Source organism: Colossoma macropomum, unplaced genomic scaffold (assembly GCF_904425465.1).
Source record: "Colossoma macropomum unplaced genomic scaffold, Colossoma_macropomum, whole genome shotgun sequence".
NCBI lineage: Eukaryota > Metazoa > Chordata > Actinopteri > Characiformes > Serrasalmidae > Colossoma > Colossoma macropomum.
The window spans coordinates 22036200-22097147 of NW_023494806.1; the positions used below are offsets into that span (position 1 = coordinate 22036200).

At 38.8% G+C, this 60948-nt stretch overlaps 1 protein-coding gene across 1 annotated transcript; it reads right to left on the minus strand.

The window, feature by feature from the left end:
- Nucleotides 1–52072: 52072 nt before the first annotated feature.
- On the minus strand, nt 52073–54736 carry gas1a (growth arrest-specific 1a). Its single transcript, XM_036599003.1, has one exon. It carries the CDS (start codon nt 54074–54076, stop codon nt 53303–53305), a length of 774 nt encoding a protein of 257 aa, XP_036454896.1. The 5' UTR covers nt 54077–54736; the 3' UTR covers nt 52073–53302.
- Between the last annotated feature and the right edge of the window lie 6212 nt (nt 54737–60948).

The following is a 60948-nucleotide window of genomic DNA, read 5'->3' on the forward strand; positions in this document are numbered from 1 at the left end:
TTGGTATTTGTTTTTTTTATTTATCAAGTAATGCATTAGTTAATATAACCTGCAGATGTCTTTATTACATTCACCAATTAAATACATAGAACTGTTAATTATCACCACGGTTTCACAACATATAACACTTTTCACAGTAAAACACTGAATTAATCATTTTAATGTTAAATCAACTTATCAAAACACTTCCTGTAATAACAAAGCAAATTATGTTGAGGTTGATGTTAAGCAGCATTTCTTTTACAATTGTTATGTAAAAATACAGGAGATTATCATATTTTAATTAAAGTTTATTACTGCAAATATACAGCAGAATACATCAGTGTAATCTTGTGATAAAGGTGACTGTAGGGTCACAGTAAACAAATGCTATTTTGCTGTTATTTATTCTTAATATGGTGCAGTAAATAACTGTGAAAGTGATGCCACCAGTAGCCAGTAATTTGCTGTAATTTCACTTTTTTTACAGTGTAGATGATGTTCGAGCATAGCTTTGAGTTTTGATTTGCTGATTCCTCAGTTATTTTCCTCATCCGTTCAGGCTTTAGAACTTACTCGAAGATTGTACTAATGCAATCTGCTACTACAACTCAAAATATAGCAGTCTGGTGTTTTGATTATAGGTCTAGATTGCACAATACAGCAATAACACTGAGTTTGGTGCTGTTCCTAGCCAGAAACTTCTAGCATGTTGCATGCGGCAAGCGTCAAATATAAACTCAAGGGTTATTTCTATGCTGCATGCATGCATTTATGCAGAGGTTTGATTCCCCGGCCAGGCGACCAGGGTCCTTTCTGTGTGGAGTTTGCATGTTTTCCTGTGTCTGCTTGGGTTTCTTCCCTGCAGTCCAAAGATATGCAGTCAGGCCAACTGGAGATACTACATTGCACCTAAGTGTTAATGTGTGTACGTGTGTGTGTGTGTGTGTGTGTGTGTGTGTGTGTGTGTGTGTTATTGTAATGCTTAGAAATGTTTCTCATTTTTTGCCTTACTTGATATACTTTGCATTACTTGCTATAAAAAAAAAGGAAAAGTAAAAAAATGGGAAAGTCAGAAGTGCAGGCTGGAACCTGTCAATAAAGAATGTAATTTGAATACTTGTGTAATGACTTTTGTAACTAAATATGCAGTTGTGCTACATAATGGAGTTATGAAATAACCAAAGTTTGGGAGGAGGACCCATCTAACATCCTATAAACTTCCATCTCTACCTTGTGTTTCCTTTAAGTCTGAGAACACCACCACCACTCCATCCCCTCGCTGTTCCTCAGTCCTCTCTCAGCCTTGTCTCTGTTCATCATGGGAGGTCCAGCTTGCTAGCTCAAACAGAAGCTACCTGGAACACCGGTCCCAGTACTCAAAGTTCTCTACCCTCCTACGGTCATAGTCGTTTCTTATACTTCAATCATATATTGAAAGCAAAATAAAATTTAAATACTCTCTTACAAATAAACTCCAACAAGTTTCTTTGCATGACGCTATTAAAGAACGACGTTTGTTTCCCTAAAAAAAACCCTTAGTGGGCGGTTCTTTGGAGACCAATTTTTGTAAATGAGGTTAGTGAGTATTTCTTAAAAGTTTAAAGAACCTCCATGTGATGTAAAAGTTCTATTAAGAACTCCTAAATTAGTATAGAACTTTTAAAATTATGTGTTATCTCTTTTTTCAAACATGGTTCTTTAGGGAACCAAAAGTGGTTCTTCTATTGCATTGCTCAAACAACCCTCTGTAGTACCTTTTTATTTATTAAGAGTGTAGCACAGCAAATCATCATTAGATTTCTGCGGGTTAAATGCAGTTTGTTTGCAACTTAAGTTACCAAAAGTCTTAATATTGCAACTAAAGTAGAAACGATGTAAAGCCAACTATTGTTTTCACAGAGTAATTACACACAAACCCAACCAGGTAAATGAATTCATTAGTGCTACATTTTAGGCTACACAGATGGTTAGACATTATTAAACATGGCACGTGACAATGCCATCATCAGTGAATATTCTCTTGATATGTTTGTGTAAACTTCATTTCTCGAGAACACATTCATTATGTACGTCTGACAGTCAAGGGCAGTGCAGAGCGTTGCCTAATGGACTTGTGTACTGTGTTACATCCCCTCCCTTCCCTCCTAATGTATCCTCCCTCTCCTGACATGCTGTAATGGACGTGCTGGCATTTCTCACACTCGGCATTGCATGACTACTGTCGTTCATTATCCAAAACAGCTGGAAGGCCCGTAACCAAGGAGAGTTGCTACTTTATCATTGGGAGCTGTCATGGGCCTAGATTTAAGTGTAGATGTGAATCTGGAGAGCCTAGCTGAAGGTGAAGCTCGGGTCAAACTTAGGCTGAGAGGTCCTGAAAGACTGTCAGTGTTAAAATGTCTGTTTTTCTTTCAGCCAGCATTATTCTTGTGCTTGGGCTTCTAAAGCTCAGTGCAGGTCATCACTCAGCAGATGTTAATGTGAAGGGAAGTATCTGGCAAGCATGAACATATATTGGAGGATAACTTGCAGTTAACATACTAAGAAAAGGATATTGTAAGAACAACAAACATCTATCTATCCTTCAATACATTACAAAGTATGTGGACACCCCTCCCTATCACCTATATGGGCTTATTAATATGGAGTTGCCCCCCTCTTTACAGCCTCCACTCTTCTGGGAAGGACTGTCTGTGAGAATTTATACCCATTCAGGCAAAAGATCACTTGTAAGGTCAGGCACTGAGGCTGGACAAGAAGGCCTGGCTCGCAATCAACATTCCAATTCACCCAAAAGGTGTTCAGGGGGGGTTGAGGTCAGGGCCACAACGTTGGAAGCCTATAATTGTCTAAAATGTCTTTGTATATGATTTAGCATTAACACTACCCTTCACTGGAACTAAATAGCCAAGCCCAAACCCTGAAAAACAGCCCCAGACCATTATCTCTTTTCCATCAAACTCCATCAAGCTGTAGAGACTATGCATTCTGGTAGGTTATGGTCTCCTGGCATCCCCTAAACCCAGATTCATCCCTCTGACTGCCAGATAGTAAAACATGATTCATCACTTCAAAGAACATACCTACTGCTTTGTGGCTAAGCTGTTTTGCTCCTAGATGCTTCCATTTCACAATAATAGTACTTACAGTTGACTGGGGCAGATCTAGCAGAGCAGAAGTTTCACAAAGTGACTTGTGGCAAAGGTGGCATCCTATGACAGTGTCATGTTTATAGTCACTGAGCTTCAGTATGACCCATTCTACTGCCAGTGGAGATTGCATGGCCACGTGCTTGACTTTATACACATTCTGATTTTATGCAAGGGGTTTGGCTGAAACATCTGAACGAAATTATTAGTTGGCCATATAGTGTATCTGTATCTGTCCAAGCAGACTCACTATCATGCAATGCTTGATAGGTAATCAGAAGATTTGGGAGACTTCTTGGTGAGTAACGTGTCCGTTAATGAGTCTCATATAGTGATTAGAAGATTAGCCTATTCAAATTCAGCATGACGGTGTGAATCTGAAGCTGGGTGACACCACACAGGTGAAGTTGTACAGAGCACATTACTTTCAGCATTGCTTACCAATGTAGCAATTTTCATACACAAAGTATATGAAGATAGACAGCAGTGGCAAAACCCAATGAAACCAAGATGGCACCAAAAGAATTGTCAATAGTAGGAGCTTTTTAGTAGCCAACAGCAATAGCTTCTGAAAAGTAGCTTGTTTTTGGTACCCAACTTAGCAGAGAAAGGCTAGTCGACCATTGTGTTCAAATTAGGTTAGGTAACAGTTTTTGTTTTTTTTTCCAGTAAAAGAAAAAAAAACTAACCTAATTTAAACACAGTTGCTAACTTGCCTTTCTTTGCTAATTTTGATATCGAAATGTTAGCCATTAGCTATAAAAATAGACCTGATTTGCTGACATCTTTTTTTACTTTGTTTTTTTGTTTGTTTGTTTTTTTGGAGAAGGCATGTCTCCTGGTCTGAAATGTTATCAACTTAATTTGGTAAAGTACAATTACTTTGATTTTAAATGAGGAGGTAACAACAGAATTGCTTAAATTCCATTGCAAAAAAAAAAAAAATACAGAAAAGTTTTCCTGTTATCCAAAATGTACATTACATGTAGAAGAGTATCTAGACAAACTTTCGAATTAGTGAATTCAGTTAATTTAAGGAGCACCCACTGCTGATACAAGCAATCAGTTGTGCACTCAGAATTTGTATAATCTCCATAGAAAAGCATTGTCAATACAATTGGATGCTCTGGTGCAGCTGCACATAAGTCAAGTTTTGGCTAGAGGGGTACAAATCCCCCCCAGCACTGGTCTGCAGTGGAACTGCATTCTCAGGAGCCCCATCCAATACCTTTGGGATGAGCTGGAGGGGAGTTTGTAATCCACAACTAATCATCCAACATCCATACCTAACCTCGCTGAAGATCTTCTCACTGAATGCAATCAAATGCTCACAGCAATGTTCCAACATCTAGTGTAAAGCCTTCTGAGTAGAGTCTGTTACTTAAGCAAAAGGGAGGGAAACTCAATATAATACCCTTGATTGCTTTGGTGTCTGAAACTTTGTTTGTGTTTGCCCTGGAACTATGAGGCTGATGCAGCTAACCAGTAATGGAAAGTAATGGAAATGGAAACACCAAATTAGCATTGTGCAAAGTGCATGCCTAAATTATTATTCACTTGCCTTGATTAAAAACAGACAAACATACGGATGAAATTGTGGCTTCAAGATGGCTGCCACTACTGGATTTTCTACGCAATGTACTTTTATGTCTTTTTATAGATAAAAGCACATCATACAGTGTTAGAAATCACATAAGCTAATGTATTTTAGTTAACGAAACAAGTCAACATTGTTTAAAGTTTGTTCAGATTTAGACATGTAGCTAGCACAATGCTAAAAGCATTACTTGTTAGCTACACTGGCCTTGTAGCTAAACTAAAGAAACTGATTGAACACATTTGAGGTGAGGGGAAATCTGTGTACATTTGATTTGAGTACATTTTTTTCTTTTAAATTCTTAAACCTCTAGAATTACCACCAAACACTGAATTAAAATGACTCAGAGAATAGCAATTGTACATTTGTGCTAAACACCAATGGCGACACTAAGTAGTAGCACCTGAAAAAAACTGTAGGGATTTGTTACATGAGGTAAATGATTACTTACTGGCATGAAAGACTTGCTCTTTCTTTTACAGGAATCTGTAAAAGACTTAATAACTGTTGACCCACCATCTGCTGAGACTATAGACACCTTTCATGCCTTTTCGGCTTACCCATCTGCACATTTGTGACCCATATTTAGATTTTAGGGGGCCTGAAAGACAAGATACAAAAAGAATCTAACACTTGGGGGGAAAAAATGGCTAGCCTGCCGGTTGTCAAGATAAATAAAGGCACACATGCACTGAAAACTAGCCATGTCAAGCAGAGTAGATTAGTTTTAATGAATCAGGTCATAACTTTAACACATGACATCTTAGCACTTTCCATAGCCTGGGTGACTTCAAAGGCTGAATATGGTATTTACTGATGGGCCCATAACTCAGATCTTTTAAAAACGGTCAGGTTTCATTAGACGACTCTGTGCAAAAATGGGAACCAGATGAAGGCCGGCCAGAGTGTTGGTCCTAGCCTGGCTCCAGTTGGACAAAGCAAAACCTAATATGTTATCAACAAGAATGACCTGTATGCTTTCAAAGAAAACTGAAACTTTTGAAATTATGCAAGGATTTTACCTTAATGAAGCACCTTCTGAAAGAACACCACTGAAAAGACACTTAATGTCAATGGAAACTTCATGAAATGTGGACTTATGAAATGCCATTGAATAACACGTTTCCTCATACTTAGCAAAAGAATAGATGTTAAAAGTACACTACTAATAGAAGTCAATGGGCAGGTGCTGAAACAACCAGTTTAGATTAATTGAATGAGGAGTAAATGGGGTGTAACCGACAGTGTGTCAGATAAAGAAGTGAATTATCATGGTGGCAATTTGCACTTTCTTCATGCCATGCTGAGCACTCCATCTTCACACTGTATTACACAGTGTAGACTTAGAAATATTCCCTTTAACTATCCACTGTTTCTTTTGCATATGGACTTACATTTTGCACTGAAAAGGGTTGACTAATTTTTATTACTACACCCCCCCGCCCCCCCCCCATTCATGACACTCTTCATAAAGTCTATGATAGTTATTTATCCACCGTACACACACATTTTGCTCTGAAAACACTGAGGGTTGAAACAAGAGATGAGGATTTTCACTAAACAAACACTGTCAGCTGCTGCTGCCACAACTTTTATTACTCCCTTAGCACACACACACACACATATGTTGCTGTCAGAACAAAACCTCGTCTCTCCAAAAAAGAAACTTTACAAGGAAAAGAAAAAGAACATCCTTAACATTCAATGTAAATTAGTCATTTTAGTCTGTTCATCTTGAAATTTTGACTCAATATAAATGGCAGCTGATGTTTTGAAAGTATGCAATAAAAAACTAAATCAGACAAAAATGGAGATACAAGGTTTTGTTCAGACAGCCACTATATATATATATATATATACATGTTGGGGTGGGAATCTCTAGGCACCTCGCTTCGCTTCGATTACGATTCAGAGGGCTGCGATGTAATTAAAAGATTATTATCAATGCATCTTGATGCATCTTTTTTTTCTATACAGGATTTCTATTTTCTCATTGTGTGAGGACTTGGTACTTTCAGAGCTAAGTATTTGTAGTGACCCATAATGAATTTACTTCCAATATCTTTTATCGATAAAACAAATGGAAGTGATGTGGCAAGTGAACTGGAAGGCTCTCATTCACTACTCTTGTTTGAAGCACATGAGACACAGGCTGCCACTCATCTGTGATAAAATGCAGTTACGGTGACATAAGACTCTGTGGCAGTGGATGTTCACGCAGTACATGTTCAGTTTTGGTCTCGTTGTAGAAAGTGGGGAGGTCGCTGTGTCAGTAAAATATCTTTGAGACGAGACGCTGTATCTCGGCTCCAAAGTGTCCAACATAGAGCAAAAGCCCTCGTTCTCGACCACTGAAAATGGATCTTTGGCAATAAGAGTTGCGATAGAGTTTGTAATTCGCTTTTGATTTGGCGGAAGCTTTGACATCGCTTGCTCGATGGTCCTCTGGTTGGCGGCAAGTATAACCGGTAGGAAAACGGGTGGAAACGTGTAATATGGTTTCTCATGTTCTTCGTTTCCAAAATATTTTAGTTTAGTGTGACACAACTTGTATATAGTATGGCTCCTGTCCAGGTCCCTTTTCCCGTGGCGTGCAGACTGCAGGTCACCTAGCAACGCAGTCTAGTATCTAACGAAAAGCCAAAAAGAAAGAAACGAACATTTGGAGACGAATGGATTTATTCGTTACGTTAAATCTGCAACAACAGACTGTCAAACACTAAAAAGCTGCTAAGATGAAGTCAGCTTGTCTTTCCAATCGTCCCGGTCTACCTTAAATGGTGCCACATTTACAGTCTGGCGACTCAGGCAGAATTTAAGGTGGAACGGAAAAATTCGAACAAGAAGCTGGAGAATAAGAAGCGACTTCATCCTTGTAAAACAGTCATTTGAGAGACATTTTACAAGAAACTCTTCTACTTCTGAGGAAAAGTTTTCTGTCGGAAATGGGAGGAAAGTGGCTGTAGCTAAAGCTTAAAGCAGAGCAAAGTAAACCAGCGTTTTCGTTTATATTTTTAGCCTATACTATGACATTATCATATACTGAGACATACTGGACATTAATGTTGTGGCTTGATTTTTGCTGAAAGGACAAAATGGCTCTTCTTAACATTTGTGTTGTGACTCCTGACCTAACCTGGCTTTTAATGCAGAGGGAGCCGGTCGGATTTCTTGCCCATCCAATAGTGTTTTTGTTACGTGCCGCCACAGAGCGTCCGGGCGCTACACTTCCACGCTTCTAAGTTCCGCCTTTTGCGTTCCGTCAACATTACGTTATAAACTAAATATTTAGAAAATCCATTTTCGACATTTATCAATTGACTCAGAATCATCCACGTCCGCGATGCATCTGAGAATCGATTTTCCCCTGCACCCCTAATATATATATATATATATATATATATGAGACATTATTATTACATGTCGGTTCGTACATATACAGTACTGTGCAGTTTTAAGCACCTGTAAAAATGGAATTAAAAAGCAGCTTATCTTGGCAGGAAGCATTTATTTGCTCTGACATCAACTAACATTAGTACAAAATGTAATCATTTTACATATGTCAAAGTTTGTTTAACTGTTTCCAAACCAACTCTCATGGCAGCTCAGTAATATTTGCAGTTGTCATCATTATGAATTTATGCTTCATTATGTTTAATCAAAGTGTGCTGGTGGTGGAATTTAACAAATTTATGTGATGGGATGGTGTGGAGCATTCAGGAGAAATCTGGAACCAAACGTTGTTCCTCAAACTAGCTCACAAGATATCAGTTAGTTTTTCAAATTAAGAAATTTCAAATTAAGAAATTGTTACAAATAGATACTTATATATATAATGATGTGTGGTCTCAGGTCAAGCTATAAAAGATGATCTCATAATTACTCACTTATTGCTAAATGTGAGTGATAAATTCCACAATGTATATGACTTGGCCTATAAAATAAATAGGTCAAAGAATAAGTCAACAATTACAAAAATAAACAGATAAACAAATAACATACAATCACATACAAGCACACAAAAATATACAAATCCACAAGTAAATAAAATGAATTAGCTTGTAGCTACTACCGCCTGTAACTAGCTGTCATTCGAATTTATTAGCAGCTAGTAGGCTATGCATGTGTTGGGGCATATTTTCTAGCTAAGTGGAATTTCATGTATGGAAAATTGCTGCAGGCAACCATACCATTCGGTCTTTGTTCAGTGAGATGCCATTGCTAAGGTACTGGCTGGATGGATATTGGGAGCGAGAGTTGGTGTGCATGCTTTCACTGTCTAATGGTTTCCCTGAGTGAGACGTTAAGGTTAGGTGGGATATGCCAAAGCCCCTTAGAAGTCAGTTTGAAGTCCAAATCCCAGCCATATGGAAACAGTTATGAAAACACAGCAGGACAGAACCTTCATGTGATCGGCATCTTACACACGGCTACAGAGAGCATAGCTCCAGGGTAAAATATTCATAAAAATGTGCAGGTTTGTGTTTTGAGCATAGATGTGGAATTTAAAAACTGTGCCTCAGGCTGTCAGGCCAAAATTCAGCTTTTCATTATTGCAAACAAAAACAGTTCGCAAGTAAAATAGTTCACATAGGATTCCAAATCAAGTCACAAAGAGATAGCTAAATGTGTCCATCACACTGCTTACTTTTACAATCGTTCACTAAAGCTTTTTCCCTAGGCTTAAAACTGCACGCCAAGGTCACTCAAACAAAAAGAACAACCTTTTTACAATTACACCACACAGACACCGCACATAGTTGCATGCAAAAGTTTGAACACCACCCAGTCGAATTATATTTCATTGAGATCTTCTACAAGCAACAAACTTAAATGTCATTTTCTGATAATTTTAGTACACAGTTTCTATTTGCAGTATTTTCTATTAATTTTTTTTTTTACATAATAGAAAAAAATAAAACATTCAGCATCAAATATGCCATAATTTGTGCATAATCTGCATTTTACGATTTATTTTTTTTGCCAATATGTTAATTTCAGCAAATAAGCAGTAGTTGTACAGTATGTGTTATTTCACTTATTTTCACTTCCAAAACATATAATTTGACCAGGGCTGCTAAAACCTTTGCATACCAAGCTATCATGATTTGATGTGAAATATAAAATGAACCATTTTTAAACAAAAGCTGATAATCACTCCCCACTCTTATTTTAGGTTTTCTGGCCACTAGAGCTGTGTGATATTGCAAACATGTAGTATCACAGTACTTCAAGAAATTTTTATGATACACGTTAATCTCTTTGTAATCAAACATCGAGTTGGAAAATGTTTTTAAGTACCGACAATATCCATGATATACTCAGAAAAGCATACTGTGAGACAGTGTACAGTAATTTCATAAGATAAGAATAAATAATATCATATTGCTCAGCCCTACTGGCCACATTCTTAGAAACACCTACCGTAGTCCTCCTAAGGTAGCAGTCTTCTATTCCTTCTTTGATGCTCGGGTTTCTCACCAATAGCTGTTCATACCAGCACCAAACACAGTCCATGCCACTACCATGTCAGTCGTTGCTGTGCTAAGAATGGTCCACCACCCAAATAATATCTGGGCAACAGCAGTCCTCAGAAACTGACCAGAGATGAAAGGGGTAGAGGGTGGTTGACAAATTATGTATGACAACAGATGGGCTACAGTAAGTAACTGAATGTCTACAGTCATACGCAAAAGTCTGAACACCCCTGGTCAAATTACATTCTGTTGATTTTTCAGGTGAAAATAAGTTAACATCCTCTACAGAGAACAACCTTAAATATAATGTTTTTTGCAAACTTTAGTGCAATTTTTTGTTTATTTATTTATTATTAGTTTACCAAAAATAAAACATAAAATGTAAAATGTGCTATAACTTTTGCACAGTTCATGTTTTGTTTGTTCCAATATGTAAAATTCAGCAAATAAACCGTAATTGCACTGATATCATTAAAATGAGATTAAAACTAATACTACTAATAATACTAATTCCTGTTTCTGTCTTAATGGTTTAATATAGTCAGTTAATCTATTTGGCTGTTTTATGTCCCTTTTTTGTCAGTTTTGGTGAAAAAAAAATCTGAGAGATGAAATTCACACTTTAAATTAGCAAAACAAATTTTTCCAAACAACAATGTTATCCATCAAGAACCTTTCCTATCCTTTTTAAATTTATGCTTGAATCAGCTGCCTCTTGTGTTAAGAGTCTGGTATTAACACTGATACAGTATTTCCTCAAAACTTGTGAACCTCTGTAAAACAGTGTTTGTCATCCAATCAAATTTGGAAACCTACTTTTAAAAACCCCAGTTTCCTACCTAATATCACGGATCAATTTACATCCATTGAATTGTAATATTAATTTAAAGGCACTGTTAGCTAAGTAGCTTATTATGTGGGTCTATCAACTACAGGCCCAACAAATGTTCATACAGCTGAATACAAAATTTAGCTGCTTCACTTGTGACCAACGCAACAGAATGTTTTAGAATTATGGATTAAACAGGTTCAATAACTGCAAATAACATAGGCTTCCTAGAGGTTGAGGCAACTACCAATAAAAAACAAATATATAGATATGCAAGAATTGAAGAATTTTAAATATATATATATATATATATATATATATATATATATATATATATAATCAATTGCACTAAACATAGTATAAAAATGACTTGGCAGTAAAATGTTTAATGAATGCTAACAGGCTAGCAGAAACGAGGTTAGCTCAGCTAACTCTGAGCTTACTAACTTTTTTTTTACGAAACAATTCAATACTGTTCCATACTGTAGTCTTAATACTGCGTCATTGTAGCAGCATCAAAAACTGTCTTGCCAGCCACAATTAATCCAGACTGGGCCTTAATCCATAAATACCCAAAACAACACATTTTATGTTCAATATTAGACCTCTTTAGACAAACAGACGCCTGTTAGCTTTTCCCGCTAATGGCCCAATCATCATGGAATAACAGGAAGTCTAAATGTTCCTGTTCCTCTAGCTGCATGCCACATGCGAACGCTGACCTTTTGTGAATAAGGGATCGATTATATACGACCTGCTAATGGGCCTCTTTTGGAGAACCCATGCCTTGAAGGGTAATCAACCATCATCTGCAGTTCTTCAGATCCTATCCTTCTTCATTAGCACCACAACACTCTTAAATAACGGAGGTGTCAAAAAGTGGGGGTGCTGGGTGATTCTATAGGATAAAAAGCTCTGGTTCCCTAAAGAAGCCTTCAATGGACAGTTCTTTAGAGAAAAATTCTATAAATGAGATGTACAAATTTGAAGAACTCCTCTGTACATCCAAGCCAACAGCCAATGTAGGAATGTTTACTTTTAAAAGTATAGGAAAATGTGTGTATTATTCATGTTCATCATTACAAACGTACGAGAACTACAGTGCAAGAACTCATGACCTAAACTTGACTTTCCAAAAAACACGAACTCAACAATTAATTTAATGCTTTCGCAAGTATATTCCCATCAGCGGGATTTGCTGTGGCTGGTTCCTAGTTAGAACCGTCTGGGATTTGAGCACAACGTTAGATTGTACAGCTTCAAATGGAGACACAACAATCAGCTCCACCCATTCATCAAAGTCTTTCCTTAGTTTGATCAATCTCGAACAAAATAACCGGGGAAACGTTGCCATTCTAGAACTGCAGCTTTGTCAGCTGGATGCTTCTGGTTTAAAACCAGCTTGTCTATTTTGTGCTGTTGATATTTTATGCTCTGTGGTCTACCTCACATACACAACATGCAGCAGGCTAGCCAAAGTGTTAGTAAGTTAGTCTGATGCAAGCAGCCATGAGAATTCAAATTTAGCCCTGCAGTGAGTATGGCAATGCTCACAGTATAACATATATCAGAAGATATATCAGTGATTCACAACAATGTAAACGAACATAGCTGTGCCCACAGTAAGCTTCTTGTGTATATACACTGATCAGGCATAACATTATGACCACCTCCTTGTTTCTACGTTCATTGTCCATTTTATCAGCTCCACTTACTATATAGGTGCACTTTGTAGTTCTACAATTACAGACTGTAGTCCATCTGTTTCTCTGCATACTTTGTTAGCCCACTTTTACCCTGTTCTTCAGTGGTCAGGACCCCCATGGACCTTCACAGAGCAGGTACTATTTGGGGATGGATCATTCTCAGCACTGCAGTAACATTAACGTGGTGGTGGTGTGTTAGTGTGTGTTGTGCTGGTACGAGTGGATTAGACACAGCAGTGCTGCTGGAGTTAAACACTGTGTCCACTCACTGTCCACTCTATTAGACACTCCTACCTTGTCAATCCACCTTGTAGATGTAAAGTCAGTGACGATAGCTCATCTGCTGCTGCACAGTTTGTGTTGGTCATCCTCTAGCCCTTCATCAGTGGTCCCAGGACGCTGCCCACAGGACGCTGTTGGCTGGATATTTTTGGTTGGTGGACTATTCTCAGTCCAGCAGTGACACTGAGGTGTTCAAAAGCTCCAGCAGCACTGCTGTGTCTGATCCACTCAGACCAGCGCAACACACTAACACACCACCACCACATCAGTGTTACTACAGTGCTGAGAATGATCTACCACACAAATAGTACCTGCTCTGTGAGGGTCCATGGGGGTCCTGACCACTGAAGAAAAGAGTAAAAGGGGGCTAACAAAGTATGCAGAGAAACAGATGGACTACAATCTGTAATTGTAGAACTACAAAGTGCACCTATACAGTAAGTGGAGCTGATAAAATGGACAATGAGCGTAGAAACAAGGACATAATGTTATGCTTTATCAGTGTATCTTGAAAATGTTATATTAAAACACATTATATTTGTCATTTCTGGTGAAAAAAGAACTCAGAAGTCTTGAAGTGTCACCACTTTATTGAAACATATACAAAATGGCTAGTAAAAAATGACCACAGGATGTATTGTCTGACCTCGTTTGCAGGTAACTTAGCCTGCTGATTCCCTGAGGCATTTTGCTGATGATCTGCATAATAATCACATTCTAGAAGATCTCAATCTGGACAAACTGTTAGAGATGTTGGAGATAGTCAGAACCTACTTGCAAAAGGGCTAAAAACTCTACTTTATAACTATGACAGGACTCGAAGCTCATGGGAAATGCCAGCGTAGGTGGTCAAAACAGTACTTCTTGTGTAGTACGTCTACTGGTCCATCTATCATCAAATTTCAGCAGCTAATATTTTTTTAAATTGTGCGAAAAAATAAAAAGAGACGCAAGTTTATGCTCCGACAGAGTTGATCTGCTGAAGTTTAAAAAGGACAAGCCTTTTGCATTTTCACCTGCTGAAAAATGAGTGTAATAAAACACATTTGATCTGGTATGTGCATTGACAGCAGAACTAACTGGAAATTTAGACTCAGCAGTCAGATTTTGGAGCGGGTGAGTAATTCGTTATTCCTATCAGTTAGTCCCAGCGTGCCTGAACCCCCGCCCTGCTGCATGTGAACCGCTGTACGCTGCTGTTTTTCAAAAACGCTGAATGGTTTGGCAGCAATGCGGTGCTCGGATGCTTGGATGCTTCTCTGTTTGTTTATTGTGGTTTTCTGCTCATGAAAATAAGAGCAACTGAGTGGGCAGGCCCCCTTTCCCCCAACACACACACTCTCTCCCTCTCCTATTGTTGCTGTTTTTTACCTTACTCTTTCATACCCTGCTCTCCAGCTTTCACTCAATACCCATTTTCTTCTCTTCCGCTTTGAAATAGCTTAATCAAACTAACTCAGCTCCATAAATACCCAAAGCAACACATTTTGTGTGAAATATGAGTCTACTTCTGTCTCTCTCATTCACTCTCTTCCCTTCTAGCGTTTACTGCCCTTCACTTAGTCCAGGGGTGTCCAAAGTCTGGCCAAATGCGGCCCACGGACAGATTTTAATTGGCTCCTGGCTTCTGTTTTACAGTGCATTAGAAGTTGTCCGCCAGCCAGCACGTTGCAGTTCTCATTTTCACCTGATGGGGGGCAGCTGAGCAGACCTGCAGCTTCATTTAGTGAATGACATTTAGTCAAGACTACAGACATAAAGCCCAAACTAAACACTGAAAACTGACGATTTTGGCGAGATGGAAAACTTCTCATCAGAGCAAATTCAGTATTTCAGTAAATATTAACCCCTTAAGGTGGAACAAAAACCATTTAAATTATTGGTTTTTATTTAGCTTGTATTTGTTGTAATTGGTATTTTTTAACAAATAAAAATAATTTCAATGGGAATATGATTAATACATTAGACATGACGTGTTGTTGCTCAAACTATTTAATTATTTATTATAAGCGCTTATCGATCCAAACTGTTCTGAACAAACAATCCGACAATAAAAGAAGCCTCATACATCTTTTATATAGTGATAGGAAACACTGTAGCTCATGGAAAGCTCAGATTCTATATTTTGAAAACTTAATATTTTTAATCATTTGTGAATAATATGTCAGCCCTCAGGTATTTTAATGCAGTACAATTTGGCCCCTGACTTAGTCATACTATATTGTATAGCTTTCATCAAATAACCTTTTCTTCCCATCTTCCTAATCTGTCCACGTTCACTCTCTCTCTTTCTCTTTCTCTCTCTCTGTCTCTGTCCACCAATATACAGTCCAAGAGGCCACTGGTGAAAATGCTTTTATTTTGTATTCCTTTCTAATTTAAGAGGTTTTGCATTACAATTGATTTTATCAGCATAAACATTTGAGTGAAAAGTAGAATTGTTGAATGTTCACATGAATTTCAGAATTTCTTAGTATTTTGAATGTCCCTCTTTTGCTCTAATGACAGTGTGCGCTCAAGCTGGCATGGACTCCATATGTTTGTACAAAAGCTTCTGATCAATAGATCAGAACAAATAGAGAGTCGTCTGAAGAAGGAAGGAAAAATGACATTTTGTATAAAGGCTTTAACATGGTCAATTTTAAAAACAGGTTTTTGTCTTTAGTTGCAAGTTTAAGTGAAAAGTTTTTTTTTTTGGTCTCTTTTGGACTTTTAGATTGCACACACACACACACACACACACACACACACATATATATATATATATATATATATATATATATATATATATATATATATATATATATATAATGCAGACACACAGACATGCCAGACATGCACATTCACACACACACACACACACACATATTCACAGCCAGGGCCAACATAGCATCTCCAATTTGCCTGACATAATACATATATGCTACCTCTTTACTTTAGTGACATGATGCTGTTTTCGGGTAAAATGACATACCTCGTCATAACTTTGTTGCTGTAGTGTATTTCACAGTGACATAATGCTCAGCTTAAGCCTTATAAATAGTCAAATGAAACTCACTTTGCTCACTCACTTTTAAAGACCATAGAAAAAATGGCTCACTTTTGTTCTACCAGTCTAACTAGGCAGGTTTATGTCACTGTGACATACACTGAGCTGCGAAGTCTTTACCATTTCACCCTAGAAAGTGTCATAAAAAATAAAGTAGTGTCATTTGACATAGACATTACGTCAACTTGTCATCAAAGCTGGCAAATGCAACCATTTATGACTGTGCATTGGAGTAAGTGTGTATAAATGTGTGTAGGCCTACATCAGTTGTCATGAAGGACTTTTGTAGTTAGCCTTATGAACACAGCCCTACAGTAAAGTGTTCCCAAATTAGTATAAGCTTATTACTCTTATGCACAATAATGTCAGTGCTAGATAATATGATCCAAAGCCTGTCTGTCTGTCTGTCTGTCTGTCTGTCTCTCTCTCTGGATCAGGTTCTGTGGGGCAGGCTGAAGTGATGCTGATTTAACACTGCTCCTCTGGCCAGCTCTGAAATGAAGTAAACAATTAAAGCCCTAGCAAACCTGCCATGCATCAAAACATATCAACAGGTTGTCACACGTGATGTTAGCCCTCTGCGCCCTCAGAGAATTAAAAGAGCAGACACTACAAAATGATACATTGATACAGGAATTTTCATGACATCATATTGTACTTTGAAGGGGCATGATGAAAAACAGCCTCTCTCTCTCTCTCTCTCACTCTCTCTCTCACTTTCAACTTTTTCTGTAAAAATGGTCTGTGTTGAGATGGACAGCCAACTCACACTTCTGACAACCAAGAAAACTGAAATATTCTTTATTAAACTTTATAAAAACCTTTTAGTTTCATTTCTAAACTCATTTGAAGTTAACCCCTTAAAATCCCAGGCTTATTGCCTACTAAGGCTTATTATTCCGTAACTACAGGGATTTCAATGCAAACTTCTTGAGGTATTCTTAGGTCAAAGAAGTGTGTAATAAAACTCAGCAGTGGCTCAGCAGCGGTCAAGTAACGTGGGGTTAAGTGAGACTGGCACTGGTGTGCTGCAGTCAAAGACACAAGGCTGAAGGCACATCCACATCAGTGCTGGTATCTCACAGTATAGCATGAGCTCAAGCATATTATTGTGATCATATCACTGACTATATCAGTTTCATTATTGGTTTTATATTACTAGATTTCTGGGAATATTTTGACCAAAAAAAACCTAAGAAACAGTTTATTTACTCTGAAGAAAAATCTAGCACTACTGCATATAAACACTACTAAATGAAGTATTGCAGTGCCAAATATTTGATCTTTTTAAAGCATTATCAGTGGTTAACAATGTCCTTCTATAAAATATGGATTAGTTTGTCCTCCTCTGTTTTTGGTATTTGTTGAGTACAATGGGAGTGTTTTGGTTTTGTCATTGCTTGTTTGCATCACATTCTGTAATTACAGTTCTTTTTGGCAGTCTTGTTTATAAGACTGTTGCTGTTTTAATGGTTGTTGTTGCTATGGTACAAGCTAATAAGGCATAGTGATACTTAAAGCTATACAACTTAAGATTTGGGGATTTGAAGACCTCTCTGGTGGAAGCGTGTAACTGCATGCAATGTGCAGAGCAACATTTTGTAATATCAGTTGTGCTTCGCACCCCAATGAGCAAATGAATCTGATGTTTCCCAGCATGTTGAAAGAGTATACAGAGAGAACTCAATTCAAAGAGAACCTAAAACTTAGTGGATGATGTGTCTTCTGAGAGTGTGAGTGAATTATATACTGGTGTTCTCATATCTTCTTCATTACAATGTTGATTTTGCATCTGATGCCTAAACATAGAGCCAGACCTTCTTTATGTTTTACAGGTGACTTGGCGCAGCACATGCACACCATATTTTAGCATGTACCTGACTCAGTAGTGCTACTTTCAATTTAAACAAAAAAAACATACATAGTGCAGCTAAGAGATTCATTTGGAGTGTCACAGTCATAGAATGCCTCTCAAACACATTGCAAGTTCAGAATTAACCGTGATATAATAAAAACATGGTGCTGTTATTGGAGTAATCTGTGATCATTATGTTGCCTGGCAGCCATGGACTACTGTTCACAAACTACATTGCTTGCCAGGGGAATGTTTTTTTTTGTTAATATATTTAACAAACAAATTAAATTATTGATGGAACATGGCTGTATTTTATCATATTGCATTTTCCTCCTGTTTAATAAAAGCAATAATCCAACCACACCCTTTAACTGTGGTAAAACCACTGTAACTCACAGCCTCTTGTGACTTATTGCTTTAATGAAGCACATCATTCACACTGTGACTGAGGAGCATGCCTTAAAAAAAAATTCCTCAGCATAATCTCAGGAGTTGATGAATTCTGCTCTCTGTCTTAGACCAGAGCAGGCCACTCAATCATTTCCAATACAAATTGTTCCACATAAGCCTCTCCTCCTTATCCCCCCCCCACCCCCAGACATTAATAAAAGCTCAGCGTCAGCAAGAGCAACTGTTTCTGTCTGCTGTCGGCTTGCCCTGGCCTTCAGCCAAGGCTGCATATGAGAAAAGTCTCGTCTTCTGGTATGTCTAAGGGGAAATTGGAAATAGAGTTACACATCGAGGCAGGACTGAGGAAATTGAAATAATAAAATAAGGTAGTCTTGCTTCACAAAGCCCTGGAAGAGCCTCAAGTCCTGAGGTTTTTATTAACCTGAAGGTTGGTCTGAAAATGTTATATGTTACAGATGGAAAAGTGCAGCGAGGGTAGGCAAAGGTTTTTGGGGCACGCTGTAATGCATTCTCCATTTTTGTCATTTCTTCTGTGAATGGTATGCTTTTAACTTGGCAAAATTGGAAGTGTCAACTTTAAAGAATTGCATTGGGCTCTCACCAAATTCAATATGACAAACTTTAATGTGTTATTAGAATTAACGGAGATCTAACGCTCAACCTCAATGACTTCCATGCTTGTGGTAATGCTCAGAGACTTAAAATATAGGAAAGTAAACATGCTACACCCCATGGGAACTGAAAGTATGGCGCACCATGTACAAAGCCTCTTTCAGTATAGATGTTGCTCTCTGAAATTGCTTTGACTGTAGTTTGCCACACCTACAAAAGCAAATCTGATATGAACACATTAAAGAGAGTTGCTACATTTTGTAAGATTAGGCTTATATTACAATGTTAAACACATCTACCAGTCTTTTACTTTCCATTGACTTTCAATTTTGTATATATTTATATATATATAAAAAAGGCCATACTTGAAACAATAATGAGCTTCAGCACTTTGTTTTGCATTTCCTTCTGAATGCTTCAGGAATTCCTTTCGCCATGTTTTGCCTCTTTTTCTCTCTGCGGAGTCAACATGCATGTTAAGACAGACCCTAGCTTATCTCCACATCTCCTATGCGCCTCATCTCCAGCCTGTGGCCATGAAAGCTAGAGAGGGTCAACGGACAGCCGTCAGTGTAAACCACAGTTTGCTACGCAGCAGACCTTAAAGCTTTAGCATAGATTATCATTCAGTCGGAAATAAACTACTTTTGGGCCTATTTGACGTGTATAGTTAGTCAGATAAAGGTTATAGATGTGCATCACCACAGAAAAGATGGGGAAAGTAAATAAACAAGTCAAATGGGTGGGAAAACAAACAGAAGCTAAATTGCTCTCCTGACTCAGCTGGCACTAGGAGCCTTGAAGAATTAAGCTGGCTTGAAACTCTCTGATTCAAACTCCAGATGAATCGGTCTGGATGCCACCAGAATGTTTTCAAGGCCACGTCGGAGAAAACCTGGAGCTGGGAAAAAACTAAACAAACAAGAAAAATGGCTGGGACAGTACATGCTAATTTGCTAGCCTGGCCTAGCTAGCATAAGCATTAGGCAACTTAGGGGCTAGAGGTGTCATGAAACTCCAGATAAGCCTGATAAATCAGTCTGGATTCCTTGAGAATCTTTTCAAGGCTTGGCCTTTTACACAGCCTCAATCAAGTACCAGGCTTGTGCACAGATTCCAGGTGGGGCTTGAGCCCCTAAACTTTTGCCCTCAGATTGTACAAGTGCCCACTTGATCAGCATATAATAATAATGAATATGTTAAATATTATTTAGCAAAGTATAATTGTATGTTATACAGCCTCCACTATTGTCCAACGTCCACATAAAATGCTAAAAGACCACCTTGGGTTTCTTGGGTTCTTGGGCGCCCCCTTTGGTGCAGTACCAGCTGCATATACCAGCTGCAGTTTGACGGATGCATGTATTTTTTTTAAAAGCAACAAAAACATAATTTCAGAGATAGGGGGCACTAATAACTTGCTAAACCAAGATTTTCATTATTGTTGAAACATCAGTTGAGAAGCAATGTAGACCTCACGGCTTAAAGTAAGTTATAACTAGACCAAATCAAAGGTGTTGGACAGAGTCGTGGATGACACCACTGCTCAACCCAAAAGACCTTTGAAGTTGTGTCGTCATATTATAGCCAGCGGTATGTCCGTATTAGGAACTCTGCATCTAAGCTAATTTTGTCTATGGGAAAAATGAATGGAAATCACTGCCCTGTGGTAAACAAAAGTGTTCCAAAGCCAACATTACAAGTTCATTATGGAATCTGAATATGAGTATTGCTGCATGCAAGCTAACGCTGCTGTGCATTTAACTGATGTAGTAAAACTGACATCCTCACCAGAGTTTCCCAAGCAAACCAGCAAGCTTTGTCGGATGGTAGTTAAGTTGCTTGGACAGTAGATGCCCACAATTTAAGTAGCTGGTATTGATATGTATAGTGTTGAAGTTTAATTTTAGACTTACTTTCAAGTGACATCATGTAAACGCACATCAATGTTAGCTTACTTCAGCATGGATAAAAACAGCTTAAACACAGAGTTTCTAATATGGATATGACACTGACTACAACATGACATACATCTTTAGAGATCTGAGCAGGGTTTAGCACCGCCCTGCCCCCCTCCCCAAATACTCTACCCTCCTTCATGCTGCCTTTAACTTAAGCTCGATTAAGTTTCATTGACACTGATATGGCCATCATTTAGAATAATAATCAATGACAATATCATCGACTATATAGTCTTAATTCCAGCAGTTTTTGTGTTATATGAATGCTAACAAAACACTAACAAAGATTTCAGGCTATAAAAGCTGTACATACTTGACTTCAAGTGACCTCGTCTTATTTCGATGTTGGACGTTGTTAAGTCTTTCGAAATGCCCCAGGCCCCAAAGATATGGAGAGCCTTTATTGGAAGCGGCCTAGCCTGTCTTTGAAGACCTTCAAAGCAGAATAAGGGGAAAAAGCCTCTGGCAAATGACCAGTCCTTTTTTTTCAGAGCATGTAATACAAGGCAGATATTTCCCTTTGGTTCCTTTCACAGTATGCCTACCCCCTTGATAGTGAATATTTACACAGAAATCAAAAAGAGCCTTTGTATCGAGCAACATAATGCTTTAAAAGTAGCATTCCCATGAAAGTCCAGACAGGATTGGTTTTTAAATGCTTCTCATGCAACTTTGTCAATTCCCACTCATGACCTATTAGTATGAAGACTGCAAGAGAGAATGCATTCAGAAATATGCAAGCAGTTTTTTATCTAGTGTTAATTGGAAGCTCTTCATCTATGAAAAATCATTCCATAGTTATTTTACTTGAAGAAAGGATGATGCTATATTTGTTTGAGTGGGGTTGCTTACCACATAATTAAAATGACAAGAACGCGCTGATAAAGATTTAGAATTATGCAAAATTGGAGATTAAAATCCCACATCCTTGGTGGCACCTCCAGAAGCCTCTTCCACAAAGTTTGTGGTGAGGAAATGTTCACAAAGCCGAGGCCTGGCTCTTCTCACAGCTCTTGTGGATGGATGGGTGTGCACAGACAGCAGCCTTGTGGGATGAGGGCTGAGCCAGGACTAATACACTGGAAAAACAGATGTATTTTCATACTCAAAGTGCTGTCAATTCAGTATGATTTTCTCATGAAGTAAATGTGATGAAGACAACAATATAAGTTTCAGTGTAATGGTTGGTTAGGGCACCATTAGTAATATCTATGCAAAAAATCAATAAAACATAAAAATGTGTTATCACGTGAAAAAATGTGATCATGTGAAATTGTGTTCACATGTGAAAAACATTTGATCACATGTAATCACAAGTGGTTTCTGCACACTTCACCTTTCTGTAAAGGAAACAGTATAACAACAGTATTAATCTGGACATGTAGCCACAGTTAAATGCATAAGTTAGCATTATTAAAGTAGCTAATACACTAGTAAACAAACTACACACTTAAAGAATGTTTTTTAACAATTCTTTAGTAAAAGTAATGGTTCTACACAGAACCATGAACACCTAAAGAACCATTTGAATGCATAAACGTTTCTTTGTGTGATCAAGTCATTCTTCTCTATGATGGAAAAACAGTTCTATATGGTTCTTTAAAGAATACTTTTAAAATGGTTTATTATAGCACCAAGAAGGGTTCCACTACTGCTAAGAGTCAAAGAACCCTTTTTCAGTACTATATAGAACCCCTTTTTGCTGAGAGTGTAGCCTAATGTTTTTTTTCTGTTGTATTTTAATTTTTATAGTAATGTTTTGAAGTTAAAATACTGATGAATGTAACTATCACTACATATAGTATAAGCATGCCTACTCACATGCTACAGTGGTGCCAAGGTAGTCTCAAGGCTGAGATTTTTTAGCCAATGCAGAAGGAAGCCAGATAACTAACATTACTTCTTGGAAGCTGTCTGTATTTATTAGCCTGTATATCAGTGGTACAGCAGTGGTACAACATTCCTTTGTGATGTACATTATGTATTTGTGTAATACATGGTAGATATTGTAGTGATCAATGAAAACACAAAAAGGATACAAAATTTTGATTTCGGTCAAATCAATAAGGCTGAGAGATACAAAACTGCAGAATATTACATAACATGACAAATAATGCATGAAATGCTAGTTGATGTGTTTGCTGTACACTAAAGAGTACAGCAGATACACTTTTACAATACAGAAGTTTTTTTACAGAACTGTAAAATTTACAGAATTCTTTTAGTAAACAAGTGATTGAAATGTCTATTGCTGTTCTGTGTTTAAAGACTTTGTCCCATTTTTTACGCTGCAACCCTTTTATATTGTTTTATTTACTAAACAATGATATAAGCTGTATGAACAAGATTGTTCATGTCATTTCCTGAACGTTTTTGCCTTGAGATCAGACTGCTAGCCAAAAAAACACACACAAAAAACAACGTTTCTCATTTCTTGCTGGATGTATGCAACACACACACACACACACACACACACACACACACACACACGCACATATATACACATATATCTTTCTTGGAAAGTAAGAAAGTAAAAGTCAATAAATCAGTGGAAAAATCAGTGTCTATAAAAAGTGTTTTGTCATATCTGACATAACTGGTATTTATATGTAATGCTTATGTATAAAAATAAATAAATAATAAATAAAATAAAAGGCTGTTTTCACAACATGTTCCAATGGATAAAGTACAAACAGAATAATAAAAATCGTGAAAGCTTGGTGAAAACTTTCATTATCATTGCATAAACATGCAAATTCAAAAGTATATGCAACAGAATATACAACAGATCTTTACAGATCTATACAACAGATCTTTACAGCTTTTTTTACATGTGCAAACAAGATTTCTCTAATGGAGCTCCTGCGCTCTTAAAAAATAAAATTCCAAATTGAAGTTGTAAGAAAAATTTCAATAGATGGTTCTTAAAACAAGACAAAAGTAAAAGTAATGTGAAGTTACAATGTAAAGACTCTGTACCATGTGAAACGTTTTCCTAGAACAGTATGTCCAGGCCGTGAATCACTGAGGAGCCTTCATTTTCAAGAGTGTAGAGTGCATGAAGCTTGGTCGCTCTTTTTTCGCTGCCCTAAAGGCAGATGACTGGAACATTGTGAGCTCAACAGGTGCTGTCTCTGACCTCCTTCCTGTTTGTTCAGCATCCTGTTTGCTGCTGATTGCTTGGCCTGGGGGAGTGGGAGAAATCTGCATAGAGTCGGGATCCTATTTGTGGACGTAATTGTTGGGCTTAATTGCTCTGAGCAGTCATGGCCAGCTGTTTCCAGTCTCTTTCTCTCTTTCATTCAGATGTTTCCTGTGGATGATTTTAGGGGTCAGCTATGGTAATAATATTAGGAGGGATCAGCAAGCCATAGCGTAAGCCGCAAGCCTTGCGCTAATAGGCCTGTGGTTCTTTCCTAGTCTTCAAAGTTACCCTTTTCCATCCTTTTGCGGTGTCCAACACAAACCTTCTGGAAAACCACCTATTAATTTATATCTTTACAGCTTCATTAGTTGGTTAGATGACTTTGGACGCTCATTTGCTGTCCACCCTGCCCATGTGAACCAAAACCATGATAGAGCTGTGTGATATTACTGTGTAATCTGTTGAGTGTTGCATAATTACCAACTGTTATTAGTGTTACTAAAAGTAATATAGGAATTAGATTGGTTTCCTTTTACAAGGGCATCATTATCTTTATTCCCACTGAATTTATATGTCTATTTAGTATTTGCAAAATGAGCTAACGTAGATATTACCAACGCACATACTACCAACATTGTGTAGTCAAAACATCTGGCAGTCTTTTCACTTTTCAGTCCTTGTGTATATCATTCCTACAGCAGTGTTGGTTGCAGGCAGGCCTGTGCCTAGTAATGCTTATCTGAGTTACCTTAATCCCCAGTCCCCAGTGATGGTAAAAACACATTTACCACCAGTAAAAAAAAAAACAAAACATAATTCATTTATTGATCTATCATGTAAACCATAAAAATATACTACCATTTCCAAATGTAAACACACCTAAACTTTTAAACATCTTGGATGATGTGATACCCTACATTAATACCATTTATTGTGCCTAACAGTGTTCTAGAAACACAGCTGATGAGCTGCTCTGGTTGAACACATTCTGTGCAGCAGACAGATATTTTGCCTGTATAAAATATTGTCTATAGTGCTATTCGGACTGGATTAGTTTACTATGGGAAAATCTTTTTGAATGTGCCTTCAGGGGTACATCTCTCACATTCAGACAACAATAAAATCTAAGAGTTGTATTAGAGACGTGTTTCTCCCTACTACTTGTTTTGTCAAACCTTTGGTAATTAGTTTTTCCCATTAGATAAAAGGTGCAGATCTGAGGGTTCATGGACATAGAGTATTATGGTAAACTGGGAGTGTCGGTGCTGTCGTCCCGCTGCTCTTATGATTTCACTCAAGTTTGTTGACGCTGGAGTGGAGGGGCGCTGGCATCTCAGGGAGTCTTAATGTCTTTCATACCTTCTGGTGCTCCCTTTTAGTTAGGCTATAATAGCTCGACCTGCTGGAGTCTCTGCTGTACACTGTTAATACTGTATACTGTAATCAGTCTCTCTTAACAGAACTAACTGTCTGTGTGTTTCTTTGCTGAGTTGAACAGCTGCCCATCCTCTGCGGTCTGATGCTGTTGCTTCTTCTCCCTTGATAGGAGGCTCACTGGTTGCCAGCCTTCTGGACCGGTTTGGAGCTTCTTGCTGTACAATGCTATGCAAACCTCATGGCCATTGCTTTACCTGCTTTTCCCCTTTTCTGTATTTTAATATTTAATACTAATGTCAAAACCTTATTCTCTGTTCATTTTTTTTTGCAATCCGGTTTTAAGTCTCTGTTCCTCTCAAGGTTTCTTTCTCTTCCTCTTCTCTTGACAGTGACGCAACTAATCCTTTTTACACATAGAGGTATTTTATAAAAAAAAATTGATGAGATTGTGTAGATGTGAATATAAATACCCATATCTGCTATTCACATTTCCCCTTTAATGAGCCTGTGGGATCTCACTTTTCTCACTGATTTTATTTTCTTTCTCCTAAAAACTTAAATACTAAATACTTTGAAAAAATTATTCTTTTTGAGTTGAATCAAACTAGTTACTTTGCTTGTTACCACGTTAAGTAATGTTTTTATGTTCAACTGACAAACCATTTTGTACAGTGTACTTTACTTTGCTTTATTTTACGTTGTGCTTCAAGCGGTTTGTTGATATTTCAAGCTAGATGTGGTACAGAATCAGATTAGATCCATTCTTGTTTTCCTCTGATATGCAATCCGGCATTTTCTGCTGACATTGGGCAGATAGCAATACTGGATAGTGAACCAGTGCCATCTCTAGTTTTAGCTAGAATCTGTAACACTCTCAGATAAAGATACCAAATTTTTTCAGTCCTCATAGATTTTTAAGAGGCATGTAAGTAAAAAGCACTCTAATTTGGGATCCAGCTTGAAAAAGTCCCAACCACATACAGAAATAAATGAGCCGACACCAGTTAGCCATGGCCAAAACAGAAAAAAACTTTGCTCGTCACCGTCAATCTATATCATCTTGAGACAAGCCAGTGTTATACTGGTTTAACTTGGACAGTGTTCAAATCTGGGGGAGAGGCGGGTGTCTCTGTAGTGTGGACTGAGAGCTGTAGGCCGTGGGTCAAACACAAGCTCCTCTTGGCAGACAGTGTGAAGAGAACCACTAGCCAACTGACAACATTATACAGAGGCTGACTCCATCACCTAACATGGATATTCTATACTTCTACAGACCAGTTATGGACATGCACATACACACAAATGAAAATAAGCAAAGGACTGTATGTTTGGAATATAAAACTAAACTTAGTGCTGCGGCCCAAACAGCATTAGCCTTTAGAGTGAAGGTTAAGCCATACACATTTTTTCTTCTGTTACCACAATGACCATATGTACAAATTGACTTAATAAATGTACCAAAACATTTAGCTTTTTTTGATTAAGCCATTAGATTCAGTTACCACCAGTCATAAAAAAAAAGCATGGTGTAATTCAATGTTGATTATTTTTCACTCATAACTTTTTGACGCAAAGAAGCAAAGAAATTTTGTCAAACATTCTAAACTTGACTACACAGTAAATGTAACAGTAACAGTGTTACTAGTCAGTAACAGTGACTAATCTTCATAGATCTACTACTCATTTATTACTCTGATAGGCCTCTAACTTTAATCAGTGACAACAACAGTAAATGTAACAGCAACACAGTAACACTGTTGCTAGTCTGTAACAGTGTCTGTTTTATATAGATCTATTTCTCATTTGTTACTATGATAGGCCTCTAACAGTAATAAGTGACAGTAAAGGTAAATGTAATATTAACACTGAAACACTTTCTAGGTAGTAACAATGGCTATTTTTAATCGATCTTTTTCTCATTTGTTACTCTCATAAGCCTCTCTAGTCAGTGACAGTAACAATGGATGTAACAGGAACACTGTAACACATACAGGTCAGTCACTGTGACTGTATTTCATAGAGCTGTTTCTCATTTGTTACTCTAACAGTAGTAAGTGACAGTAAAAGCAAATGTAACAGTAACACTATAACACTGTTTCTAGTCAGTAGCAGTGACAAGTTTTATAGATCTATTTCTCATTTATTATTCTGGAAAGCCTGATGGGTAGTCAGTGACAGTAACAGAGAATTGATTTCACTTATTTTGTTTTTGCCTTATTCCTCTCATTTTCTGACACTGAAACAAGGACCCAAGGCTCAATACATAATTCATTTTATAACCCACAACTATTTATGCAATTACATAATAATAGTACAGTAATACAAATGTAATAACTCTTAATGTCTCATTTTGTTGTTCTTATTTAATTATCTTTCCTATAGACCTGTTGTAGATGTCTAGTGTCTTGACCTTCAGTGGAGAGACCTCTCCACATAATTTGTTGTAGTGGTGTTCAACTTTGTGTTTAATTATGTGAGATAATTAATTATTGACTGTTGTTTATAGCTCATATGCAGAAAAAGTGTCTCTACACTGTAAAAGCTGGTTTGAAACTTTTTTTGAACTTTTGAAGTTTTGATTTGCATTGTTTTAGTTGAAGTATTTTTGTTTTGACATTAATAAAACCAGTTAAATTGCTTGTTACCACACTGAGTTCATGTTTACGTTGGACTGATTTTTCCAGTGTAAAGACTTGGTGTCATAAATTATTTCAGATACAATACAAACTCATATAGATTCTAGTATTGTATAGATTATGTATATTAACACATATTCATAAAAAACAGTAAGGATGTTTTAGAATATTATCACAAACGGGCAAACTTTTTCAAAACTGTAATTTTACAGGAGATGAAAAAAAATGTAACTTATAATAGAAGAAAAAATTCTATTGGCCCTTTCATAGTTAATTTTTTCACACAATGTAAAGGCAGCTAGTGTTTACAAATTAGGTTTAACAGCGACACTATGTATGAAGGAATGAAAGTCAAATAACAAACATCAACTCTAATCTCATATGCCTTTTTTATGACATTTGTACCCATTGGATTTCATAAAATCATAAAAGATGCAAGAGAAATCAATGACTGAACAGAGACTGACTGCACCTGAACATCTACTGAATAAGGTCACTCTAAAGACACTCCAGAGTGTGCCATGGCGTGTCTGGCCCAGACAGACACAAACAGAGAGAGATCTCCTTATGTTCCTCAATGTTAACAATAACAAAACCCAGCATACTGAGCTAACACACCGAGAATACTCCATCAGTCAGGGTTTGCTAGCATGTGCTTTAAACTCATGGTACAACCTAGAATGACCTAACTGGTATATCTCAAGTCTAAGTATGACCATATCAAGTAACACTTTCCATTTCTGCACATACTTATGCAGCAAATGCAACAATAAAGTTCAGGCCACCTTTATTAACATTTCTAGACCTTTCATACACACTTGGCATTGAATAGACTCTAGTTAGTGTTATGGTCATATCATATGCTGTCATAAATTGTCACAGTAGATTATATCCAGTGATTTAACAGTGCAATGTTACCATTACTGGTAATAGTCATGCCGTTTCTCATAATATTTGAGGCTATAAAGGCTAACTAGAGTACACCCAAGCTGTCATGACATCAAACCTTATTACATCTGTCATAACAATTACCACTGATGGTGACATAATACTGTTACATTACTGAATAAAATCTGTCATGACAACTCATGACAGCATACAGTCGTTTTTGCTAAAGTTTGGGCGGCCCCGGTCGAATGACTTATTTTGTTGATTTTCTTAGTGAAAATAAGTGACACATCCTCTACAGAGAGCACTTCTGCACATTTTAATGCACAATTGCTGTTTATTTGCTGAATTTCATTTATTGGTTTCAACCAAACCAATCAACCAAATGTGTCATTTGACCGGGGGTGTTCAAACTTCTGCATACAACTCTACGTCATCTGCCATGACATTTATGGTATGGCTATGTCCATGTAGTGTTGCAGGGCTCAAGCAAAGTGGTCATTTATAGTGCCTTTCAACCATGTTTGCACAAGAGCTTTTAGCTTTTGCCACTTGAGTTGTCAAAATCAACTTCCTGCAAAATGACCAAATGGTTAATTTGTGTTTTTATTTGCCCCTGCTGACCAAATGCACTTGACTGACTGCACCACCTGCCTCATAAAAATGCCACAAAAAATTGCTCTGATTTGAATCAGGCTCAAAAAGAAACTGTTTCTAAAGCTTGTTAACCACAAATTTGTTTACACATGAATTTTTCTAACCTGTGAAGATGATCATTTCTTACACTAAACCCACTTTCACAGGAATTCACAAGGTATTTATGCTTCTAATTTACTTTGTATTCCTACTCGAGCAACTTAAATGATAAAAATGATAGTTAAACTGATAAATAAGCATCACAGTAGCAATTACTGCAGATTAAGCTGTTAGCAAAGCACTCCACTTTGATGAAAGCTGATGTTTGCAGTGTCTCAGCAGGGATTACTGTAGTCAATAAATAGATTTACTTTAGGATTGAGAGGGATTTGAAAGACGATAGTGATACAAAGTGTATAAAGTGCTATCAGACAGTGTTCACACAAACAGGGGGTTTAATAGGAGCTGTAAAGGCTTTTCATCCCTGTAACTTTGTTTGAGTTGCTTTAATCTCATGCTGCTACTGCTTGCATTGACATGATTACCTCTTTGACATTGCGGCTCAGGGAATTATCCTGTGTGGTTGCATAATTAGGGTGTGTGTGAGAGGATGTGTACTGTATAAAGTGTGTAGGCTATTACAGAGAATGTATGTGTGTAATGGGAACTGCAGAAGCTGATCAAATCAGATTTAAAGCTGACTCATTTAATTTATTTCTGGTTAAGAGCAGGAAACACATATTTAACAAACAAATACAATGAGTTTTTTCAGTATTTAGTGTGTAAATTATTTCAGTTGTATTGCAGCTTCTATTCTTTTCAGGAAACTTGCTTTCAGTGTTTAAAAGAAATTTACAGGGATATTTTCCACACTTTCAAAGTTCAGTCTTAGAAGTTGGTTGCATTTTCTGCCATTCACAATCCAAGTAATTCCAAACGCATTAATTGATGTTGAGTTGTGGACTCTGTTGTGGTCAGTCCATTGTTCTTAGAACACCAGCAGCTTCTTTGTTTGATTAGCAAATTTTCTTTTTTTCTTTTTTCTATTTCCCTTTCTCAGTAACAGCTTCTTGACAGCTACACATCCTGTGGTGTTTATCTGATGGTGGCAGTTCTGGTGGTCTATGAAGTCTTGAATGGTTGTTAGAAGTTTCAATTTCTCTATACCTTTTAATTGTTTTTGAACTACAGTTTTGGTAACTCCTGCTTTTCCTTTGACTTTTCCCTTCCTTGTGCAAAGATTACCTTGTATCTCCTCAGAAATATCTCCTAAATAATGCATTACTTGTACATAGTGGCTGTTTGGATAGTACATAAAGGAAATGATGGTTGGCCTCTGACTTTTGCACAGTATTGTATATAAAATAGAAATTGTTTTCTTTCTGATATCTATCATGGTTCTCCAGATTCTCGCATTGAAAAGCTGATTGTTGACTTTCCACTCAGCTGGAAGTGCTAACACGGGCACCATGTGAAGCTGAGGGTAAGTTCTCCCCATTGTAGGAGAGATGAAAAGAAGGACAGAGTGATGACCCACTGTGAAGGTGTGAGAGTGAAGTGCAAAAGGGAAACTCTCAGCATGGCAGCTTTGAAGAAGGGTCAAGTAATCGCTCAGTAAGAGAAATCTGACCAATTCTGGGGAAGTTTTAACAATCGACCCTTTCGTTTTTCTTCAGTGTACCTCTCTTGGCTCCTCCCCAACATTTCAAAATTTCATTTTTCTTTACTAAAACAACAGTTGATTTACTAGGCTCTATATTGACTTACATGGTGTTGGCAAATTTCAGAACACACATTAAACTCACTTCACGCTTACCTAAACAACAATAGGGCATTGGCGTACAACCTGGGTGTATACTAAGCCCTCTATAATTGCTAATTAAACAGTTTGTTTAGGGGAGTAGCTGGACTGGTGTCACACCCAACTGTTTCCTATCCAGCTGTTTTTTTGGCTCAGGGGCCAGGAGGGTTAAGAATTCCACTGATCTCACTGGTCATCTAACTTCTCCTGGATCCAGAGCTGTGAAATGCCTGAGGCAAATGGACACGTCCCAAAGTAAACAAGAATTAAGAAAACCAAGAGGAGGGGGGAGGAAGAAAACAGGTGTTCTGTAGCGAGGGTTGATATCAAAGGGCTAAAAAGGCAAATGTGCCCTGATCCCCCTTTGACCTCCTCATTGCTGCTGTGTTTAGTTAAGAACACAGGGGCAAAGGGGGCTTAGAATGTGGTTGAAAGGGCTTTCTCAAGCCTTTAAGTCAAGAGAAAGGATGTAGGCAATTGAGATGAGCACATATTGTTGCAGTTGAGGAAAGGCTTTGTTTGAACTGGAACAGAACGCTCCATTTGCGGATACATGCTGTTCATTCAGAATGACCGTCAGCTAGCTAATATAGCTTCCCATGAGAATATAACTTTTAGAATGTAACCGTTAACTCTAACAACAATTGTTTAACCTTTAAAACCTGATAGTTATTCCTTTCCAAATGTAATTATATAATAACATGTTTTATTACAAAGTTACACATATTTACACAGTTATTATATATAGTTATAAATGACGTCAATTTACATTCTGTTTGAACAGCTTTGAATCTGCACTTCTGACTTCTTCTTTATATGTTTGGATGCCAAGAAATGACAAACAATAAAGTGTTAGACTGCACATGCAACAATAGGCCTTCAAATTCAAATCCTAGTACATATCTGCTCTTCTACTTTCGAAACCGAAACACAAATGTGGTATGCATTGAAAGTCTGCATTTCAACAGTATTTCTCCTCTTTTTTCAACGAATTAAGAGTAAAAGATTTTTAATATCTTATTTTATTATGTTTTTTTTTTATCAATAGCAAGAACTGCAAAATTCATTATTTGCAAAAATTAGGTATTTGTAAAAAAATTCAATGTCAAATTTCAATGTACAAGATTGCCCAAGAGCAAGTTCTGACTAAGGTATCACCTTGGAACTAAAATAGGATTAACTTCTGCAGTAACAACACCGTACACTGTTTCCACAAGTCAACCTGACAAGCTGTCATAAGCATGAGGTGTAGTCCAAACATACTGTGAGAGAGAAATCTGTAGAAACTGAATGGCATGACGACATACTTTCTTGCGCTGATCCAGAACCAGTCCGCTATTCTAATGCTGACTACATTAACCGATGCTGCTAGCACTTAACCATAATAAGACTAACCATGAAACATGAGCTTCAGCTATCTTCTCTTGTACAAACACAAGGGTCCTACTAAGTTGCAGTAATCCTCTGCGGAATTAAGGGTGTTTTGCTCCATTTTCAGCCAGTCTTAACTAATTCTTTGGCTCATATCATAACAAGAGGCTAAAGAATCTCAGCATTGGGATTTTCTAGGGAAATGCTAGTCAGTGGCACTAGCTGACCCCGTTACACAAACTGTCTATAAAAAGTCTACAACATGATCTCATGGTGAAATTTACTGGCTCATAGGAAGGTGTGACAACAACAAGTTTTCTTCTGTTCTGAGGGCTTCCACAGACATGCCATCCCCTGCCCTGTAGCGCTGTAGTTTGCACAAATGAAGACAGCTGAATGTGTGTTGTGGTTTGTTGCCACAGAGAGACAAGCGCACACACCATATCAAAACCTTTCGCAGACTTCTAATAGCTAAATCAGCTCTATATTACACTGTAATTAGTTCGTAAGCCGGTTGTTGCTTTTTTCTGCCCCCAGGGGGGCTGGGAAAATGGCTCTTCGAAATCAATTAGACCAACCTAACCTCAAAATTTGTAGTGCTTTCTTCAGCATTAAAATGTACCAAACTACATTCCAAATGGGCTTTAACAGTCTTAGACGTCTAGATTGCTGTAAGGCTTGAGTAAAAATCCAAAAGACATGCGTGTAGACGCATAAATATAGAACAATTTCTCATTTGTTTCTCATAACACCAAACAGTTTTGCTACATCATAGTAAAAAGCAATGTCCATGTCGATGTGGTGCCTGTTAAAAACCAACACAATGCTGAGGTTGTTCTTACCACAGAAATGCCCCATTGGCTGGTCGTCTGAGAAGGGGAAAACTTTGCCAAATGGGTTTAATCAAAACCTCGCAGTAACGTCTGCACGCTTGCCCTCTACACTCAATAACCACAGGTTTTGCCGAATGACATCATTCTTCCTCCGGGGAAGTTGACATTGCCGGTGTACGGCTAATAAAACGGGTCTGGCAGTATTTTCAGTTTATGAGGCCTAAAAACAGAAGTGCTGGGAAAGAGATGGTATCGTAGTGAAGGCCTAAACTCTGGCTGAAGTCTACCACATACTCTGTCCAAAAGTATCCAGACACCACTTCTTCAGTGGATTCAGCTACTGAGGTGCACCCATTACTGATACACGTGTTCATTTCAGCACATACAGTTTGTATCATGTCTGCAGAAAAGCACTGTCAATACAATGGGATGATCTAGAGCAGCTACACATGAGCCAAAGGTCACCAGGCCCAATGTCAAGTGTCAGCTAGAGGGGCTTAAGTGCTTCCCAGCACTGGCCTGTTGTACATTGGAACTGCTTTCTCTTGAGTGACAGAGCTCCATCCAATACCTTTGAGATGAGCTGGAGTCAAGTTTGTGATCCAGAACTGATCATCCAACATCAGTAGCTGATCTTACTAATGCTCTTGTGCCTGAATGTAATCAAATAACTTCCATTCATCTTCCAAGGAAGTAACACTGCATTTATAATTCACAAAACATTATGGGTAGTTTATAAAATATGCAAAGTTTGATAAATACAGTAGCCTAACTGACATTCTAGTATTAAAATGGATGCATTAGCATAAGTTAAACTTAAAGAAATTCCACAGTGGCCCCTTTAGATAAATTAAAAAATAAATTAGTTATGAGTAACTTTAAACTGTGGCCCCAGAAAAGCCAAAAGAACTTTTTCCCTCGTCATCTCCCTCTTGTACTACAGAGCAGTTGTAGAGATGTCAGCTGCTGTAAAGATGCCTTGTCTTAGATGCAGCTAATTGGTCCTCTCAGCAGGCCGCCGTTTAATTAATGCTGGCCTATATAAGTGGAAAGTTCAAAATACAATGAAGCGTCTAGATTACATTTTAATTGGAAGGCATTTAACCCAAGGCACCTCGCCAGTGTGCATAATAAGCGCGTTTTAATGAGTCCGCATATGTAATGCATTTCAAGTTTACTTTGTTATTTCAGATGGAAAAAATAGTTCTTCAAAGAGCTTTGAAGCCATAGCTTTTTATGATTCATAAACAAGGCTCTTTGGTGAGAAAATATAGCTAATCTTTCTAAAAATAATGATGCCATGAAGACACTTAGTTTAAAGTCTAATATAGGCTTATTCTGCTGGAAGTCCATAATGTGTAGGGTGCTGTTTTAAAAATTTATTGCTTTTGAATAAAAAAATTCAGGAAAGTTGTTTGGTGAGTCAAGTGATGTTCATCTGTTACACAGCAGGGACCCAATAAGTGAGCTTTACCCACAAATACTGGCAATAATCCCATGCATCCTAATAAGAAACTGTAGTACACAAAATTTGTTTGTTAGTTATTTTGAAAATTATAAAGATATGCTTATTTGATGTATCTGTGTTTATTATGTATGTATGTAAAAGGTTACACTGTTAAGACTGAGCAGGTATAGTTTTATGTGTGATGTAACTGAGCTGAGGTTAGCATGGTGGCAAATCTGTTAGCACTGTTTTCATTTATGACCAGGCTGGTTTTGAGAAGCTCCAACAATATGGTCCAGCTCAACGGCACAGCATTTTAAACTGGAAACCATGCTAAAGCCAAAAGGTCAGTGAAACCTCCACACTGTGAAACCTCTAATCCATTGTAAATGAAGGTCATTCTCAAAACTCATCATCTGTGTTCTATTTGGTTCCACAAGGCTCAAAGTGCTTGGACCCCTATGATTACAACCCGTGATGTAGATATAGCTCTCAAAGACGTTACAACAGTCCAGTCAAATAAACATCATGTTGTACATCAATTTTAGACACTTTTAAAACAATGGTACTAGGTTATTTACTAGGCTAGGCTAGTAAGCTGAGGTAGCAAATGATTAGCATTTACTGTTTATCTTAAAGATTTTAGTTTGTCTACCTTTCTTCGTGTAAATCCCAAGCCATGCGTCATCTACTGTGCCTTTTTTGTGGTCTAGTTCTGGCCTTTATGTAGCAACTCTATACAAAAGTACACTACAGTTTCTCTTTATTTTGAGTGGGGCGTTGGTCAATGTTCTATTAAGCTTGTCCAACCTGGAAACAGTTGCTATGGGTACAGCATAGATAGGTCAGTTTGTCACTCATACAATGTCATAACTTGCATATTAGCTTCATAGTAGTTATTGAATAACTGATTGAAGTCTTAAAGGGATTGTTTGGTAAACAATCAATTTAAACAATTTTCCACTCACCCAAGATGTAGTCAAACAGCCCAGAAATGTTTGGTGTCCCAATTTTGCTTCTTTAGTTTAGCGCTGGAGCTACAAGGCTAATATTGCTAATAAACATTAGATGACAATAATCACTCAAATCTTTTCCATAAATAAATCCCCCAAATCTCTCTCAACCTGCTGAAACTGCATCCAGATCTTCATTAAGGTTGTGCCGGCATTTAGCTGTGGTTTAGGACACAGTGTGACTTACCGTGACCTATAAAAATGAACAAAACTTCATCATGCAGCTGAACACAGCGGGCAGCCATTTTAAACAGCAGGTGTTGCTAAATTCTGACTACTCATGCACGCACATCATGCAGACATATGGATGCTACAGGTTATGCCTCTTTCTGTTCTTTCTTTTTATACATAACTGTTAATCTTGATTTTTTAAACTGAAGATATATGTTTGTAAATAGAAACAACAGAAATTGTGAATCTATCAAAATATGCTAGCATAGGAGATTTTGCAGGGGAGGCAGAATTCAGCCCATTGTCTAAAATGGCTGAAGTTTTTTCATTTTTATAGCTCACAGTCAGTCATACTGAGTCCTAAACTACATCGACAAGCCTGTTCAAGCTTAATGAAGAGCTGGATGTGGTTTGAGTAGGTTGAGAGAAATTTTGGGGATGTATTTACAGAAAAGATTTGGGTGACTATTGACTTCTAGTGTATGTTAGCAATGTTCGCCTTGTAACTCAAGCACTAAAATAAGAAGCAAATTTACACCCCAAACATGTCTTGGCTGATCGACTGCATCTGGGGTAATTGGAATATTGTGTGAGTTTGCTTTTTCATTGAACAAAAGTTTGACTTTTCTGACTTTCTTCCTAAGCGATATGTCCTGTGTAGTGGTTATTTCGTACTGTGCTGACCTGTGGGTAACTTGACTCAATCTAATAAAACAGTATTGGCACCAATGGCCAAAATCCAAGGACTCAAGACACACAAATACACCTGGCTCACGGTCCGGGCCCCGCAACTGAAAGCCCAGGCAGGATGTCAGGAATCTGTGATTAAAATTCCTCGCCTTCCGCCCACTCGTTCATCAGGTGTGTTGAGCGAGACGGGTCAGCGGTGGACAGATTGAGCCGGATTCCTCCGCCGTCCTTCATCAGGGTGCCATAATGAAGCACTGAGAAGCTTTAGTATGGAGATTCTGGAGCTTCAGGGCTGAACATTGGCCTGTAAACCAATACCCATCCCAACCCAGAGAAGAGAGAGAGAAACAAGAGGCCAAGAGAGAGAGAACAAGTGGGCGTGTGGGGGAGGGGAGAGGGGCTGAGGGTCGTCTCCAAGGCGACGAGGCCCTTTTAACTCCGGACGCGCCTTGGCAAGAGCAGAGAGGTTAAAAAAGTTTCTGTGAAAGCAACAGCTGTTGCCCCCCTCCCAAACTTCCCCCACATTTTTTTTCAGAGTATAAGGGCGCCCACTTAGCTCACCTTGATAGGGCCATCCAGGGCTACGAAGATAAACGAGGGGAAAAAAAACAACAAAATGCTTCAGAGAGCACATCTCTATTTCACCGATCTGATCTACTTGGCAGGCCTTTGACCGAAATGGCAGGGCCCGAGAAAGGAAAGAATGTTTAAAAAGAATCTTTTTAACGGGAAGAGTAACTCCCATCTACATAAAAAACGAAACCCAACGTAATAATTTAAGCGTAATCAAGGCCAGCATGTTCGAATGATTAATTTATTCGCTGCTGCTGCCAGAGGAATGTGGCAGTTAAATTGAATTTAATTAAAAACAGAGCAAAGTTTGGTCAAGATAGCGCCGCACTGAGCTTTATCGAGAAAGGTTGTCATTTATTTTCGGATTGTTATTTTGTTTTCAAGAAAGATGAGTCGAACGAAGCATAACCCCGAAAAAAAAGCCTGCAGCCGTGTACCAATACAGGAAAAGTGTCTGTGATGGAGAGGAAATATGAAAGAGAAAAAGAGAGAATGAGGGCCAGAGTCAAAACATTGTCTTTCCCAATCAGGCCTGTCATAGGGGACTGTGGAATGGAACCACAAAAAGGCGTTTTTTTTAGGGCCCTGCGGGCCAGGAAGAAGGGGACGAGAAGGAGAGGATAGACGTGGTTGAATAGAAGGATGGAGAAAACATATGACTGTGTTCTCCTGCATGGTCTGCCCATGGGGACCAGGAATGATTCAAGACAGCTGGTTCTCCAGCATTAGTGTTTTGTTACCTAGCTAGAAATGGTGGGATTTCTACTGGCCCATTTGTGATGAAAATATGAAAGAGGTTTTGATATGGCAGAGACGACATATGAACGTCTTTAATGGGCCTAATCTAAAGGTGGGATAGGGTGTCAATATAAATACCGACCACTAAGTGAACAAAAAAAAAGCAAACGATAATGTATGTTGATTGTTATTTGTCGAATTATCACTTTGTAAACGGTCGGCACTGTTAACATTAGCTAACAAGGTTATGAGAATTCATGCTGGCACTGTCCAGTCTCCATTCCCTCAATCACAAGTATACAGCTATGAATGTGATCACTAGTGATGGTACTTAGGTGTTTAATAAAGATAGCCACATCCTTTTTCTAATGTCCTAATATCATCAGAAGGTAAACTAATGAGGACTAGGTGAAGAGTTTGCTAAGTAGCATTAGCTAGCTATGTTATTAAAAGGTATGCTAGCATAGCCCTACCCAAATTAATTGACCACATGAGCTACATTAGCTATTTTATTATGATATTTGCATCCCCTGCCTTATATGCAATTAAAATGAAACAAACAAACAACAGAAATCTTCACATTCAGTAGCTGTTATGCCTTCACTCTTTTGCTCTCTTGGCTTGGAATGTTATCTTAAACCCACTGACCTTCTTTGAGCTAGCTAGCTGGACTCTGTGATGTACTGCTTTTGCTGTGAAAAAGGTCACACTGGCATTTACGCTTGGAAAACAGCTTTAAAAGCACCTTCCAAAAGGCTGGTACTGGAGTTTTGAGAAGGGATTTGTTGGGGTCATCAGACCAAACATTACATGCAGATGTGACATTCAGATAAAGTTAATGATCACAGAGCTTTACTGAAAAAAGGAACAATCTAAGTAGGCCAATATATTCTAATATCATAGTTTGAGATCTTTGAATATATGTGTAACACCAGGTTGACAGTACATAGGAATATCTGAAAAGCTAAGATGGGAATGTGCTGAATGAATGTACACTCACAAACCGCTTTATTAAAAACAACTTCCTTTTAGGTCCACAGTTTTGGTGTACACTCAGAAACTGTAGCTTGTTGCCAAGCATTGTGTTATCCATCCTCTGGCCTTAGCCAGTTTCTGACCACAGCTCTTGGCTGGATATTTTTGGAGGGCCACTCTCAAACTAACAGTGATGATGTGTGTAAAAACTCCAGCAACAGTGCTGTGCCTGATACACTGATAACATTGACACATACGCTAACAATACATTACTAGGTCAGTGTCACTGCTGTGCTTAGAAGGGTCCACCGGACAAACAATGGCAAAAGCAGTTCTGTGGTGAGAAACTGACTTGTGATGCAACAGTAGACTTGGTTGGTTGACCTGATATCGTACATGGTAAATGTTTTAAATAAAGTAGATGGTCAGCTCGTAATTGCATTGGCAAATTTACACTATATGTCCAAAGGTATCCAAAACTAAGAGATTTGTTAAGGTTGTAAATTTATCCACTTTACTACACTTTACTACTACTTTGCTACCTTTGACACAGGCATTCAATTTGCTTGTGTAATCTCTGCAGAAAAGCACTATCAGTAGAATAGGATACTCTGGAGCAGCCACTCATGAGCATAAGGTCACCCGTTCTTGAAGTAACTGTCCAATAAAAAGTTTTTAGGGAACCAAAAGTACTTCTTCTGTGGTATCACTATACAGAATTCTTTTAAGGCAGCTGTAATTTTAAGAGTGTGTAGAATAAATTTAGTAAGATAGGGACAAAGAGTAGCTTCTTTCAACTTAGGAGTGTAGCAAAGCACTCTGTTATTTAACGACCTGGAAATAGTCATTCATGCTTTTATCTGCTCACATATTGATTATTGGAACTTGCTGTGCCTTAGTGTCTGTCAGTCGAGCTTGTCATTCCTGCAGCGGGTGAAATGCATCTGCAAAGCTTCTGACGGGTACCAAGAAATAGGAGAGCATTACCCCTGTGCTCACCTCCCTGCACTGATTGAATTAAGCTTTTTATTATTTGTTTTTAAAGCTCTACAATAGCATGGCTCTGAGCTATATTCCTGACCTCCTCTGCCTCCACTCCACTTCTCAAGGCCTACAATCTTCCAACCAGCTGTTTTTAGCCGTTCCACACTCTTGGATGAGGTTTGCAGGTGACCGGCCTTTTCTGTTGCTGCCCAAAGACTTTAGCCCTTTTTTCATAAAGTCGTATCTTTTTTAAGACAAATTTAAAAACCTATATTCTCTCCGCTGTTAAGAGTCCTATTAAAGAGTTTGAAGTCATCTGTTCTGTCTTGCTTTGTTCTATCTTGCTTTCAGTTATTCTCTTTTATCTTTTACTATTTTGTTGCTGGTTTTGATTGCATCTGCTTGTTTTTTTCCCCTTTTGAATTTATTGTGCAGTTTTGTCTAGTAATTGGTGGTGCTGTTTTCATTCTTTTCCCTTTTACTTTGTTGTTACTTTTACCTGTGCAATATAAATGAATGTGACCTGACTTGACTTAGTTAAACTGATGTACACTGGAGATTTAAGAGTTTTCACAGAAATAGGAAATAAAATATATTTTGTAATATCTTTGAACAATGGTGATCAAAGAGCTTGAGGACGTACTGAATCAAGTCTATTGCCAACTGCTTTAAAAGGGAATTCTTCAAAATGTCTGTATAATTCAAATATTGAGATGTACATAAAGTCATTCAGACAGGTTTGATGTGAAGTGGTTCATTGTAGAGAAACATACTGACTCACAGTTCTTTATAGTGGTGATGATAGGACCCAAGGGTCACAACTGCAGTGTCCGAAACTGAAGGAAGCTGTCTCGATGTCTTGCCTCCTGCGCTGTGCCAAGATACCTCATTGCTAGCTGTTAGCATTAGATGTTAGCATCCTTCACCTGGAAAGAAAATGTGTTTTCAGAAAGTTAGCAGGCTGAGCTCTTTATAACCAGAATACAAAGTATTGTATTTGTACACAAACCAGTTTCTCTCTTCCACATGTCAGTGCTGGTGTTTTCTGCTATTTTAACACTGACACACAGGATTAAGGGATATGGACTGCAGCAAAGGATACACCTATGCCTTCAAAAAACAAATAGAGGAACCTCAGCAGGCAAAAATATAGGCCAATATATATATATATATATATATATATATATATATATATATATATATATAAAACTTTTCAGTTTTTGACACATTTTACATTGTGTGTAAATTTCGAGGTCTCGAATACGAGGTTTTCTTCCGACAACAGCAACATATATACACTATATATATATTATTCAAAAGATTAAATACATGTTAAATGTAAATTAACCATATATGGACTGCATTTTAACACCCCTGTTAAATTACAGAAATAGAACGTACGTTCACAAAAACAAACAATTACCTTTATTTCACATTAAGATTGTTTTAATGGTTGTTACTGTTATTATTATGGTAAAATATTATATGTCAGAATAACTAATTGAACCAATAAAAATACAGTAAAAAGCAGTATTGTAAGCAGTAACTGTAATTTTACAGATTTTTACCATCAATGACAGATTTTTTTTTTTTTTCAGATTTTTTTTACCATGTACATTTCTCAAAAATGGCGCAATTCCTTTTTAAATGAATAAAGTAATCATCTTTTGGCATTCTACTTACTCCTCTCTCTCTCTAGACTTTGAGTGTTGAGTGGTTCAGTTAATGCTTAACAAGGCAATAACACTCCTCCTAAACATGGCCAGCACTTCGTTACCAGCCAGGCTTTAATACAAATGACTCTGTGTTCATAAAAGCACACAGCACAGTCACGCACGTGCACACACTTCAGCAAATATAATTTATCATCACACTCTTGCATCACTAAAATGAAAAGGGGGGAAAACTCCATGGGAAACATCTCAGCTCTTCTAGTGCTTGGCTGTTGTGTCACCACATAATAGCTGAAGCCCTATGAGGCGAATTAATTAATTACTCTGAAGGATCATTTGTGTTTGCTACACAAAGCCAGTTAAACTCGCGCACCAATTCAACATATTTATGACCACTCTCTCGCTCTCTCATTCCCTCATTTCTCTCTCTCTGAGCCTGTACTTATTCCTTTAGCCCCTGGGTTCTCCTGCATGGCCTTAGCCATGAAAAGGGACAACATAATGGGCGAAGTTGAATGTGTGAAGGATGAATTCTTTCAGGACAACAACTGGGCACAATTTGGCCCATGGCCCTGGGGGTCGGCTTAATAGAGTGAGACCCCCAGCCCCCATTGAGTTCCTCAGAGACTATTAACTCTTAACAACTCCCCAGCTTGGGCCTCATTATTTATTCTCTTCAAGCTTTTCTCCTTCTCACCCTCCACCCCAAACTCTTTCTGTTGTCTTTTCGTTTTATTGTCCTTGATTGATTTTTGTACTTAGTTAATCATTCCATCCTTCTATGTTATCCCGGTTTGTAAGCAATGTCAACCACCGTTCGAGAGCCTTCTTGACTTACTGTGGAGAAGCAAGGCTGTAAAAACTCCTTTAAAACGACACTCTGTGGGTTTCGCCCAAGTCGGTGCTTGAAGATTGTAAGCGGTGCTTCTTAAAGAAGCTCAAATAGCCTTTTGAATTACTGGAGTTAGAAGAGTGAAATGAGTAATAAAAGACTAGTAAATGATACGTACAGTTCAAAGAGAGACAAATGGCTTTAAAACTTAGAGGTTGAGAGTTAATACTTTTGTTGTTGCTGTACTATTCAAGTGTAATTATGCAATTACATATTTAATTCCATAGTGAGTTGAAAATGACTTACGTTTACATTCGGTTCAGGTCCAAGTTTACACTTCTGACTTTTTTCCCAATTGCTGATACCAAGCAATGACAAAAATGTAGATGTACATGGTTTTTAATTCCACAAAACAAGCCTGCATATACAAAAACATTTCCCAAATGTGATCTCAGTTGAACGTTTACTATCTCCATTTTCAATGGAATTTCTCAGCTTGTTTCAGTGAGCTGTGAGAAATAATAAGAACTGAATTCAACCAGTTTTTCTGCATTATACAATCACTGAAATGTAAACAGTCCTTCAGAGTGTTTTGATATGTAAAACTTGAAATTAACTTGAATTATCTTTGGTGATAGGAACCAGAGGATTCAATATCCACAGTGTAAATGTAGACATTGTATTTACTAAAGATTCAAAAAGTGAATTTACACTTGTTTTCTGATTTTTTATATGCAATTATTTTGTACATGCAATTATGGTAATGGTAAAATAGTGGTAAAATATGTTTGTCTTACAACACCCTGCATGTTTTAGACCAAAGCTATATCTCAAAAATGATGGGTTAATGATGAGGAAACATATTTTTAAAGCCTTTTAGTTAAACAATCTGGACGTCTGGTTCCAATCACCACTGTGAAAAAATTCCAGTGAGTTACTCTAGGACTGCACATTTCACATCAAACCACTCTGAATTACTTTATTTATATCTCAACAATTTAATTGAGCCAAAATTTGATGCAAAATTCTAAGGATTACACCTGACTATGAAGATTTTCCATATTCATTATTTATCGTATCTCCAGACTACATATCTTTAACAGGAAACATGCCATTTACTAACATTATGTCGGTGCACCTCACAAAGGAGAAAAGAAATGGACGAAAAGAAGCTTATTTTAGCTTAAAAATGTATTTCTGAGTTTTCCATCTGATCAGTCAGCTGAACCACCTCATAATCTTCAGAAGGAAAACTGAGAGCAGGCTTGCTTCTAGAAGTCAAGCTATAAAGTGCGACGGAGCCGGACGCACACTGAGTTCCCCTTCAGGGTCAGCGGAGCCATTGAAGATGAAATGGCCTTCCACAGCAGACTGCACTGCCCAGCTGCCCTGCGACCGTGGAAATTAAGTTATGCCCCATGTCAGCTGGTTTTTGTCTTTTTCTCTCCTTCTCTCACCCTCTGTCTTTTATTTTCCCTCTGTTTTTTCCCATTCTCGTCCTTAAGTGGACTCTCCTTTTCTTTGTATGCGGGAGTCCAGTGGAGGCTTTCGAGTCGGCTGGAGCATTCAGTGTTGGTAAATGGACCTAATGGCAAGTGAAGGGTCAGAACGAGGCTTTGTGTGGATGTAAGTGAGAGGTGTTCCTGCACTTGGTCAATGTTGAGTCAATGGCTTCAACACAAACACATACAGAGCTCCTTCACCAACAACGGCTTAAACAGCCACTCTACTGATTTCTTTTTCTCCGCGCTCCTTGCACTGTTCCATTCATTCTTCTCTCCCAGCCACCCCTCCTTCTTTCCTCCTTCGACGTGCGCTCTTGTTTAGCTTGTCCGTGGGACAGTTTATTTGTCCTGTGGTTGGATGAAGTAGCAGATGATGCCTCTTGCTGCTGTGGCTGCTACTGGGGATCTGAAGCAGCTAAAGACTGCTAGCAAGGTCAAACAGGGTCATGCTAGTATTTAGCCTTCACTGCTTTGATACCTTAAGAACTAGATGTGGTGAACTGGAAGAAGAATTGTTTCTCAAAAGCTGTTGAAACTTTCACATCATGGACTGTTATCATGGAGTACTGCACACTATATACACGCTCTTAAAACCAAAGGTTCCTAAATGGTTCTTGGTTTGGATGTAGGGTTCTAGGAAAATACTGTAACTGGTGTTCTTTAGATTTTCTGTAGATTCTTCACACTCTCAACATAAAAAATGGTTCTTTAAAGATGAATCTATTGAAAGGTTCTTGTAGGAAACCACTGGTGGTTCTTCAATGGCATAAGGAACTCTTTTTGAATATTTTAAATGTGCACATATGTCTAACATTCCAGACATTAAATTGATTAGTTCTCACCCTGGTTCACTCTCTCCGCACTGCCTCTTATGGCAGTACTGGTGTAATTGTGGGAAGGGGACAGCGGTCTTACCTGCTATTACTCAGGAGAATTAAATATAATCACTTGCCAAGCAGCAAAAGATATTTTAACAGATTATGCTTTACCAGCAATAATATGAATGAGAATATCTACATGATTACATTTTTACAGTGATATTTTTGAGTATTGTATAACACAGTAAAGACCTAAAAAGCCCTGTGCAAAAAAATGTAACTGTGGAGCTTTCAGGTGAGTTCCAGAATCCTTTATAAGCTTAACAGAAAACTTTTGCGACTCCAAATTATAGTCTGCAGTATACTTTCAGGTGAGTATGCAAAAGTATGTTGTGAGTGCTTGAAAGCATTTTGTGCATACAAAAATGTTTTCGTGTGAGCATGTGCTTAAAACGTGACGTACATGTGAAACTTGTAGCTCATGTGAAACTTTGTTGTGTATAAGTGAAAATTGGTGCGCACATGAAACTTGCTGTGAAAATGGTATGCATTTGAAACTTGGTGTACGCATGAAACTTGGGGCTCATATGAAATTTTCTGGTGCATGCATGAGAGTTTGTGGTGTGCATGTAAAACCTGGTGCACATGTGAAGCTTGATCACATAAAATGTTCTAGTATACACCTCAAACTTGGTGGTCACATGAAACTTTCTGGTGTACACATTTCTGGCATGCATGTGAAACTTGGTGCTCATCTTGAAACTTTCTGGTGCTTACATGAAACTTTGTGCACACATGAAATTTTGTGATGAGCACATGAAACTTGATGCTAATACAACTCTTTCTGGTGCTTACGTGAAACTTGGGAGTTCATATGAAATTTTCTGATGTGCACATGAAACATGGTGCTCACATGAGACTTTCTAGCACACACATAAAACTTTGTGAGGTGCACATGAAACTTCACACTCATATAAAACTTTATGGTGCTTACATGAAACTTGGAGTTCGTATGAAACTTTTTGGTGTGCACATGAAACAATGTTCACATTACATTTTCTGGTGCACATATTACATTTTCTGGTGTGCAAGTGAAACTTCCTGGTGCACACATCTAACTTTCTAGAGCTCACATTGAAAGGTTTCAGGATTTCATTTGTTGCAAAGCTCCTCAGCTTATCAAAGCACAATCCAAAATATTTTGGCTGGATGAGTCTTAACCCCATTCATTGGCTGAGGTGTTTATCACTCTCCATTGATTTGGTGGTGGTATTGAAATTGCAGTCAAAGATGGCTCATTTGGTCAAGGGTTTTTCAAGTGAACATAAAGTGAAGCGATACCTCAACTAAATTAAAAAAAGGTACAACACAAACCACAACACCCGCCACCCACCGATGCCTATTTGCTCCGCCAATGTTGCCAGACCCACGCTGTCTCTCAGACTCAATGGCCGATATTCATTGCGGCCTCATTTCTCCTTCATTCATCGGCACTGTGGCAGTGGCCCTGCCTCCTCGCAGTGCGGCCCTGACGCTTTGCTGGCTCTCTCCTCCCCTGCCTGTCAGATGAATTATATGGCTGTTGCCGTAGAAAAAGGGGGCCATGCTCAGCGCTAGTAAAAAACACCTCTCCCCTCCATCACCTCATTATCCTCTTGAGTGAAAACAAGCACCCAAGCTTCTTCTTCACTGGCTGCTATTCCCCACAGTACGATAGAATCTCAGCTTGGGCCACTCTCCCCGCAACGCCTGTTATAGTAGTGTTAGATTAGTCGCGTTGCCCTGGAGGGGGAAGGGTCTTACCTGGTTGATTCTGTCTATTGAGGATTCATGGGAAATCAAGATTAATCCAAGCAGTAGAAGATATTTCTGATTGGACCAGACTGACATTGGCAAGTAGTACTGAGAATATGTATATGAGAATTACACACTTACTGTGATATGAAATTGCTGTACTCCAATATGTTGGACCTAATTTATTAAAAGAAAACATGCAAAAATGATTTGGTAAGTTCATTGTTTGGTGTTACATCAAACATGCAACGAGCATGTAATAAAAACAATTTGTGAAGGGGAATTGTACCAATTTAAAAAATTTTATAGATAATTAAATGGTTAGGATGCATTCAGAGTGGTTTGATTTTAACAGCTCTATTTTAGAGAAACATAAAGAGCCAGAATTGTTCAGAGTGGTGATGATAGGAACCAGACAGCTGGAGAATTTAATGCCACTAAAACCTACATCACAGATAGTGATTGCATGAAATCGTAATGAATATGCTGCCTGATTGGTTTATGATAGTTTTAAGATAAGTTTTTTGTCCAACAGACACTAAATCTGTTCATGGTGGAGGGGTACATGAAGATTTTTAGATTTACCCCTATTTTGCAACTATAAACATTACACATAAAAACTCAGAAGACACATGTAGGTTGACTGGTTAGTTTGGATAGTAAATAAAATGGCTATATTTGCCTTGTAGACATCTTAGGCCCCAGTTCCTATCACCACCACATTGTCTGTAAGTTTCTCTACAATGCACCATTTCACATCAAACCACTGTAAATGACTCTCAACTATTCACCACCAAACCTGTTTATGTAATTTCATACTTTCAATATGCTCAAAAAAATAAGGGTTCCTAAACGGTTCTCGGCTTAGACGTACAGTACTATGAAAACCCTTTAATCAGTAGAGAACCTTTACATTAAAAGGAGGCTTTAACTTGTAGAAAATTCCTTTTTAAAAATAGATCTTTTAAAAGCCATCCATTGACAGTGGTTCTTTGATAGCATCCTTCCAAGGACCTCGTTCTGGCACCTTTATTTTTAAGAGTCCTTCCAGACAATTTAATTGTTCTCTTGGCAACATACAACACTAAATCTTAACCTGCAAATCTTCAACACTACACTCTAACTATAGCAATGGTATTTTAAAATATTATTCTCTGTCCACATCTGGAATGAGCAAGAATGCACCACTTTCAACAAAGTGTGTCCATGTTTACATCTACGCTAACAAATACAGAACTGTTGCTTTGGTACTGCGACAATCAAAGCGCAAAAACCTCTGAAGAAGCTCCTCAGTGCGACTATATATGGAACGTAACTTAGAGCTGCTCTTTGCCAGCTCTCAGGTAAGTGATCTCTTTGTGACCGAGTTAATCCTGTGATTTTTTTTTCTTGCAGGCAAAAAAGCCGGACCCCTCTGGAGAGGCTGGGCTGAGGTCCTTTTACTCATTTCAAAGAGCCGTGAACTCAACAGAGGTCTTCCGTGATGGAATCAAAGTGGCAGCTCGGATGGGGGAAAAAAAAATCCAATTTTGGCTCTCAAGCAGCGAAAGGCTGGTGAAAAGAACAGCGAGGAAAAGTCCAAAAAAGACCGTTTTTTTGACAATTTTGTGAGTGTCCTTCATTGAGGGCGTAGGGAGTGGTGCACTTCAAAACCCTGGACCACGAATATGTATTCAGAGGGGAGAAGTAAAAGCCTGATGAAGAAAAAAAAATCTATATTTGCCCTTTTAATGCTTTCTTTTACTGGGGAATATGACAGCGGCCTCATAAACAGGGCCTTTCTAACAAGCTCATACGTCCAAAAACATTGAAATGACTCCAGTCCACACTTATCATTTAGAACACGACTACTCCTTAAGAGAGAGTTGACAGGGGGCCCCTTCTAGCCTTCTTTCCATCAAATACCCTGTGTTAACTTTAAAGGATTACCCTAAATCCTATCCAATGCGCTTTCCATTTCACTGCTTATTCCCCAATCTCAATCATACCGCCTGTCTCCTTGTTTCTTCATCACTTCCCCCATAAGAGGCTCAAAGGGGCCGACACTGAGAATCAGTGCATCTGACCTGAGCGTAATTACTCCAACAAAAGCTCAAGATGTTCACCCCAAGTGGCTTATCAATAAAGGACTGTTTTTTTGGCCAAAGGAGCAGTTATATTCTGTTGCTGTAATGAGAATCCAGGTCCCTGCTGTGAAGTTCCCCCCATCGTTTTTACATCATTTCTCTTTTTTCAACAGGGGAAAACCGTTCTGTGACTGCAAGAAGTGCCAGAAGTTAATTGAAAACATCACGAGGGAAAGTCAAGTTTGAGGCCCGAACCACCAAATTGGTTCATTATCCAAAAGAATAATAAAGGAGCATTATAACTGGTTAAGCGGCGGCTACATTTATCTTAAAGCGACAGACGTCGCTTTGTTAAGACACACAAACTTTCATGTAAAAGTTCTTGGCTGAGGAGTGAAAATAAAGTATTTGTTCGTTTGAGGACTTTACAGTGGTTTTGTTATTATTTTAATCACAGCTTTTGCAGTGCTAGCACAATTGGTCTTATTTCACTACCTTCGAAAGCACCATTACAATAATCACTGACAGATTTTGCTTATCTACAGTTTGGGAGTTAAGTAGTGTCATGCATTTATTTCTCAGGAGTCAGTGAGGCATGGATTAGAGGGAAAGATACCTTTGACACTCAGAGACCTGAAACACAAACACACATGCCTTTTGTAAACTGGTTATCACTCCACAGTAGACTGGTCCATTGATCATAGTTTGGAGAGGTGAGGGCGTTTGTTAACTTGCAGAGAGTCTTATGTGGAAACCTAACATATTACCTGTTGCTTTTCATAAGAGGCATTGAGCTTAAAACAACAAACTACCAAAATTGACACCATGAGATAAATAGAATTTCTCAATTAAGAGACACAGTTTTAAAATAGGCCTTTCTTTCCAACATTTTGAATATTGTGGCAAGTTAAATATATTGAAGGAAGGATAGTAAGATTATTATAAGATTGTTTTACCAATTTCCTAGATATTTTTACTTCTTTTAAGTTAAAGCAAATGAAATTGTCTCGTTGCACAGGCAAATTTTGTGGAAAAAACAGTTTCTGAAAGAAGTTATATTGTCAGCCAGTTTAGTGAGATCATTTCACCTGATTAGTTAAAATAAGTAATAATAATAAAATACACTTACAATAATAAATGAGAAATAAGAAATATTAGCAATATTGTCTACATTTTATCATTTAAAATTATTCTGCAGTCTGCATTTTTTTTCTTGTCCTTATCCAAGCTAAACAGTATGCAAACTATGTGTTACTATATATATATATAGTATTATATAGTATTAGTTTTCCCCTTTCATATCCAACAGAACATACTCTAAAGGGTGCTACGGATGGACCATGGACCACTAAGATTATCCAGCAGCTCCAAGCTCAGGCTGAAGGAAAAACTCTGTGATGAAGCACCGCAATGCTTTGCCTTGGACCCCGTTTCCATCTGTCATTCTCTGCCACTCTCAGCCCTGTCAGCCCCATATTAGAACTAGAGCAAAAATCCATCTTGGTATTCATCACTCTTGCTTAGCTGCTCGGTTCCAGTTGTTCCGGCCTATCGCCTGTTCAAGGCCCTCTCTATTTATTTCATACGTGGCATGCTGGGCCTAAACTGAGTGCTGAAAGAGAAAAAATCGGGGGTTGCGATTATGGCCCCCGCTGCTGGACAGGGCATATAGGCAGCTAGGCAGCGGTGGCCACATGGAGTGTGTGGACCAGGGGCCAGCGGATCTTTCCCACATGCTACCCCGCGGCTCGGCTCTGAAGAGGTGTCAGCGAGCCTTAGAGGAATGAAGTGCCTGGCCATTGTGCGGCCGGGGCCATTATGTGCTTAAGATTAGCATGACAAAAGTGCCACTCGACTTCTCCTCCATTCAGGGCGCTCGAGGCCTCTTGTCCCCTCTCTAATAAAACATTTTGCTGCAATCGCTCCGTTTTGAAGACCCACAGTGACGAGAAGGGGAAGAATGAGAGAGACGGGTGGGTTTAACAGGGTGAAGCAGAGAGAGAGAGAGAGAGGGAGAGAGAGGGCAGCTATCCCTTGAAACGATTTGCATGTGACAAAGTAAACAAATGTACCCACAAACCTCAAAACACTCCTCCAGTAAATACAGGTTACTGTATTTACTCACATCACTAAAACTTTGGCTACGCTGTGCGCCAACAATTAACAACCAATTAGTAGCCCACAATATGTTTTAGTATAAACTTTCAGCAGTTTATAAAGTTACTCAGTAAATCCTCATATTTAAAATGCACTGACCATGCGCTGGCCTGGTTTATAAATGCTTTAGCTTAGGAATTAAGGTTTCTTTACATTAAAATGTTTCTATATGCAGTATGTAATAAATGGATTCATATAGTGGGGTATAAGACAGTATAAGTTATCAATGATAGTTTTTGAAAGCAATTTGGGAGTGACCTATTCCTGCCAGATTTGGACAACATCTAACTAAATTACATCTATCCTTCAATGCTAGTTAACCCTTTAAATTTTAAGATCCTGTATGAGGCCCCAAATTTAAATTCCGCACTCTTATAACTGCATAAATTACACACTGATTTCATAGTAGTCACTGAATAACTGAATACTAAGTCTGCAGTTTAAGGGGTTAATAGTCTAGCTGCCATTAACCCTCAACACAGAAGTTAGAGTTTGGGAAATCACATGTGAACAGTCAAGCTAGCTTTCCAACTGACCAACACTGCTAAGTCCCTCGCCAGAAATGTGTAGCTCAGTAAGCCTTGGCCCCAAAAGTCTACTAAAGTGAACCACTCAGTTTTAAGAATGACTAAATATACAACTTGTAACAAGGTAATTAATCTTCTGAGTCGTGCAGTCGACGCTACTGTCTCCCTTTCAGATTAGCGGAGGCTAGCTTTGTTCGCAGCCACGGCGTGTAGACGGAGGCTGTTAAGCAAACACAGTGATTGAAAAGTAAACAAACCCCTGTCTGGCTCGGCCTGGTGAAACCCCAGGGAAAAGCCATTCGCTTTTGTGCTTACGTTCTAAAGATATCCGAAAGTCAGGCTTTAGGCCTTCTGCAAACACTTCTGTTTGCAAAGTCAAGGATATCGATGCTTCGAGCTCCTTAAAGTGTTCCTCAAAAGCAGCGCATGCGTTCAGAAGAACCGGAACCTACTAACGTTTCTCAACAGCAGACCATCTTTCTGAGATAGAAGAAACAAATTACACATACTCATTTAAGTCTTTGTACTTTCATTTTTTATGCCTTCTATAAAAAGTACATCACCGAGGCAGTCATACAGTGGATTTAGACATTTCTACACAGTCAATAATTCATCTTTGAGAACACAATAAAAAGATTCTCTGCAAATCTATTTACACTGTACAGCATTTTAGAAAAGAAAACCAATTACAACAAAAAAATATCTAATAACCTCCCTTTAAAGCTGGAATCGTCACCCTTTGTTTTCATAGACATTTTATGGTATAAAATATTGCCTTATTTCATGAAAATGCTTATATTCAGTACTTTCACAATTGAGTGCTTCAGAACTCAGTTCTAGCCTACTTTAAATTCATTCAAGCCATATTTTAAAGATGTTATTCATTCATTCACACAAGGTCAAAGGCATCTTTAGATAGAAAAATAGTTGTACATATCTAGTTTCATATTGGCAGTGCACAGCTTTCTGATTAAACCCTTGCACAGTTACATCTCTAAGTAACAAAATAAAAACTTGTCTTTCTCTTTTTTAAAGGCAACTTGGTTGTGTCCTGTTTGACAATGTGAGAAGAGCACTTGCAATATGGGCAATGTTGTTTTTCTGTTCTTTTTTAAGGCAGTAGTGTTAGAATGAGCTCGATCTAGCATTTTATTTTAAACCAACAGTTACTCACAGGTAAGAGTTCAGCTGTGAAGAATAAATATGGAAAAATGTGCTGGGGCTGAAGGGTCACTGAATGGTACACTTGCATAGAGAAGGTGCAATGTGACCAACCTCAGGACGTGAACAAAACTCAAGCAAAGTGTCATGCAAAGGTGGACGTGTTCTCTTTGGAGACAAACAACAGACGTAAAATCGGGTCCGGAGTCACAGAGCACCTCAAATGTTCACTGACTGGGCGTTTTAACTGACCAGTTGCTTTCACTGCCTCCGCTGTAGCTTGTGAGAAGTCTGACCAGCCATTTTCACTGACCAGTCACTTTCCCTGACTGCCTTACTGACACTGACTGGCCATTTTCATTCACCCATCTGACCAGTCCCTTTTACAGACCAGTTTGACCTGCTGTTTTCACTCACCAGACTCAGCAGTCACTTTCCCTGATTCCACTGTAGCTTGTGGGGTGTCTGACCAGTTACTTCCACTGACCAGTCCTTTTCAGTGATCACTCTGACCAGTCATTTTCACTGGCCCCACTGCAGTTCACAGGGAATCTGACCGTTCCCACAGAACAGTTCAAGCTTTAGCTTAAAAGCCGCACCAGCACCAAGACGGACTCCGCCAGCACCACAAGCATTACGGACGCCCACCAGGCCGAGGCGCCTGACCTGTCTCTTCCTACCCGCTCCCCCGGGTAGTAGTCGTCCTCGTCATCGTAGTCATCCGTAACCCCAGAACCCTCGTCGTCATCCTCGTCCACGGGCGGCTCGCCGAAGCACAGGTTCCTCATTTTGAGCTTGACGTACTCGCATATGGTCCGCTCGGTACCATCGCAGACGCACGTGTCCAGCAGCTGAGCCTTGGGCAGGCGCCGCATGTCCGCGATCACATCGCGGCACGCGCTCGTGCACACGGTGCCACTGAAGAGCTTGCTGCAGTGGAGCAGGTAGTTGGCCATGGCGGAGCGGCAGTGGAGGTCGCGCTCGCACTGCCGCCGCGCCTCCGTGCAGCCGAGGCTGCTCGTGCGCGGCATGCACGGCTCGATGGCGCGCTTGGCCTCGCGGCACACGGGGTCCGAGGCGCAGCTGCACTCCTCGAGCGCGGGCCCGCCGCGCGTCAGGTTCAGCTGCACGAGCGACGCGATGCAGTGGCTCGGGCATGTCGTGCGGCGCCCGCTCAGCACGGGCTCACACGCGTGCATGTACTGGCCGTACGCGTAGTGGCACTCGGGCTCCGCCTGGCAGTTCAGGATCGCCTCCCAGCAGACGAGGCGACGCGCCGCGCACTCCACCACCGCCACCGCGCACGCGCCCAGGCACACGAGCACGCAGGCGGCGGCGACGGGGCCGCGCGCCATCGCGGCTCTCTCTCGAGGGGGCTCGCGCCGCTTCCTCTCACGCGGCCATCGCGGGGCTCCTCATACCATGGCGCCGGAAAAGAGAGGAGGAGGAGGGGAAGGTCGAGAAGAAATGTGGGGGGGTTACTCCGTCCTCGCTCGTGAAGAGAGCTCTCAAGCAAGTCCTGGAGCTTTTTTTGAGTAAAAAGTCGCTACAAAGCAGCGGTTTTCAGCCGTTACCAGCAAGCTAGGCTACCTCAGTCCGGAGCTCCACACCGCGGCCGTAACTTGAGGAAACTCCTCCTCAGGGAAGGAAAAGTGCGAAGTTGTCTTCTTCTCTCTCCGCTTCTCTTTTCCTCTCCTCTTTTTACTCCTCTTCTCCCCTTCTGTCCTCTCTTATCCACTCGTCTTGTCTCTCGTCGTCTGTTATTTTGTGCTCTGTCTCTCTCGTCTGTGTAGCGAACACGGAGCCTCCGAGTTCTCGCTTTCCTTAAGCAGTTTCGACCCGCGGAGTCTAAAAAAATGTCAAAATGGGTCAAAGTAGTTCACCCGAGTGACTTTATCACCCACCGTTTTGTAAACACGGGGACAAAAACACGGTAAAGTTTCTCGCCGTCATTCACTCACTGCAGCTCGGTCTCCTCCGCTCGCTCCGCTTTATCCATTCGAGTCGTGCGGAAGTTTGGGGGCCTCCTATTGGTCCGGCCGCTCAGCATCGTAAATCTAGGCGTCATGTGTGGGCGGGGCGATGGGGGAGGGGCTGAAAACGGCTCTCCGAAAAGTTTGTTGTCGTTGAGCGTAGAAGGAGCTACATGAGGGCAGAGACGTGTGGCGGTGCGGTCACAAACATGTATACAGTTTATAAATCATCGTGACCTCGTGAATATGTGTTTAGGTCTAAATCTGAGAGAAATCATCATATCAGTGGTAATTATGGCGGTGATTCAGCAAACTGAGGTACTGTTTTTAGTTAAAACTGGCTTTTTCAACTAGGCACAGTCACATTAACACTATTCACTGATAAACTGTTGGTATACTGTAACTCGTTTTCTTTAATGAGGAATTCTACTGATTTTTCAACATTTCTGCCTTCTGAGATGTAAACAAAGGCTTAATTCTAGAGAAACATACCAACACAGATTTCTTTACAGTAGTGGTGATAGGAACCAGGGCTCATCATGTCTACAAGGAAAATATGTCCATTTTATTGACTATCCAAAAACAACCAGAGAATCTACACATATCTTCTGAGTTTTTATATATAATGTTGATAATGATGTAATAGTGGTAAAGCTGAGATAAAAAGTTTTCTTTGGGGACTGTTTAGTACAAGACCTCTAAACCATGAAAGGATTTTAAAAATATATATATTTTAGGCCAAAACCTTATTTGAAAACTATTGTAACACAAAGCATCAGGCAGTGGATTCATAGCCATTTCATGTAATAGCTTTCTGCGTGGGAGATTTAGAAGCATTAAACACTTCAGAAGTCTGGTTCCTGTCACCAGCACTGTGAACAATTCTGACTCAGTAAATTTCTTTAGAATTGATGCTGCAGACTTAATGCATTTCTTTCAAGAGATCTTAGTAATGTCTGCGGCTTTTGCTTGGGAAGCAGTTCACATTCATGTCTTTCAGTTTTCAGATACAAAATCTCCCATTTCATACTCAGCAACTGGAAAATGCATTCTGGGCTGACATCATTTTGGCCTGATCTGTAAGTTAAGCAGGGAGGGGGGGAGGGGGATTACACGTTTGAAAATGATCCTTCTTGGCACAGTCCACCAGTCTGGATGACTATAATGGAAAAAAGGACAATCGGACGCAGCTCGTAAGACAGCTATCTCTGTATCTCGATATGAACTGTGGCCGTGCATTTAAAGGGAAAATGAAGGTAGGCCTACACTTGTGTAAAATGATATTGTGCAAGTTCACACTTGAACATGGAAGAAAAAAAAGAGGCTGTGCTGTGTCGGCTGTGGATGCTCAGGTTAGCGGATTCATTGGGTCCACTAGGCACAAAGGGGGTTTGTGTTTCAAACAGTGCTCTAGAGTCAGGAATGTACCTTTAGGCCAGTGTGCACCGAGCTTCCCACCCAAAACAATGCACTCAATGTCAGTTACGGACGGTCAGATCAGAGAGTGGCGGAGGCTTCTCCAGATCACGCCACTCCTTCATGATGGATGAAGGGAACACTATCCTCTGTAAGTCAGTCAAACGGTGAACCCTGAAGCTATGCTAATCGAAAATGAAGCCAGCTGCTGTCATTTTCTCACGCCGAGGCCAGATAGGTTAAAGCCAGCACCTGGGTTCCACCAAACTCCAGCTTGGCTCATTTTTGTGGTTTCTTCTGTGACTAGCTCAGGGTTACACCCCTTCAAACGGCTTCATTCCCAGTTTTCTAAGAATGTTTGGCATTAAACTCACTCATTTTAATTATATTAAATGCATCTCCTTAATGAGCGACCTGTTAACGACTTTACATGGACTTAAAGGAGGACGAAAACAAGAGAGTGAAAAAAAAACTTGAACCAACCAAACTATTTTCTTTGGCAGGCTGAATTTATACGCACCAGATGTACTTGACAGCGGAGCGCTGCATATCATTACTTTTTGATGGTGCCATTAAAAGTGTGTTCATGCTTCAATAATGCAATTAAGGGACAAACACAGTGAAGTCACTGCAAATTTAAGTTCTCCCTGCTGATGATGAGAAAAATCTCTGCTGGGAGGCATTGTTAGCTTGATTTGTTTATGATACTATGTTTTTACTGCAATGATGTTTGCTAATCATCCACTTCTCCAAAGTTTCTTGTGGTAAATTGCTAGGATTGGACAATTTGACACATCAGTTATTTGTTAAATTGACCTGTTCATCTACCATCCACAAATGTGTTCTTTCAAAGCAACTAATAAGGGATTGGGTAAGCTTTACAGAACATTGGCAAAAGTCCTATTCAAACTAATATCATAGTTTAGAGTCATATAGTTTAGGCATATAAATGATTACCTGATAAACTGGTCAACAAACAAACCATTGTTCAACTAATGCTATTGATTAAAAATGTTCATTTAATTTTATTTTATTTGTTCTAAGCACCAGTTCCTACTTGAATAGGTGGGTTTATCTTTAAAGTTCCACAAAATAGGCCTAGTAAAAAATTAAGTGTGCAGCTAAAAATCATGGTGTTCGCAGCCACATTTCCATGGTACGATAGCATATCAATGACATACCGTATCAAAAACAAACATCCACAAGTGCAAACACACAACTATTTTGTCCATGTTCTCCAAGAGAAAGTGAGATGCATGGCAGTGTGAGTAAAACACACATGGGTGTGCAAAATTATAGAGAAGGACGTGGTCGACAGCGTCAACTTTCGAGAGTTAATGGGGTGGCACTTATGTTCATTTTAACTTCTAGCTTATTTTAGCTCATCCTAGCGCATTTCAAGCTAGTAATAAGTGGTAACTTTAGATTTCACAGTAGCAAATCATTGTATATTCCAGTCTATTTTTTGCTCATATTATCATAACACATTATGGTTGTCAGCCACTAGTTTTAAACAAAACTGGGTTCTTATGTTTGATAGATTTCGGCTCTTAAACACTCAGTTGGTTGCACTCATAAGTGTGTATTGATCAAGTATTCTGCAATGGCTTTGAACATAGCACAGGAGGTCAGCATTTAGATCTGGAAGTTTCTATATTCTATGGGGTCATATTCTTGATTTTAGGCTTCTTGGTTGCAATTAATCACTGATCATGATGGTTGGTTATTGGTCAACAGAAAATTTGCATCCCTTGTGCTGGATTATTCTGTTGTAGCTACTTGTATACAATCGTCAGGTTAGAAACATCATCGACAATTTTGCCACCATGCTAACTTTAGCACTCTAAATGTAGGTATGTTCACAAAAAACAGAGGATTTTTGCTCATTCGATCTTACCCATTTACTTGTCCAATGTCACAATAGTAGCTACAGAAGAACATTTGTGGGCAGCTACATTTGTGGGCGGAGCCTGTATCATTCAGTTGGATCACGTCATTCACAGAAACCTGAATATACTGGAGCTTTATTAGCAAAGTACTTTCTTTGTATTTTTGAAAAAAAGGGCTAGTTTTCCGGACACACCTTAATCTCCGTGTCTTGGTGTACATTAGAAAGGCCCTGGGATTCCTCCATTGAGAAGCCTTTGTAGTCTTGCACCACGCTTTATCTGTAGCCGGAAACTCAGCCCTCGACGTACATTGTAGGTTGAGTGATCGTCTAAACAGATGCAAAGAGTGGATATGGTTGGAGGTGGACTGTTGATAACTGTGTTGTGTGTACGTCTGTGTGGGTGGAGGTGGTGTGTTTGGAAGAAAAGGAAATATCAAACTACAGGAAATGAGTCTACAGGAACAATCCATTTATATGGATATGGAACTTCCTCTATAGGACCTTAAGGAAGAGAGATAATGGGCAGTGATAAGTCAGTTGAACTGGATTTGGCAGTACATTTCCGCTAGTAAATGGTTTTTAACAACTCTGCAATTTTGTCGAGTTGTCTGAATGCTATTATGTAAGTGTATGCGATGGTGATGGGCAGTGTTTATCTCACTTGTTTAGTTATTTACCCGATTATTATGTTATGGCGCTGTCCCTTTCATGCTGTTTTGATATATAGACATTGTCTGTTCGCCACAAAGCCCGATTAGTTCAACCCGTAGCAAATCATGGCTATGCATAATTTTTGCTTTCACAACTACAAATATAATCACTGTGGCTTGCCACATTTTTAGGTTTTGGAAATAAATAAAGATTTATTCCCTGTTTCCACTCTTACGCAGTACTGGCCGGACACTAATAAGAAACAGATTTTTGCAGATATGCTGCAGGGTAGCCGTTGCCAGGATTCTACTCCCCCAGCACCTCAAAATGCAAACTATTTTCTATTAGTTATTCTCCCAGTTCTGCTTCAGACTAAGCTCACCTGCTTTAGTTATTCCATTTCTCTGGAAATTACACTTGGAGCCAGTTTTTCCCCTCTCCTGTCTCCTGCAGAAACATTAATAAAAGCCGGCATATTGAACTCATATACCCATGATTATAACCTCTTTGAAATTTTTGTAATTAGATTTGTGATACATTAGCGCAGAAAAAGCACTGGGTCAAACGTTCCTACAAGCTGACCTAGATCAGATCTGCAAACGGCCGCATTCTACAGGACATGCTATCTGGATTTCACGCTTTTTTTTCACACTGTGACAGCTGCTCTTGGTCTTACCAGAGCTTGGAACATTACAACAGCTGTTGTTAACACCATGATAGAGAGATAGACAGCTGCCTCATCAAGTCATTGTAACTGCTGAAAAACTGGCTGCCTATAAAAGTCAGCGTGTTAGCATGTCTAGAAGTCATTTATAACCAGTCATAAAAGCAGTCCAGTCTGATTATACATAATTATTTCTCATTTGGTGCTTATTGAAAGTTCTAAACTTTCTGTTAATACTATATTTGTGAACAGATATATTGTAATGAGTTGAGTTTGCTTACAAAGTTACAGTCTTGGTCAAATTACAAGTTTTGTAGATTTTTGTAGAAGTGAAAATAAGTTAACACATCCTCTACAGAGAAACACACTTCTTTTTTAAATTGTTCAATTACTGTTTATTTACTGAATTTAACATAACCAGATGAAAAATTTTGTGGCATACAAAAGTTATAGCACATTTAATTTGTTAAATGTTTTGTTCCGATATGTCAGTGTAAATTAAAGTAGAGAGATCTTATTCCAGGCAATTTTGAAGCATTTCTATTGGTCCAGTCTTCATAAAATTTTCACACAATGTAAACATGAGCTGCTGTGCTCAGATGACGTAGAAAAGTAAAAACTGTAAAAAAATGGATATACATGTTTGTCTATGGACAGCAATGATATGAGTGCATTATTGAGTCAAGAGTCTTGTTTTGCAGAAAGGAAAACCATTCTTGACATTTTTGCCATTTGTCATTTCGAACCTAATGTTGATATTTAACCTTATGATGGAAAAAACAGAAATGCTGACCTGAATCAGCTGATACAGAATGTAAATGTAATTCATTATGGATCTACTTATGTAGTAAATCACGCAATTATTTTCAAATAGTGTAGCAAAATGACAAAACGTTCACGGGTTAATGTCAGTGTTTGCAAACATTAAAACCCAATGAGAGAACTGTCCAGGGCTAAAGTCCATATTACTGCAGACATACTTTTCTAACTGATTGCAATCACTATTTGTTCTCGTATGAGCTGAGAGCTCTCAACAGAATAAAGTATGAGTTATGAATTTTCATGAATGGAGGGTTACAGTGTATGTTTCATTTAATGCAGTCTTAAGTTTTTCACAAGTCAAAACTTTATTGTCATGTTTTTAACCTATTATCCACCACAGTGGCTGTGTTTACATGCAAAGATTTTTGCCAATCCGATTGAATACAATCGGATTACAGATTCAGACTGAGGTGTTTATATGCACACTCTATTCAACAATCTGATGGAAAGTCTTCTTTTACATACGCACTACAAGTAATCCAATGCAAAATGACGCGCATGCGTGGAGTAGCGCTAAGAGTAAACGTTACCATGACAGCGAACATCACGTGAGGTCCAGTCCGCGTGAGATGAGTTTCCAGTTGGCGCGCTTGCTGCTCCGCCACGCTGAACGGTATAAACTTTCACCATGACGCGACGCACATGCGCAGAACATACTTACACGTTCCGATTGGAATGTAATCGGATTCAGGCGTTTACATGGTTATTATTCTTCTATTTAACGGATTATTTGGAGGTTTACCCACCTCGTTCAATCGGATAGAAATTGTATTCCGAATGGCCTCAATCGGACTAGACCATTCCGATTGA

What these genes read in the sequence shown, in the direction of transcription:
- gas1a (XM_036599003.1), bottom strand. Translation starts at nt 54,076, where the DNA reads ATGGCGCGCGGCCCCGTCGCCGCCGCCTGCGTGCTCGTGTGCCTGGGC.